The sequence below is a fragment of the Rutidosis leptorrhynchoides genome, chromosome 4 (genome assembly GCF_046630445.1).
Source record: "Rutidosis leptorrhynchoides isolate AG116_Rl617_1_P2 chromosome 4, CSIRO_AGI_Rlap_v1, whole genome shotgun sequence".
NCBI lineage: Eukaryota > Viridiplantae > Streptophyta > Magnoliopsida > Asterales > Asteraceae > Rutidosis > Rutidosis leptorrhynchoides.
The window spans coordinates 445498550-445570638 of record NC_092336.1 but is presented as its reverse complement, the minus strand read 5'-3'; the positions used below and the strand labels follow the sequence as shown (position 1 = coordinate 445570638).

The 72089-nt window shown below is 34.2% G+C and overlaps 1 pseudogene; it reads right to left on the bottom strand.

The window, feature by feature from the left end:
• Positions 1–53694: 53694 nt before the first annotated feature.
• LOC139844368 (dnaJ homolog subfamily C member 7 homolog) lies at positions 53695–58532 on the bottom strand (annotated as a pseudogene).
• Positions 58533–72089: the final 13557 nt, after the last annotated feature.

Genomic DNA, 72089 nt, shown 5'->3' with positions numbered 1-72089 from the left:
GGAACCGGGACCAGAGTCAACTCTCAACGCTCGACGCAACGGACTAAAAATTACAAGTCAACTATGCACATAAATATAATATAATATTTAAATAATTCTTATAATTATTTAATATATTATATTTATTTATAAAACCGTCGGCAGAAGAAAACAACCAAATATGAGCCTCCCCAGCTGGCCATGCGATCGCATGGCCTGGAAGGCATAAATCCATGCGATCGCACGAGCCCCAGTTCCAGCCCACATGCCTATAAAAATCGAGCTTTGGTGCACCACAAAATCTATCTTTCTCTTCTCTCCATTCATACGTAATATTTATATTTATAATTTATATTTTAATTTTAATTTTAATTTTAATTATAATTCTAATAATAAGGGTATGTTAGCGAATATTGTAAGGGTGTAAGTCAAAATTCTGTCCGTGTAACGCTACGCTATTTTTAATCATTGTAAGTTATGTTCAACCTTTTTACATTAATGTCTCGTAGCTAAGTTATTATTATGCTTATTTAAAACGAAGTAATCATGATGTTGGGCTAATCACTAAAATTGGGTAATTGGACTTTGTACCATAATTGGGGTTTGGACAAAAGAACGACACTTGTGGAAATTAGACTATGGGCTATTAATGGGCTTTATATTTGTTTAACTAAATGATAGTTTGTTAATGTTAATATAAAGATTTACAATTGGGCGTTCCTATAAATTACCATATACACTCGATCGGACACGATGAGCGGGGTATTTATATGTACGAATAATCGTTCATTTAACCGGACACGGGAATGGATTAATAGCCACTAGAATAATTAAAACAGGGGTGAAATTATGTACAAGGACACTTGGTATAATTGATAACAAAATATTAAAACCTTGGGTTACACTCAGTCGACATCCTGGTGTAATTATTAAACAAAGTATTAAAATCTTATTACAGTTTAAGTCCCCAATTAGTTAGAATATTTAACTTCGGGTATAAGAATAATTTGACGAGGACACTCGCACTTTATATTTATGACTGATGGACTGTTATGGACAAAAACCAGACGGACATATTAAATAATCCAGGACAAAGGACAATTAACCCATGGGCATAAAACTAAAATCAACACGTCAAACATCATGATTACGGAAGTTTAAATAAGCATAATTCTTTTATTTCATATTTAATTTCCTTTATTTTATATTTAATTGCATTTATAATTATAGCACTTTTATTTATTGTTATTATATTTAATTGCACTTTTAATTATCGTACTTTTTAATTATCGCAAGTTTATTTTATCGCACTTTTATTATTCGCAATTTCATTATCGTTATTTACTTTACGCTTTAATTTAAGTCTTGTATTTATTTTTATTATTTTACATTTGGTTTTAACTGCGACTAAAGTTTTAAAATCGACAAACCGGTCATTAAACGGTAAAAACCCCCCCTTTATAATAATAATATTACTTATATATATATTTGTATTTTTATAAAAGTAAACTAATATAGCGTTAAGCTTTGTTTAAAGATTTCCCTGTGGAACGAACCGGACTTACTAAAAACTACACTACTTTACGATTAGGTACACTGCCTATAAGTGTTGTAGCAAGGTTTAAGTATATCCATTCTATAAATAAATAAATATCTTGTGTAAAATTGTATCATATTTAATAGTATTTCATTCTAAAATTTAATAGTATTTTATACCTCTCAGCTCAACCATCAGGTATCCCCCTCAAACTAATCATTTTTCTTATTACTTGTGCAGGTCGCCTACAGTCCAAACAAAAACACTTGGATTGTTAATAGTGGGGCATCCAGGCACATGACAGGAAACATGTCTCTGTTGAATGATGTTAAATCTATTAAGGGTGGACCTGTTTCTTTTACTGGTGATCAAGGAAGGTTTATAACAGCTCAAGGAATGATTTCAAATTCTTCGGTCAGTTTTGACAAAGTGAGCTATGTAAAGGAAATGTCAAACAATCTGCTGTCTGTTTCTCAAGTGTGTGATAAGAGGCACGAAGTTTTATTTGATGAACAGCAGTGTTATATCATGAGAAATGATTATAAAGTTCCAGATGATATGATTCTTATGACGGCACCGAGATGTCAAGACTTGTACATTCTGGATATGTCGGCTTTTGTGTCCAAAGCTTCTGAACATGAGTCTATGTTATGGCATAAAAGGATGGGTCATTTGAGTTTATAGAAAATGAACCATTTAGTTCACAATCGTTTGGTAGAAGGGGTAAATGTAAAAGGGTTTCAGGCTCCCGATGGTTGTGTACCGTGTAAGAAGGGGAAGTAAGCTAAGAAACCACATAAGGCAAAGAAACATCACTCCATTGATACTTCTCTTGAGATGCTTCATATGGACCTATATGGTCCTGTTAACAAGAAGAGTATTACTGGACACTCCTATTGCTTAGTGGTTACTGATGAATACTCACGATTTATGTGGGTTGTGATGCTGAAAAGTAAAGCTGATACTTTTAAACAAATCAAGTTGCTGATCACGAGGCTTGAAACGTTGTATAAATTGCGGGTACGTAGGATCTGAACAGATAATGGAACAGAGTTTAAAAATGAGAAGATGGAAGAGTATTGTAATGAAAGAGGAATTCAACAACAATTCATTTCACCTTACACTCCGCAGATGAATGTTGTCACTGAAAGAAAGAATCGTACTCTAATTGAGACTGCTAGGACCATGCTGGCTGACTCAGAATTACTAGTTACCTTTTGGAGTGAGGCAGTTTTGAATGTGTGTTATACGATGAATAGAGTGCTTGTTGTGAAACGTCATGGCAAGACATGTTATGAGCTGCTATTGAAAAGAAAACCTCACATTAAACATCTCGAACCGTTTGGTTCTCTTTGTACTATAATGATTAGAGATACAGGTGGGAAATTCAATCCAAAGGCTGTTACAGGTAGGTTCTTGTGTTATGGAAATGCGTGCAAACGAGTTTATAATTTGGAATCACGGTGTGTTAAAGAATGTACTGAAATTGATATTTAAAGATATGCAGCAATCCCATCCGGTAAAGGGTACACGTGGCAGTTTGATTATGATAAGTTATTTGATTCATTCAATCTTCCTGAGGATGACTCTGATGATGAAGAGATAGCCGCACAAATGATGTATAACATGCGTCTCTCTGTAGATCGTATGTCTGATGTGAGTGTGCAATCTCAAGTGCCTAAAGCAACTGATATTATAGCACCAGTAACAGGGACTAATGATGATGACTCGGACTCTGGCGATTCAGTTCCGGCATTAGAGGAATTGACCTTACAGTCTGAGGGGGAGGAAGTGTATTTGGATGCAGTATACGAGGACTTGGTAGAAGAGGAACCAGATAGAACTGTGTTGGAGGAACCAATTCATCATGAGGAACCTATACAAACAGTTATTGTGGATCCTTTACAAACTAATACAGATAACACCACTAAAACGGGAGGACTACGTCGGTTTGGCCGATCGGTATCTCTTCCTAAACATTTTGATGATTATGTGATTAACCATGCAGGTGTTTCAGGTGCTAATTGAAATATCCCGTTCTTATTGATTAAAAACGTTCCATATTAATTGATTTCGTTGTGAGGTTTTGACCTCTATATGAGACGTTTTTCAAAGACTGCATTCATTTTAAAACAAACCATAAACTTTATTTCATCAATAAAGGTTTAAAAAGCTTTACGTAGATTATCAAATAATGATAATCTAAAATATCCTGTTTACACACGACCATTACATAATGGTTTACAATACAAATATGTTACAACAAAATAAGTTTCTTGAATGCAGTTTTTACACAATATCATACAAGCATGGACTCCAAATCTCGTCCTTATTTAAGTATGCGACAGCGGAAGCTCTTAATAATCACCTGAGAATAAACATGCTTAAAACGTCAACAAAAATGTTGGTGAGTTATAGGTTTAGCCTATATATATCAAATCATAATAATAGACCACAAGATTTCATATTTCAATACACATCCCATACATAGAGATAAAAATCACTCATATGGTGAACACCTGGTAACCGACATTAACAAGACGCATATTTAAGAATATCCCCATCATTCCGGGACACCCTTCGGATATGATATAAATTTCGAAGTACTAAAGCATCCGGTACTTTGGATGGGGTTTGTTTGGCCCAATAGATCTATCTTTAGGATTCGCGTCAATTAGGGTGTCTGTTCCCTAATTCTTAGATTACCAGACTTAATAAAAAGGGGCATATTCGATTTCGATAATTCAACCATAGAATGTAGTTTCACGTACTTGTGTCTATTTTGTAAATCATTTATAAAACCTGCATGTATTCTCATCCCAAAAATATTAGATTTTAAAAGTGGGACTATAACTCACTTTCACAGATTTTTACTTCGTCGGGAAGTAAGACTTGGCCACTGGTTGATTCACGAACCTATAACAATATATACATATATATCAAAGTATGTTCAAAATATATTTACAACACTTTTAACATATTTTGATGTTTTAAGTTTATTAAGTCAGCTGTCCTCGTTAGTAACCTACAACTAGTTGTCCACAGTTAGATGTACAGAAATAAATCGATAAATATTATCTTGAATCAATCCACGACCCAGTATATACGTATCTCAGTATTGATCACAACTCAAACTATATATATTTTGGAATCAACCTCAACCCTGTATAGCTAACTCCAACATTCACATATAGAGTGTCTATGGTTGTTCCGAAATATATATAGATGTGTCGACATGATAGGTCGAAACATTGTACACGTGTCTATGGTATCTCAAGATTACATAATATACAATACAAGTTGATTAAGTTATGGTTGGAATAGATTTGTTACCAATTTTCACGTAGCTAAAATGAGAAAAATTATCCAATCTTGTTTTACCCATAACTTCTTCATTTTAAATCCGTTTTGAGTGAATCAAATTGCTATGGTTTCATATTGAACTCTATTTTATGAATCTAAACAGAAAAAGTATAGGTTTATAGTCAGAAAAATAAGTTACAAGTCGTTTTTGTAAAGGTAGTCATTTCAGTCGAAAGAACGACGTCTAGATGACCATTTTAGAAAACATACTTCCACTTTGAGTTTAACCATAATTTTTGGATATAGTTTCATGTTCATAATAAAAATCATTTTCTCAGAATAACAACTTTTAAATCAAAGTTTATCATAGTTTTTAATTAACTTACCCAAAACAGCCCGCGGTGTTACTACGACGGCGTAAATCCGGTTTTACGGTGTTTTTCGTGTTTCCAGGTTTTAAATCATTAAGTTAGCATATCATATAGATATAGAACATGTGTTTAGTTGATTTTAAAAGTCAAGTTAGAAGGATTAACTTTTGTTTGCGAACAAGTTTAGAATTAACTAAACTATGTTCTAGTGATTACAAGTTTAAACCTTCGAATAAGATAGCTTTATATGTATGAATCGAATGATGTTATGAACATCATTACTACCTTAAGTTCCTTGGATAAACCTACTGGAAAGAGAAAAATGGATCTAGCTTCAATGGATCCTTGGATGGCTCGAAGTTCTTGAAGCAGAATCATGACACGAAAACAAGTTCAAGTAAGATCATCACTTGAAATAAGATTGTTATAGTTATAGAAATTGAACCAAAGTTTGAATATGATTATTACCTTGTATTAGAATGATAACCTACTGTAAGAAACAAAGATTTCTTTAGGTTGGATGATCACCTTACAAGATTGGAAGTGAGCTAGCAAACTTGAAAGTATTCTTGATTTTATGAAACTAGAACTTTTGGAATTTATGAAGAACACTTAGAACTTGAAGATAGAACTTGAGAGAGATCAATTAGATGAAGAAAATTGAAGAATGAAAGTGTTTGTAGGTGTTTTTGGTCTTTGGTGTATGGATTAGATATAAAGGATATGTAATTTTGTTTTCATGTAAATAAGTCATGAATGATTACTCATATTTTTGTAATTTTATGAGATATTTCATGCTAGTTGCCAAATGATGGTTCCCACATGTGTTAGGTGACTCACATGGGCTGCTAAGAGCTGATCATTGGAGTGTATATACCAATAGTACATACATCTAAAAGCTGTGTATTGTACGAGTACGAATACGGGTGCATACGAGTAGAATTGTTGATGAAACTGAACGAGGATGTAATTGTAAGCATTTTTGTTAAGTAGAAGTATTTTGATAAGTGTATTGAAGTCTTTCAAAAGTGTATAAATACATATTAAAACACTACATGTATATACATTTTAACTGAGTCGTTAAGTCATCGTTAGTCGTTACATGTAAGTGTTGTTTTGAAACCTTTAGGTTAACGATCTTGTTAAATGTTGTTAACCCAATGTTTATAATATCAAATGAGATTTTAAATTATTATATTATCATGATATTATCATGTATGAATATCTCTTAATATGATATATATACATTAAATGTCTTTACAACGATAATCGTTACATATATGTCTCGTTTAAAAATCATTAAGTTAGTAGTCTTGTTTTTACATATGTAGTTCATTGTTAATATACTTAATGATATGTTTACTTATCATAGTATCATGTTAACTATATATATATCCATATATATGTCATCATATAGTTTTTACAAGTTTTAACGTTCGTGAATCACCGGTCAACTTGGGTGGTCAATTGCCTATATGAAACATATTTCAATTAATCAAGTCTTAACAAGTTTGATTGCTTAACATGTTGGAAACATTTAATCATGTAAATATCAATCTCAATTAATATATATAAACATGGAAAAGTTCGGGTCACTACAGTACCTACCCGTTAAATAAATTTCGTCCCGAAATTTTAAGCTGTTGAAGGTGTTGACGAATCTTCTGGAAATAGATGCGGGTATTTCTTACTCATCTGATCTTCACGCTCCCAGGTGAACTCGGGTCCTCTACGAGCATTCCATCGAACCTTAACAATTGGTATCTTGTTTTGCTTAAGTCTTTTAACCTCACGATCCATTATTTCGACGGGTTCTTCGATGAATTGAAGTTTTTCGTTGATTTGGATTTCATCTAACGGAATAGTGAGATCTTCTTTAGCAAAACATTTCTTCAAATTCAAGACTTGGAAAGTGTTATGTACAGCCGCGAGTTGTTGAGGTAACTCTAGTCGGTAAGCTACTGGTCCGACACGATCAATAATCTTGAATGGTCCAATATACCTTGGATTTAATTTCCCTCGTTTACCAAATCGAACAACGCCTTTCCAAGGTGCAACTTTAAGCATGACCATCTCTCCAATTTCAAATTCTATATCTTTTCTTTTAATGTCAGCGTAGCTCTTTTGTCGACTTTGGACGGTTTTCAACCGTTGTTGAATTTGGATGATCTTCTCGGTAGTTTCTTGTATAATCTCCGGACCCGTAATCTGTCTATCCCCCACTTCACTCCAATAAATCGGAGACCTGCACTTTCTACCATAAAGTGCTTCAAACGGCGCCATCTCAATGCTTGAATGGTAGCTGTTGTTGTAGGAAAATTCTGCTAACGGTAGATGTCGATCCCAACTGTTTCCGAAATCAATAACACATGCTCGTAGCATGTCTTCAAGTGTTTGTATCGTCCTTTCGCTCTGCCCATCAGTTTGTGGATGATAGGCAGTACTCATATCTAGACGAGTTCCTAATGCTTGCTGTAATGTCTGCCAGAATCTTGGAATAAATCTGCCATCCCTATCAGAGATAATAGAGATTGGTATTCCATGTCTGGAGATGACTTCCTTCAAATACAGTCGTGCTAACTTCTCCATCTTGTCATCTTCTCTTATTGGCAGGAAGTGTGCTGATTTGGTGAGACGATCAACTATTACCCAAATAGTATCAAAACCACTTGCAGTCCTTGGCAATTTAGTGATGAAATCCATGGTAATGTTTTCCCATTTCCATTCCGGGATTTCGGGTTGTTGAAGTAGACCTGATGGTTTCTGATGCTCAGCTTTGACCTTAGAACACGTCAAACATTCTCCTACGTATTTAGCAACATCGGCTTTCATACCCGGCCACCAAAAATGTTCCTTGAGATCCTTGTACATCTTCCCCGTTCCAGGATGTATTGAGTATCTGGTTTTATGAGCTTCTCTAAGTACCATTTCTCTCATATCTCCAAATTTTGGTACCCAAATCCTTTCAGCCCTATACCGGGTTCCGTCTTCCCGAATATTAAGATGCTTCTTCGATCCTTTGGGTATTTCATCCTTTAAATTTCCCTCTTTTAAAACTCCTTGTTGCGCCTCCTTTATTTGAGTAGTAATGTTATTATGAATCATTATATTCATAGATTTTACTCGAATGGGTTCTCTGTCCTTCCTGCTCAAGGCATCGGCTACCACATTTGCCTTCCCCGGGTGGTAACGAATCTCAAAGTCATAATCATTCAATAATTCAATCCACCTACGCTGCCTCATATTCAGTTGTTTCTGATTAAATATGTGTTGAAGACTTTTGTGGTCGGTATATATAATACTTTTGACCCCATATAAGTAGTGCCTCCAAGTCTTTAATGCAAAAACAACCGCGCCTAATTCCAAATCATGCGTCGTATAATTTTGTTCGTGAATCTTCAATTGTCTAGACGCATAAGCAATCACCTTCGTTCGTTGCATTAATACACAACCGAGACCTTGCTTTGATGCATCACAATAAATCACAAAATCATCATTCCCTTCAGGCAATGACAATATAGGTGCCGTAGTTAGCTTTTTCTTCAATAACTGAAACGCTTTCTCTTGTTCATCATTCCATTCAAATTTCTTCCCTTTATGCGTTAATGCAGTCAAGGGTTTTGCTATTCTGGAAAAGTCTTGGATGAACCTTCTGTAGTAACCAGCTAGTCCTAAAAACTGGCGTATGTGTTTCGGAGTTTTCGGGGTTTCCCACTTTTCAACAGTTTCTATCTTTGCCGGATCCACCTTAATACCTTCTTTGTTCACTATGTGACCGAGGAATTGAACTTCTTCCAACCAAAATGCACACTTTGAAAACTTAGCGTACAATTCTTCCTTCCTCAATACTTCTAACACCTTTCTCAAATGTTCATCGTGTTCTTGGTCATTCTTTGAGTAAATAAGTATGTCATCAATGAAAACAATGACAAACTTGTCAAGGTATGGTCCACACACTCAGTTCATAAGGTCCATGAACACAGCTGGTGCATTAGTTAAACCAAACGGCATGACCATAAACTCGTAATGACCGTAACGTGTTCTGAAAGCAGTCTTTGGAATATCATCTTCTTTCACCCGCATTTGATGATACCCGGAACGTAAGTCAATCTTTGAATAAACAGACGAGCCTTGTAGTTGATCAAATAAGTCATCGATTCTCGGTAGTGGGTAGCGGTTCTTGATGGTAAGTTTGTTCAACACTCGGTAGTCGATACACAACCTGAATGTACCATCTTTCTTCTTGACAAATAAAACAGGAGCTCCCCACGGTGATGTGCTTGGTCGAATGAAACCACGCTCTAAAAGTTCTTGTAATTGGCTTTGTAGTTCTTTCATCTCGCTGGGTGCGAGTCTGTAAGGAGCACGAGCTATTGGTGCAGCTCCTGGTACAAGATCTATTTGAAATTCAACGGATCGATGTGGGGGTAATCCCGGTAAATCTTTCGGAAATACATCGGGAAATTCTTTTGCAATGGGAACATCATTGATGCTCTTTTCTTCAGTTTGTACTTTCTCGACGTGTGCTAGAATAGCATAGCAACCTTTTCTTATTAGTTTTTGTGCCTTCAAATTACTAATAAGATGTAGCTTCGTGTTGCCCTTTTCTCCGTACACCATTAAGGGTTTTCCTTTTTCTCGTATAATGCGAATTGCATTTTTGTAACAAACGATCTCTGCTTTCACTTCTTTCAACCAGTCCATACCGATTATCACATCAAAACTCCCTAACTCTACTGGTATCAAGTCAATCTTAAATGTTTCGCTAACCAGTTTAATTTCTCGATTCCGACATATATTATCTGCTGAAATTAATTTACCATTTGCTAATTCGAGTAAAAATTTACTATCCAAAGGCGTCAATGGACAACTTAATTTAGCACAAAAATCTCTACTCATATAGCTTCTATCCGCACCCGAATCAAATAAAACGTAAGCAGATTTATTGTCAATAAGAAACGTACCCGTAACAAGCTTCGGGTCTTCCTGTGCCTCTGCCGCATTAATATTGAAAACTCTTCCGCGGCCTTGTCCATTCATGTTCTCCTGGTTCGGGCAATTTCTAATAATGTGGCCCGGTTTTCCACATTTATAACAAACTACATTGGCATAACTTGCTCCGACACTACTTGCTCCGCCATTACTTGTTCCGACACCATTTGTTCCTTTCGTTCTATTAACCCCTGGTCCGTAGACCTCACACTTCGCCGCGCTATGACCATTTCTTTTACACTTGTTGCAAAATTTGGTGCAGAACCCCGAGTGATACTTTTCACACCTTTGGCATAGCTGCTTCTGATTGTTGTTGTTGTTGTTGCGGTTATTATTGTTGTTGGGATGATTGTTGTAGTTGCTGCTATTGTTGTTGTTGTTGTTGTTGTTGTTGGGCCGTTTGTTGTAGTTGCGATTGATGTTGCGATTGTTGGGATAATTGTTGCGATTATTGTTGTAATTGCTGTTGTTGTTGTATTGGTGATTCTTATCACCGTTTTCCTCCCACTTTCTTTTGACTTGCTTCACATTGGCCTCTTCAGCCGTCTGTTCTTTAATTCTTTCCTCAATCTGGTTCACTAGTTTGTGAGCCATTCTACATGCCTGTTGTATGGAGGCGGGCTCGTGTGAACTTATATCTTCTTGGATTCTTTCCGGTAATCCTTTCACAAACGCGTCGATCTTCTCTTCCTCATCTTCGAATGCTCCTGGACACAATAGGCACAATTCTGTGAATCGTCTTTCGTACGTGGTAATATCAAATCCTTGGGTTCGTAACCCTCTAAGTTCTGTCTTGAGCTTATTGACCTCGGTTCTGGGACGGTACTTCTCGTTCATCAAGTGCTTGAATGCTGACCACGGTAGTGCGTACGCATCGTCTTGTCCCACTTGCTCTAGATAGGTATTCCACCATGTTAACGCAGAACCTGTGAAGGTATGCGTAGCGTACTTCACTTTGTCCTCTTCAGTACACTTACTTATGGCAAACACCGATTCGACCTTCTCGGTCCACCGTTTCAATCCAATCGGTCCTTCGGTTCCATCAAATTCCAAAGGTTTGCAGGCAGTGAATTCTTTGTAGGTGCATCCTACACGATTTCCTGTACTGCTAGATCCAAGGTTATTGTTGGTATGTAGCGCAGCCTGTACTGCGGCTATGTTTGAAGCTAGAAAAGTACGGAATTCCTCTTCATTCATATTCACGGTGTGTCGAGTAGTCGGTGCCATTTCCTTCAAAATAGCCAAATGGAACAAGTTAATCATACAGAATATTAAGAGTAGTTAATAGTATTTCATAGCATAATATGAACTCATTTATAAAAGCTTTTTCTTCATATTAGCGTTTTATAAGTTTAAATTCGGGTAGTACCTACCCGTTAAGTTCATACTTAGTAGCTAATATACAATTCAACTACTACAATTCTATATGAAAAACTGATTATAATAATATTTCGCGTTCAAACTTTTATACAATATTTTACAAACTTACAATACCGCTTATTTTACATAAAGCATGAAATATAGCACACAATAACTTTGATACAAGATAGTTGTGAAGATAATTCTAGCTAGTACACAAGTCGTTCAGCAAAGGCAATAAAGACACGTAATTCATACGTCCAGAAACAAGTCATGCATTCTGGTTTTACTAGGACTACTTCCCATCCTTGGTCTTGTGGAACATAACCGTTATGGCCGTTGATAAGACAGCGTGTTGTAACGTCGTCAAAGGGACGAGGGTTACGTAATGTCCAACAGTCCCGTAACAATCTAAAAACCTCATTTCTTACCCCAATTACCGACTCCGTCACTTGTGGAAACGTTTTGTTTAATAGTTGTAGCCCGATGTTCTTGTTCTCACTTTGGTGAGAAGAGAACATTACTAATCCGTAAGCATAACATGCTTCTTTATGTTGCATGTTAGCCGCTTTTTCTAAATCACGAAGTCCAATATTCGGATATATTGAGTCAAAATAATTTCTTAACCCGTTGCGTAAAATAGCATTTGGGTTCCCCGCAATATATGCGTCAAAGTAAACACATCGTAACTTATGGGTTTCCCAATGTGATATCCCCCATCTTTCAAACGAAAGTCTCTTATAAACCAAGACATTCTTGGAACGTTCTTCGAATGTCTTACAAACTGATCTCGCCTTAAATAGTTGTGCCGAGGAATTCTGACCGACTCTAGACAAGATTTCATCAATCATGTCTCCGGGTAGGTCTCTTAAAATATTGGGTTGTCTATCCATTTTGTGTTTTTAAACTGTAAAATAGACAAGAGTTAGATTCATAAAAAAAAACTTATTAATACAAGAAATTTTTACATATATCATAAAGCATAAGCACACTATATTACATATATTACACCACACGAATACAACTATCTTATTCCGACTCGCTCGTTTCTTCTTCTTCGGTTTTGGTTCGTTTTGCCAAGTTTCTAGGGATATATGATGTTCCCCTAATACGAGCCGTCGTTGTCCACATTGGTTTAGAAAAACCTGGTGGTTTAGAGGTTCCCGGGTCATTGTTACAACTTAAGGACTTCGGGGGTTGACGATACATATAAAGTTCATCGGGGTTGGAACTAGATTTCTCTATTTTTATGCCCTTTCCCTTATTATTTTCTTTTGCCTTTTTAAATTCAGTTGGGGTAATTTCTATAACATCATCGAAATTCTCGTCGGAATCCGATTCATCGGAGAATTGGTAATCCTCCCAATATTTTGCTTCCTTGGTGGAAACACCATTGACCATAATTAACTTTGGTCGGTTGGTTGAGGATTCTCTTTTACTTAACCGTTTTATTATTTCCCCCACCGGTTCTATTTCTTCATCCGGTTCCGATTCTTCTGCCGGTTCCGATTCTTCTTCCGGTTCCGACTCTTCTTCCGGTTCCTCTTCGGGAACTTGTGAATCAGTCCACGAATCATTCCAATTTACATTTGACTCTTCATTATTATTAGGTGAGTCAATGGGACTTGTTCTAGAGGTAGACATCTATCACATAATATCAAACGCGTTAAGAGATTAATATATCACATAATATTCACATGTTAAAAATATATAGTTTCCAACAAAATTTGTTAAGCAATCATTTTTAAAGAAAACACGGTCGAAGTCCAGACTCACTAATGCATCCTAACAAACTCGATAAGACACACTAATGCAAATTTTCTGGTTCTCTAAGACCAACGCTCGGATACCAACTGAAATGTCCCGTTCTTATTGATTAAAAACGTTCCATATTAATTGATTTCGTTGCGAGGTTTTGACCTCTATATGAGACGTTTTTCAAAGACTGCATTCATTTTAAAACAAACCATAACCTTTATTTCATCAATAAAGGTTTAAAAAGCTTTACGTAGATTATCAAATAATGATAATCTAAAATATCCTGTTTACACACGACCATTACATAATGGTTTACAATACAAATATGTTACAACAAAATAAGTTTCTTGAATGCAGTTTTTACACAATATCATACAAGCATGGACTCCAAATCTCGTCCTTATTTAAGTATGCGACAGTGGAAGCTCTTAATAATCACCTGAGAATAAACATGCTTAAAACGTCAACAAAAATGTTGGTGAGTTATAGGTTTAGCCTATATATATCAAATCATAATAATAGACCACAAGATTTCATATTTCAATACACATCCCATACATAAAGATAAAAATCACTCATATGGTGAACACCTGGTAACCAACATTAACAAGATGCATATTTAAGAATATCCCCATCATTCCGGGACACCCTTCGGATATGATATAAATTTCGAAGTACTAAAGCATCCGGTACTTTGGATGGGGTTTGTTAGGCCCAATAGATCTATCTTTAGGATTTGCGTCAATTAGGGTGTCTGTTCCCTAATTCTTAGATTACCAGACTTAATAAAAAGGGGCATATTCGATTTCGATAATTCAACCATAGAATGTAGTTTCACGTACTTGTGTCTATTTTGTAAATCATTTATAAAACCTGCATGTATTCTCATCCCAAAAATATTAGATTTTAAAAGTGGGACTATAACTCACTTTCACATATTTTTACTTCGTCGGGAAGTAAGACTTGGCCACTGGTTGATTCACGAACCTATAACAATATATACATATATATCAAAGTATGTTCAAAATATATTTACAATACTTTTAACATATTTTGATGTTTTAAGTTTATTAAGTCAGCTGTCCTCGTTAGTAACCTACAACTAGTTGTCCACAGTTAGATGTACAGAAATAAATCGATAAATATTATCTTGAATCAATCCACGACCCAGTGTATACGTATCTCAGTATTGATCACAACTCAAACTATATATATTTTGGAATCAACCTCAACCCTGTATAGCTAACTCCAACATTCACATATAGAGTGTCTATGGTTGTTCCGAAATATATATAGATGTGTCGACATGATAGGTCGAAACATTGTATACGTGTCTATGGTATCTCAAGATTACATAATATACAATACAAGTTGATTAAGTTATGGTTGGAATAGATTTGTTACCAATTTTCACGTAGCTAAAATGAGAAAAATTATCCAATCTTGTTTTACCCATAACTTCTTCATTTTAAATCCGTTTTGAGTGAATCAAATTGCTATGGTTTAATATTGAACTCTATTTTATGAATCTAAACAGAAAAAGTATAGGTTTATAGTCGGAAAAATAAGTTACAAGTCGTTTTTGTAAAGGTAGTCATTTCAGTCGAAAGAACGACGTCTAGATGACCATTTTAGAAAACATACTTCCACTTTGAGTTTAACCATAATTTTTGGATATAGTTTCATGTTCATAATAAAAATCATTTTCTCAGAATAACAACTTTTAAATCAAAGTTTATCATAGTTTTTAATTAACTAACCCAAAACAGCCCGCGGTGTTACTACGACGGCGTAAATCCGGTTTTACGGTGTTTTTCGTGTTTCCAGGTTTTAAATCATTAAGTTAGCATATCATATAGATATAGAACATGTGTTTAGTTGATTTTAAAAGTCAAGTTAGAAGGATTAACTTTTGTTTGTGAACAAGTTTAGAATTAACTAAACTATGTTCTAGTGATTACAAGTTTAAACCTTCAAATAAGATAGCTTTATATGTATGAATCGAATGATGTTATGAACATCATTACTACCTTAAGTTCCTTGGATAAACCTACTGTAAAAGAGAAAAATGGATCTAGCTTCAATGGATCCTTGGATGGCTCGAAGTTCTTGAAGCAGAATCATGACACGAAAACAAGTTCAAGTAAGATCATCACTTGAAATAAGATTGTTATAGTTATATAAATTGAACCAAAGTTTGAATATGATTATTACCTTGTATTAGAATGATAACCTACTGTAAGAAACAAAGATTTCTTGAGGTTGGATGATCACCTTACAAGATTGGAAGTGAGCTAGCAAACTTGAAAGTATTCTTGATTTTATGAAACTAGAACTTTTGGAATTTATGAAGAACACTTAGAACTTGAAGATAGAACTTGAGAGAGATCAATTAGATGAAGAAAATTGAAGAATGAAAGTGTTTGTAGGTGTTTTTGGTCGTTGGTGTATGGATTAGATATAAAGGATATGTAATTTTGTTTTCATGTAAATAAGTCATGAATGATTACTCATATTTTTGTAATTTTATGAGATATTTCATGCTAGTTGCCAAATGATGGTTCCCACATGTGTTAGGTGACTCACATGGGCTGCTAAGAGCTGATCATTGGAGTGTATATACCAATAGTACATACATCTAAAAGCTGTGTATTGTACGAGTACGAATACGGGTGCATACGAGTAGAATTGTTGATGAAACTGAACGAGGATGTAATTGTAAGCATTTTTGTTAAGTAGAAGTATTTTGATAAGTGTATTGAAGTCTTTCAAAAGTGTATAAATACATATTAAAACACTACATGTATATACATTTTAACTGAGTCGTTAAGTCATCGTTAGTCGTTACATGTAAGTGTTGTTTTGAAACCTTTAGGTTAACGATCTTGTTAAATGTTGTTAACCCAATGTTTATAATATCAAATCAGATTTTAAATTATTATATTATCATGATATTATCATGTATGAATATCTCTTAATATGATATATATACATTAAATGTCTTTACAACGATAATCGTTACATATATGTCTCGTTTAAAAATCATTAAGTTAGTAGTCTTGTTTTTACATATGTAGTTCATTGTTAATATACTTAATAATATGTTTACTTATCATAGTATCATGTTAACTATATATATATCCATATATATGTCATCATATAGTTTTTACAAGTTTTAACGTTCGTGAATCACCGGTCAACTTGGGTGGTCAATTGTCTATATGAAACATATTTCAATTAATCAAGTCTTAACAAGTTTGATTGCTTAACATGTTGGAAACATTTAATCATGTAAATATCAATCTCAATTAATATATATAAACATGGAAAAGTTCGGGTCACTACACTAATATAGGTGAATCTTCTGCTTCGGATGAGCATGTAACACCCTCTGCAAATGTTGTTACTACCTTTTATACTTAATTGAATCAGACCGGAAGAATCTTCAGAAATGCGTACTGTGCTTTTGTATGGCAAATCAAACCTGAAGACGTCAAAGATGCATTGCAGTATGATGAGTGGATTTTAGCTATGCAGGAAGAACTTCAACAGTTTCATCATTTGGGTGTTTAGAAGTTGGTTATACCACCTACAGGCTGTAAGCCATATGGCCTGAAGTGGGTATTGAAGAATAAGAAGGATGATCAAGGTATTGTGATCCGGAAAAAAGCTAGATTGGTTGTTCGAGGGTATCAACAAATTCCAGAAGTTGATTATGACGAAGTATATGCTCCTGTTGCAAGACTGGAGGCAATACGAATGTTTTTTGCGTTCGCTTCGTGGAAAGGTTTTAAAGTTTTTCAGATGGATGTTAAGAGTGCATTTTTATATGGTGCTCTTCAGGATACGGTGTTGGTGCATCAGCCACCGGGTTTTGTTGATCCACATCATCCAGAAAAAGTGTATCTCTTGGAAAAGGCACTTTATGGTCTTCACCAAGCCCCGAGAGCTTGGTATGCTACTCTATCAAACTATATGATAGAGAATGGTTTTAGACGAGGGGTCATCGATCAGACCCTATTCATTAAGGAAAGGGGGGACAACATTATGTTGGTGCAAGTATATGTGGACGATATCATCTTTGGGTCAACCGATAGAAAATGGTTGATGAGTTTCAGGACGTAATGCAACAACGATTCAAGATGAGTTCACTGGGGGCCATTAATTTCTTCTTAGGGCTGTAGGTTGATTGTTAACACCTATTTCCTTATGAGGTAAGGCTTAGTGTGTCAACACAATACTAGAAGTGATCTAGCTAAAGGTGGGGGAGTGTTGCCGATTGATTTTTACCCTCGAGAAATAATCCCTGCAGACCCGGTTCATAAGTATAGAAACTTATGGGGTGGCTTTATCAATCTTTTGTCCGTTGAGCGTATAGCTGTTAGTCGGATGACTTCTAGTGAGAGAAAGTACTATGAGAGAGATAAAGGTGAAGTCTCTGCTCACAAGTTGTCAGAATGTCTGAATGTGAAAAATGACGACCCAGGGGGTCTATTTATAGTGATAGATCTACCGGATTGTTCGGGGACACGTGTCAGATGATGATACGTTCTGTTATTCGTGATCCGAAATATGCGCTGGATGTGACGTTCTCCGGTCAGGGCTTAAACGTTAGGTGGTCTTCAGGGCTTATGCATGACGGAAGCAGCCTGCACAGCGGAGAACGCTTGATGGACAGTTTCACAAAACCATTGTTCTCAGTGTTCCTGATGCTATTTTCATGCGAATATTGTGCCTTTATGCATGTATACGATAGGATACACCATTAAGTCCCCCAAGTTTAATGACTTAAGCATTTGAAAAAGGATTAAGTTGTTAAACTTCTGACAACGCATGCCAAACAAGTCTTCACATTTGCCATTTGCATCGGGGAAAACATTATTGATAATGATGACAGACGAATTTTACTGTCATTATGATGATTACTTTTAAATGGTTGAGATTCTTCACGCGCCACCAGCTGTAAAAAGCGTTTCTGTATATCCCACTTTTAAACTTGCCCATACACGTGTCACGATCGTGTCCATAAAAAATATATTGATGAATCTCTATATAAACCGTCATAACCTTTGAACTTCACTTTTTTACTTTTGCTCAAGATCTAAAAAGCATATCTCTGCCCAAATCTTCATCGCCTTCCTCAAGCTTTTACTTTCAACTTTTTAAGGTTTTTCATCTTTCAAGGTCAGTTGCATTTTACCTCGCTGTTACTTCTTTTTCACTTTTACTGTTCATATTATTACCATGGCTTCTGTGTCGAGTACTGGCCGAGAGAATGTGGAGCTTTCTTCTACAGAAACAACCGACCTTCCTAAGGTTAGCACGATAGCATCGTCATTATCGGAGAGCCATTTTGACGGCTTGAAGATCGCTTTTCATCATCTTAATCAATATAACCCTATTCTTTCTACTGGCAATCAAAGGGCCAATAAACCGCCTGCCGGAAAAATTACTTTGTATGCTTTACAACTTACTCACGGCAACCTCTGTGTTCCTCTAACTAAATTTCTTCTCCGTATCCTTAGATACTATAGAGCCTGCCTGAGCCAAATCCATCCCCACGGCCTTCAAAAAATTATCCTTTTTGAAATGTATTGCAATGCCAGCAATATTAAGCCTCGCCTTAAAGTTTTCATCTCTCTTTTTAAAATATGAATGATTAGCCACTGCTGGCTTACGATTGACAATAAACGAAATACATATTTTGTTGGGAAAAATAAAGTTTCAAACTTGAAGGACTGGAAGAGTCCATTTTTCTTTGTTAACGAATGAGTTATTCCGGAGGAGTATTCCGTGGTCCGGAAATGGAAGTCTATAGATGCTGGTGTGGGAAAGGCTGTTAAGGTAACCGCCGCTGAGAAGCGAATAGTGAATAACCTTAAATCTCTCCGCCTTCCGCCTAGATCATATGAGAAATATGAGGGTATTCTTGTGCTGTGTAAAATGAGCCAAGAATGGCCAAGTACTTCTGTGCCAGTACTCCACCAGAAAAACCAGGGTAGGATGTGACATGATCATCCTAACATATATATTTGTCTATCTTTTTTATTTCATTATTGCTTATGTTTGCTATTTTTGCCTTTGTTTAATTTTTGCAGAAAATACCGAGATGCTTGTTCGTTCTGCTATCGTATCCCTCGATCTTGAGGATGACGTGGAGATCACTGCTCGTGACAAAACCCCTGCTGAGCTAGAGGCAAAAAGGGTTGCTGCTGAAGCTGAGGCTGCTGCTGCTGCTGCTAATGTTGAAAAGGAAAGGGAAGGCAGCGGTAGTAGCTCAGATAGCTGAAAGGACCCGTCCTAATCCATCCGGACAAAGTCCACATCGATTACAAACAATTCACAATAGTTAGTTACATCGCGAGGTACTTAACCTCTATATGATACATTTTATAAACATTGCATTCGTTTTAAAAGAAAAACTTTCATTTCATTGAAAATTGACGACATGCATACCATTTCATAATACATCCAATTATAATTAACTTAATAATGATCTTGATGAACTCGATGACTCGAATGCAAAGTCTTTTGAAATATGTCATGAATGACTCCAAGTAGTATATCTAAAATGAGCAAATGCACAGCGTAAGATTTCTTTCATACCTGAGAATAAACATGCTTTAAAGTGTCAACCAAAAGGTTGGTGAGTTCATTTATTTATCATAAATAATCATTTCATAATTTTAATAGACCACAAGATTTCATATCTCCATTTCTTATAAACATACGTCCCATGCATAGAGACAAAAATATCATTCATATGGATTGAACACCCGGTAACCGACATTCATAATATACATATAAGAATATCCCCATCATTCCGGGATCCTCCTTCGGACATGATATAAATTTCGAAGTACTAAAGCATCCGGTACTTTGGATGGGCTTGTTGAGCCCGATAGATCTATCTTTAGAGTTCGCGTCAATTAGGGTGTCTGTTCCCTAATTCCTAGATTACCAGACTTAATAAAAAGGGGCATATTCGATTTCGATAATTTAACCATAGAATGTAGTTTCACGTACTTGTGTCTATTTCGTAAAACAGTTATAAAAACAATGCATGTATTCTCAGTCCCAAAAACATATATTGCAAAAGCATTTAAAAAGGGATTAATGAAACTCACAATACTGTATTTTGTAGTAAAAATACATATGACGATATTGAACAATGCAGGGTTGGCCTCGGATTCACGAACCTATATCATTTATATATATGTCAACACATATAATGGAAATCAAACAACATTATATATATTTAATTATGAATTAAGATTAATATTTTTATATAATTTTATCAATATTAATAATACGTTATAATGCTTATTTCTTATATAATTTAATTAACATTATATTAATAACTTTATATTAGTTAAAACAATATATTATGTAATATCAGTATACATAAATATATTTTTATATAAATATTTTCTATTTGCAAAATTTAATAATTATAATAATACTAAATCAAGGATAATAATAATAATAACGTTAGTAGTATGGGCAATAAAAATAATAAAATGTTGCTTTTTAAAAAATGATAATTTTTATAATGAAAATGATAGTTTTTAATGATAACATAATAATAATTTTAGTAGGAATGATACTTTTAATAATAATAGTAGTTTTTAAATAATAAAAAAAATAAGTTTTTTTTTTAATAATAATGATAGTGATAGTAAATTTTTTTTGATAATAATACTTAAATATAATAGTAATAATAATTTAACTATAATCTTAATAAATATAATACATGATAATTAATAATAATAATAATAATAATAATAATAATAATAATAATAATACTTTATAAAAAGGAAAAAAAACGCGTTAGGTGGTGTAAATCCCCAAATCAGATCGAGAGCAAAATTTCAAGAGAAGAATAAAGAAAGAAAATTAACGGGTAATCGATCCCTAATCTTCTTCATCTTCAACAGGTAAATCCAGCAACAACCATCGATGAATAGCAGGTCATTGGTTTGTCGTCACCTTCGTTCACTTCATTATCGGTGTTCTTCATCTTTGTCAATTATCATCCTTCATCAATTAAACACGTAATCGATCTATTAATTGGCGATGTAGGTAAATTTGATTCTTTATTATTGTTTTAATTTCTTCATCGTACAATAAATTTTCTGTATTTTACTTAATTAAATCAATTACGAACAGTAACGGCATTAGGGTTTTAAATGATGATGATGAATCGTGGTAATATTAAAATAGGTGATGATGGTGATCGGTTGGAAGGTTTGATTGAATGTAAAACCCTAAATAGAAGTAGCAATTGTGCAGCAGCAACATTTGGTTGCCAGGTCTGGTACAGGTTGCTTACAGGATGATGATTGGTTCCTGAAATACCCACAAGGTATCCATCGTATGTAACAGGTATGGTCCATTCCTTTGGAAAGATAGCCAATTTCTGATTAATCGAACAGGTACATATATTTATATGCAAATCTTGGTTTTTCTAGCATAAAATAATTTGAGGTATATATAATAGTTAAAGTCTTCATTATATTAGAATTTACTAACTGTTCTTGCATACAATTTTATTAGTTTGCAGACTGTCATATAGATTTGATTGTGGTTTCATTATAATGAGAATATGAGTAAGGTTGTTTCAAAGAAAATAAATATTTAGTATGAATACTTATTATGTGCCAATTGTGTTGATGTTAGTGTAAGGTATAATAAATGAGATTGGTGTTATAGATAAATATGAAAGGTTTTTTGTGATTGGAACAAGGTTGTTTGGGCTCTGTCTCTGTATTTACATCAGGACCCTGGAACGATCTCTTTTGTAAACAATTTTTGGATCATAGAGGAAGGTAATAAATCATGTATTTGTATCCATTCATTTTAATTAGCTTATGTGAAATCTTGTATATCTATTAATCATACTTTTACTCTTTCATATTTATATATAGATGTGCTTTGTTATGTGCTAAAATCAAAGGTTTTGTTGTGATCTTACCAGAGTAGCAGCAGCAGTTGATGTAACAGTTCAAGTGAGACAGAAGACATAGCAGCAACAGCAGGAACAAGAGAGGAGAAATTAATTAAAAGGTGATGGCGTTTAATTACAACAGAAAACAGAATTCAATAAAGAAACAGCAGTAGTATTTTGAGTTATGTGTGTAGGTTGTAGCTGTCTATAGCAAAAACATACGGTACTAGCAGCAGGGTTCTCGAAGGGTTCTTGGAGTAGAGAGCATGCATACAGCAGAATAGGTTTAAGGGTGCTCAATGGTGGTTCGGTTTGAGCAAGGAACAGATAATTTGCAGGTGTTGGGAGGTGCTAAGTGGGTCTGGGTATAAATTGAAGAGAGACAGAAAGGGAAAACATGTTATGAGTTCATAACCAAGGTGGCAGGGAAGATATATGTATGTATATGTGTAAAGTTTGAATAATTGTATTGTGGTGGGTGTGTGTGGATAATTATCTCTTGATGATTGAATAATAGAAGTAGGATGCAAGTTGCGGTTTTTAAATCTCTGCATGTGTGTATATGTATATTTTAGGGAATGACTAAATGATAAAAAAAAATAATGGAAAGTTACACTTGCAATTGGTTCAACAAAGGAGGCAGAGAAAGGGACCGATAACAAAATTATTGGATGATTTTTACATGGTTGACAAATGCATTGTATGTATGTAAATCATACATATTAAAGTGATTGCTAGATAGAGATGTTAATAGGTAGGGATGTCGATGGATAAAAATTTGATTAGTACATCGATTCACGGATATATGTTTATGGAGACTGGAAAAAAAAACAAGTGAAAGAGATGTATAACATATGCTTAATCATTTATTTTTATAAATTATATTTAATATTAATGGTTACTAAAATGTATAATATTGTTTAATATTAGTAATAATAACATTTATAATGATAATAATAAATATTAATAATAATGATAATAATTAATAATAATGATTATTAATACTTGTTTTAATATTAATAATAATAATATTAATATAATAAATTTATACATAATTATTTACATAGAATGAAGTATTATAAATTCATATACATATATACACACATATCTATTTACAATTAATTATTCGTGAATCATCGAGAGCAGTCAAGGGTCAATTGAATATATGAAACAGTACAAAATTTTTGAGACTCACATTACAGACTTTGCTTATCGTGTCGAAATCATGTAAAGATTAAGTTTAAATTTGGTCGGAAATTCCCGGGTCATCACATTACCTACCCGTTAAAGAAATTTCGTCCCGAAATTTGAGTGAGGTCGTCATGGCTAATAATAAATATGTTTTTCTTGACAAATATGAGCTGATAAATAGAGTTTTCATCATTACAGAATAATACAGATAAAATAACTCGATTATTCGAAAAGCACGAATGAAACTATCATGAGAGAGGTCCTAACGGGCATCGTCCACCTTCGCTCAAAAACTTGCCCAAATTTTTAGCCGTTAGTAAAAAAAATTCCAACGGCTATCCCAACGGTCACTTTTACAATATAAAAAAAAACACCAACCATATACTTCATTTTATACACTCAAACATATATTTCTTTTATATTCCCACCTTTCTCAAAATCAAAATCAAACACTCCCAACTGCAAAATGTTAACACTTCCTCCAATGATTGTTTCATTCGATGTTCATTACGGAGGTGATTTCCGTAATCAAATGAAGGAATATAAGTGGGGTGACAGTATTTCGTTTGAGGATATCGACATTCGTGATGTTGGTTTACAAGACTTGCTATCCTTTCTGAAGGAAAAAGTTCCGTGTGAATTCACGTCTGTGTTCTTTTATAAAGATGATTATGATGTGGATTGTAGGGCAAGTTTTCTGTGTAACGATGATCAATGGTACTTTATAAAAGATACCATTGAAGATCGCGGTAAATGCATTTCTTTGTATGCGGTTCTTGAAGATGAAGAAACGTTGGGATATCATTACCTCGATGAATCAGCTGAAGCAGCAGTTGAGCATCAAGAGAAATACTGATGTCTCCAGAGTACCTCACGGATGGTGAAATGACTGGTGAATGCTACTTTGCAGATGACAATTGACGACGACGAGTAGTTTGATTGTAATCTTTTAAATTTTTAATTGTCGTGATGTTTTAATTTTTAATTATTGTAATTTCAGTGTTGTTGTCGAGTTTTATATCTTCATTTATGTTTCGGAGCTCTTCATCTTTTTAATCTCCTCTCGATCTCTAGTAAAACGAGTAATGGTCTAGAATTTGTAAGTATGGAGTTTCGAATGAATTTAATGTTATAATCAAGAAAGAACGTAATAGCACGATTTGATTCGTCAAATTACCAGAATCATTGAGAATAGAGCTATCAAGAATATACTTTCTTGATATGTTCAGAAGTTAATTAGAATGAAAGAGTTATGTAACATAACACATGATGGTGGTATGATCTACTGTGAACCATCATGTCCCATTAGAACTCAGCATGACTTACTGTAATATAATCACGTTGATCAAGTGTCATTATATTATACTAAATCGTGCATCAGTTCCCAACATTACTTCCATAACATTCATATTTTAAGCTCGAAAGTTTACAGAATATAGAAATTAACAGTTTCTATATGATGTACACTGATAGCACGAAGAGATAAATGATTTCAGATAGTATTAGTTATAAAAATATATTCAGAAATATCGAGGATATTAATAATGAAAGATACGATAATATCTTTGAATATCTAAGATCAGAGGATGATGGAGACTATTGTCCGCAAGGGTTTAGAGTAATGAGCAAAATATTCGCTAAAGACTTCAGCAGACATTGAATCATTTAGATTCTTTGAAGTCAAACTTATTCTTTGTGATTTGTCCACGGCTTCTTTCATAGTTTCGCGTAATCCGCTTTTCGGTACTAAATTTTTTATTGAATGTTTCCAATATAATGATACACCGGAAGCACGAGGAGGTATATAATTTCGAACGTGAATATTTATGAAAATATCCTCAGAAATATCGAAGATATTGATGATGATATTTTGGAATTTCTAAGTTCGATGGTTGATGGAGGAAGATTTTACGCAAGTTTTTAACATGAGTACATAGCAAGATATTCGTTGAAGGTTTCATCGGATCCAGAATTACCTGGATTCTTTGAATATACGGTATGGTCCTTGTATTTGTCTTTGGTCTCCTTCGTGGTTAGCTCAATCCGTTTTCCAGTTCCAACTTTTCTGAGCTTTTCCAACATACTATTCTTTATCATCAAACTTTCGATGATTATGGTCGTTTACGGTTGTCTATGGTTTCTGCTGCTTCATTCAGCTTTTTCAACATTCAGAGTATTGATTTGTGACTGAGTGCTTTTCAGAATTTCAGAAGGAGAGATCATAATTCTAAGAGATAAATGTCATACATATAACTGTTGATGTAGATATGCTGTGAGTTTTCAAAGTACTGATTGCTGATTCCGGTAATTGGTATGACAGTTCTCGTTACAAGATGCGGATGGTATATGATAGGGTTTCAATGAATAAATATAATGATTTGTCAGAGAGATTTAAGCCAAGAAGTAACGAAGTTGCTGGTATGTCTGCTGGTAATATGGTGGAATATAAAAGAATTCTCCGGTATCAAAAGGGTAATTGTATATATATCAGGATTATAGTAAGACTACTTCGAATGAAAAGTCGAAGTTAACTTGCTGGAGCTGTGACAAAATTGACTACTTTGAAAAGGAATTGCAAAGTTATTTTTTTTTTGTTAATAGATGTCAAAGGATCTGACGCGGTTACGTGTTAAACTTTTACTCAGTTGCCGAGAGTTTCTCAGGTGCATAACTATATGCATAACTCTTTCCTTCCGTAGATGAAGTGCGGTTGGTTTATCCTCTCGATTAAGGTGTTTTCAAGAATCATGAAAGGTTTGAACGCAGAATGTAATCATGAAGATACAAATAAGATTTAAGACGAAATCAAGTAGCAAACTTGAAGAATTGTTTAATTTCATATGTTATAATCAATATTTTAATTCATTTTAATTGTCCAATGTTGATAGTCCACAGTTACTAGTCCATAGTTAGCATTTCAATAATTCATATATAATATTCGAATTAATTAATACGTGTCGTGACCCGATATTTAAAGTGCATAAAATAAATAACAGAAATTAAATGATGATAAATTAAATTGCGAGAATATAAATTGCGATAAATAAATTACGATAAATAAATTGCAATAATTAAATTGCGATAAATAAAATGTAATCAGTTAGCTAGGAACACTTAGCTAGGAACAGTTAGCGTGGATTCTTAACAAAATTATTCTCATAGTTTAGTTGTTTGTTTCTAACAAATTTTATTTTGTTTAATGTTTTCTTCTTTATGCCACTTGTTGGATTCTGATAGTTCAAAATCCAAATATGAAATTGAATGAAAATGGTTGCTCTGTGGTGAACGGATACGTATATCGGTGGATGTAAATAGGATAGTAAATAACCGTTGAATCAGATTCGAAGAATGTACAGTGTAACTTATTAATGTGAAGTCTAAATATTCCTCGGGTATTACCTACCCGTTAAAATATTTTCATCATTAATAGTTTGTACAAAAGAATTTTTAATTACAATCTTTATGAAAACATATATACATATATATTTTCTTCAGATGTAGTCATAGATTTAATGAGTTTATATGATATTAAACTCATATGATTTTTGATTTAAGCTGGAATAATTAATCTCTAAGACTATTAGGAACTACATATTCTTCGCAGAATATTAATGAAATTATGGGTCAATACTTCATCGTTAACTATTAAGAATCACATATTCTTCACAGAATATTAATGAAGTTATGGATTAATACTTCATCGGTTATTATTGTTGGTATTCCTTGGTATCTATGGTGCGTATGATGTTGATGTTCGAGGATCAGATTGTGATGTTAAGGCTCATAATGCGGATGTTGTTATTGGTGGTGGTGATGGTACCAGTGATGTTGCTGAAGCTGGTACGTTTTGCACTATATTTTTCAAGGCTACAACTCGGGTGCGAAGTTCGTTGACTTATTACTCCGGGATAATTTTCGGTAGGAACGAGCGAATGAATAAGGTTTAGAATTTTAGATAGAATGAAATCGTGACGAGATAGCCTGGGAATAAGGGTGAAAATGGTGTTTCGGACTGATTCGCCGGTAAGTGTTTCAGGTTCTTCGCCAAAAGGTGAATTCGGTTGATGGAAGGGATCGCCTTCTTTGCGTCTCCATCGGTTAAGTCATCTACGAACCTATCAGATGAATTGGGGATGGCTGTTTGATTGATTTATTCTGGTGACGCTGCTTTCGGAGCTTAGGTGAACATCCATGCCGGAATAGCTGTCGGAATAACTATTGGAATAGCTCTCGAAATCTGAGGGACTCGAACTGGTTGCAGGATTCATCTCGTACGATCAGATGAAGGATTTTCGATAAGAAATAGATTATGGGATGTAGATTAGTACCCTGCAATGCATAATTTACATATGTATATATAATACTAAAATCCCATAAGTTACAGAGGAATATACGGAGTATGTCAGACAGAGTTTACAGTAATAGATATGCTAAGATATGAATTAGCGGATGCGCTAAGATATGAATTTTGTCTATACACTATTCATACAGTCAATGCAGTAAAACGTGTCTAGACTAAGAATGATAAGTAAGTGATTCTCCAAGAATGATAAGCAGGAAAGTTTCGACATGAAATGATAAGCAAAACTTTTGACATGCAGACACGGTCGAAGTCCAGACTCACTAATGCATCCTAACGACTTATCAGTTAGACACACTATTGCAGACCTGGTTCGCTAAGACCATCACTCTGATACCAACTGAAAGGACCCGTCCTAATCCATCCGGACAAAGTCCACATCAATTACAAACGATTCACAATAGTTAGTTACATCGCGAGGTACTTGACCTCTATATGATACATTTTATAAACATTGCATTCGTTTTAAAAGAAAAACTTTCATTTCATTGAAAATTGACGACATGCATACCATTTCATAATACATCCAATTATAATTAACTTAATAATGATCTTGATGAACTCGATGACTCGAATGCAAAGTCTTTTGAAATATGTCATGAATGACTCCAAGTAGTATCTCTAAAATGAGCAAATGCACAGCGGAAGATTTCTTTCATACCTGAGAATAAACATGCTTTAAAGTGTCAACCAAAAGGTTGGTGAGTTTATTTATTTATCATAAATAATTATTTCATAATTTTAATAGACCACAAGATTTCATATCTCCATTTCTTATAAACATACGTCCCATGCATAGAGACAAAAATATCATTCATATGAATTGAACACCTGGTAACCGACATTCACAATATACATATAAGAATATCCCCATCATTCCGGGATCCTCCTTCGGACATGATATAAATTTCGAAGTACTAAAGCATCCGGTACTTTGGATGGGCTTGTTGGGCCCGATAGATCTATCTTTAGAGTTCGCGTCAATTAGGGTGTCTGTTCCCTAATTCCTAGATTACCAGACTTAATAAAAAGGGGCATATTCGATTTCGATAATTCAACCATAGAATGTAGTTTCACGTACTTGTGTCTATTTCGTAAAACAGTTATAAAAACAACGCATGTATTCTCAGTCCCAAAAACATATATTGCAAAAGCATTTAAAAGGGGATTAATGAAACTCACAATACTGTATTTTGTAGTAAAAATACATATGACGATATTGAACAATGCAGGGTTGGCCTCGGATTCACGAACCTATATCATTTATATATATGTCAACACATATAATGGAAATCAAACAACATTATATATATTTAATTATGAATTAAGATTAATATTTTTATATAATTTTATCAATATTAATAATACGTTATAATGCTTATTTGTTATATAATTTAATTAACATTATATTAATAACATTATATTAGTTAAAATAATATATTATGTAATATCAGTATACATAAATATATTTTTAAATAAATGTTTTCTGTTTGCAGAATTTAATAATTATAATAATACTAAATCAAGGATAATAATAATAATAACGTTAGTAGTATGGGCAATAAAAATAATAAAATGTTGCTTTTTAAAAAATGATAATTTTTATAATGAAAATGATAGTTTTTAATGATAACAAAATAATAATTTTAGTAGGAATGATACTTTTAATAATAATAGTAGTTTTTAAATAATAAAAAAAAATAAGTTTTTTTTTTAATAATAATGATAGTGATAGTAAATTTTTTTTGATAATAATACTTGAATATAATAGTAATAATAATTTAACTATAATCTTAATAAATATAATACATGATAATTAATAATAATAATAATAATAATAATAATAATAATAATAATAATAATAATAATAATAATAATAATAATAATAATAATAATAATAATAATAATAATAATAATAATAATAATAATAATAATAATTAATAATACTTTATAAAAAGAAAAAAAAACGCGTTAGGTGGTGTAAATCCCCAAATCAGATCGAGAGCAAAATTTCAAGAGAAGAAGAAAGAAAGAAAATTAACGGGTAATCGATCCCTAATCTTCTTCATCTTCAACAGGTAAATCCAGCAACAACCATCGATGAATAGCAGGTCATTGGTTTGTCGTCACCTTCGTTCACTTCATTATCGGTGTTCTTCATCTTTGTCAATTATCATCCTTCATCAATTAAACACGTAATCGATCTATTAATTGGCGATGTAGGTAAATTTGATTCTTTATTATTGTTTTAATTTCTTCATCGTACAATAAATTTTCTGTATTTTACTTAATTAAATCAATTACGAACAGTAACGGCATTAGGGTTTTAAATGATGATGATGAATCGTGGTAATATTAAAATAGGTGATGATGGTGATCGGTTGGAAGGTTTGATTGAATGTAAAACCCTAAATAGAAGTAGCAATTGTGCAGCAGCAACATTTGGTTGCCAGGTCTGGTACAGGTTGCTTACAGGATGATGATTGGTTCCTGAAATACCCACAAGGTATCCATCGTATGTAACAGGTATGGTCCATTCCTTTGGAAAGATAGCCAATTTCTGATTAATCGAACAGGTACATATATTTATATGCAAATCTTGGTTTTTCTAGCATAAAATAATTTGAGGTATATATAATAGTTAAAGTCTTCATTATATTAGAATTTACTAACTGTTCTTGCATACAATTTTATTAGTTTGCAGACTGTCATATAGATTTGATTGTGGTTTCATTATAATGAGAATATGAGTAAGGTTGTTTCAAAGAAAATAAATATTTAGTATGAATACTTATTATGTGCCAATTGTGTTGATGTTAGTGTAAGGTATAATAAATGAGATTGGTGTTATAGATAAATATGAAAGGTTGTTTATGATTGGAACAAGGTTGTTTGGGCTCTGTCTCTGTATTTACATCAGGACCCTGGAACGATCTCTTTTGTAAACAATTTTTGGATCATAGAGGAAGGTAATAAATCATGTATTTGAATCCATTCATTTTAATTAGCTTATGTGAAATCTTGTATATCTATTAATCTTACTTTTACTCTTTCATATTTATATATACATGTGCTTTGTTATGTGCTAAAATCAAAGGTTTTGTTGTGATCTTACCAGAGTAGCAGCAGCAGTTGATGTAACAGTTCAAGTGAGACAGAAGACATAGCAGCAACAGCAGGAACAAGAGAGGAGAAATTAATTAAAAGGTGATGGCGTTTAATTACAACAGAAAACAGAATTCAATAAAGAAACAGCAGTAGTATTTTGAGTTATGTGTGTAGGTTGTAGCTGTCTATAGCAGAAACATACGGTACTAGTAGCAGGGTTCTCGAAGGGTTCTTGGAGTAGAGAGCATGCATACAGCAGAATAGGTTTAAGGGTGCTCAATGGTGGTTCGGTTTGAGCAAGGAACAGATAATTTGCAGGTGTTGGGAGGTGCTAAGTGGGTCTGGGTATAAATTGAAGAGAGACAGAAAGGGAAAACATGTTATGAGTTCATAACCAAGGTGGCAGGGAAGATATATGTATGTATATGTGTAAAGTTTGAATAATTGTATTGTGGTGGGTGTGTGTGGATAATTATCTCTTGATGATTGAATAATAGAAGTAGGATGCAAGTTGCGGTTTTTAAATCTCTGCATGTGTGTATATGTATATTTTAGGGAATGACTAAATGATAAAAAAAATAATGGAAAGTTACACTTGCAATTGGTTCAACAAAGGAGGCAGAGAAAGGGACCGATAACAAAATTATTGGATGATTTTTACATGGTTGACAAATGCATTGTATGTATGTAAATCATACATATTAAAGTGATTGATAGATAGAGATGTTAATAGGTAGGGATGTCGATGGATAAAAATTTGATTGGTACATCGATTCACGGATATATGTTTATGGAGACCGGGAAAAAAAACAAGTGAAAGAGATGTATAACATATGCTTAATCATTTATTTTTATAAATTATATTTAATATTAATGGTTACTAAAATGTATAATATTGTTTAATATTAGTAATAATAACGTTTATAATGATAATAATAAATATTAATAATAATGATAATAATTAATAATAATGATTATTAATACTTGTTTTAATATTAATAATAATATTATTAATATAATAAATTTATACATAATTATTTACATAGAATGAAGTATTATAAATTCATATACATATATACACACATATCTATTTACAATTAATTATTCGTGAATCATCGAGAGCAGTCAAGGGTCAATTGAATATATGAAACAGTTCAAAATTTTTGAGACTCACATTACAGACTTTGCTTATCGTGTCGAAATCATGTAAAGATTAAGTTTAAATTTGGTTGGAAATTCCCGGGTCATCACAATAGCGAGTCCGAGTCTGACACTGAACGGATGGTGGAGGACACCACTACCGAGCAGGAAACAACAGGCTCGGTTGACATTACTGGTGAAACGCTTCCTAGCCCTCCTGCAACCAAAAAGAATAGTAAGAAGAGTATAGGCGCTAAGAGAGCAAAAAATGCTGAGGGAAGCCCTAAGCTAAAACGCAGAAGAAGTATGCCAACATTGCCCTTTCTTGATATTGCATATATCTTTGCTCATAACTGTTATGTTTGCTAATTTATTTATGTTAGTGATTTTAGCAGATTCTGATGATAGCCAAGGAAAAGCTGCTGAAGGTGGTGAGCAGAGGCGAGAGGAGAATCTTGAAAGTCAAGGAGATAAAGTTTTGAAAACTCCTGAGCAGAACTTTACTCTATTTGATGAAGCTAAATTCCATGAGCAGAGGCCGGAAGACGACGCCTCCTATCATTCTTCACCTGCCAGTACCACTATCCCTCCTGTCACATCATCAAATGTTCAAGAGCCATCCATTCCTGCTTATGTGAGCGCGCTGCAAGCGTTCATTGATAACCCTGCCACTAAGGGCACAGTTTTTTCGACTCTTCTTCAGGTATGAATGATAAAATATCTTGCAATTATGTGCTTGCATTCTATTTACATGAATTGTCAATATTGATCATAACATTTTTTCTTTTGCAGGGTTATGCTATCCCTGAGCTAAAACCTCATTTCAACGCTCTCCGCTCTGATCAACTTAGGGAATCAACCGCTGCAACTACTGTATTGTTAATTATTCACCTAGAGTCTTCTTTGCAACTGCAGAAGCATCGGGAGTCTGTTCTTGCCATAGCCCGTACTGAGATGGCTGAAGGTGCAAATGCTCGCAAAAGAGCTATTGATGCTGAACGTGCTTTGACTGATGCTCAAAAAACGCTAAAGGCTAAAGAAACTGAGCTAAAAAGTGCTCAAGATGCTGCTACTGCCTTGCAAGAGGAGAAGGATAGAGTGGTGGAGGCTGAAAAGAAGAAGGTTGAGGAAGAGCAGGTGAAGGTTAGTGAGCTGGAGAAGCAGCTAAATGCTGAGAGGGAAAATTCTGCTGAGCTTCTGCGGAGGGCGGAGGCCGGTGAGGGTAACTTTGCTAAGCTAAAGAAGGGAATACTGGGTATGATAGCGAAGGTTCTTGGATCCAAGCTTGTTGGGGAGCCTTACAATGACTATGTTGATGCCATTCGCACCCATTCCATTTCTGATGTTGCGGACAAGTTAACTAAATGCCATGCCCCAAACCAGACTCTCCCTCCTGCCATTGCTAATCTCGTGCGTCCTGGAACCCTGGAGAAAGTTGAAGAAGCTAGGGACAAGCTGATAAATCTTAAAATTGATGTTTATGACGAGGTGTGCAGCAGGGAAGAGTCTGCCCAGGATGTTCTTGGTGTAGAGTTTTCATGATTTGTATAAAAATTTCTGAACAATGTTTGTAATAAACTTTTGCTGTTTTTGATGCCATAAATATATACTACTTCTGTGACTATGTTTGGCTTTATGTTTGTTCCAAATAGTTTAATATTTATTGCTAAAATAAATCTGCTATGCACCAAGTACGTAAGAAATTCTCTGTGTACAATTGTATATTGTATAGCTGAACAAGGCATTTTAAAAAGTGTTTAAGGTAATGCAGATGCCTTGCATTGTTAACTTCTGCTGAATGAATAACATATCAAATATTAAAAATTTACTTTTCAAACATTATGCCTTCAAATAATTAGTAGAACATTTGAAGTCCACTATATGCTTTCTGTCACAAAGTTAATGAGGAATATGAAGTATTTTTTTGAAGAATGGTTAGGAATTAGTAACCTGTCCGTCATACGCCTTCCGTCATAAAGTTTATGAGGAAGAATTGTGAAATATTTTTGCCTTCATATAATATAGAAACTTCTTTCGTTATGTGAGGTAAGTTTTTTATAATGTTTGTCATGACAAGTATCTGATTTTTGTATTTTGCCTCGGTGCGTTCTAGTAAAACTTTAACGTTTTCTAGCCGATCCCTTGTGCCTGTTGCTGGCCGGCACAAAAGCTTCCGCCATCAGAGGTATAAAAATACACTCCTTCTGTGGGCAGGATATAAATGCAATGTTTTACATTTGTCACAGGCAGCACTTTGCATAAGAAAAATATAAAATTTTATTGATCGATACTGTGCAGTACATAAACAATTAATGACGAATTTAGGTGGATCAAGCCTAATTAGTACATCATGAATGTTTAATGTATGCTATTGTAAACATAGACACTGTAAAATAACCACAATGGTTTACAGTAAATTGATAAACTTTGCCCTTCAGAAAAATGCTAACAAACTGGTCTTCACACGCCAAGCGCCCAGCGCTGTCCGGTTTGAAAGTTTGATCATGGTATGAAAAATTCCTGAACTTCATCCTCTCTGAACAACCGATTACGCCTTCTCTGATTTCTGCTGCCGTCTGGCAAATTTGCAAATGTGGATCGTTCCCTAGTTGGTGCCACATACTGTGAATGTATGGCAGCTACTCTGTTAGGAGTTGGGAATCTGATCTCTGCATGAGCGGTTGATGTAATTGCTCCAAATTTAGCCAACGATGTCCTTCCAAAAAGGACACTAAATCGAGAATTGCCATCCAGAATAATGAAATCGATTGTTTCAGTTCTTAGTAATGGGAATGTTCCCATAACAACCTCCAAACGAATTCGCCCCATGGCGTTCACCGGTGCTCCCGTCAATCCTGAAACCTTCAAACTCGTCCGCCTAGCTCTATCCTGCACATGCCTTGGAAAAGTCTTCAAACAATGCCAATAAATGATATCAGCTTCACTACCGGTATCCGTATAGATACGACTGATGAACTTGTTTGCAATTTCTGCTGAAATGACCACTGGCTGAACGGACAAGGCCCAATTTTGAATTGGTTAAAAAATGATTGGAGCATATCTCCAGCTATCAACATTGTTATCCAACTGCTCACCGTCCTCATAGTGACTACCATTCAACCACACCATTTTGATTACAACATCTGGAGTTGGCTCACGCTCCGTGATCCGGTCTCCGTACTGGTTTCTGTTATCTCTTCCGCCATGCTCTTTCCTTCTTCTGTTCTCACCTCGACGACCTCTTCCACCACTATTCTTCTGCCATGCAAATTTCCTGCGAGGATCATTTCTCCAGTATTGTTTGCCTGGCAACAAGTGGTTTAACTCTCCTGCTTTGATCTTTGCGATGATTTCTCTCATCAGAGATTTGCAATTATCTGTATCATGACCCCATGCCTCATGAAAGTCACACCATAGCTCACTTTTTGGACCCTCTCTTTCCTCCATAGGTGCTGGAGGATTGAAAGTAGTCCGGATTGGCTCAGTGAAAAGAATCTCTTTTGGAGTTTTAGTCAGCGCCATTATCAACGGATGCCTCTCTATTGGCCTTCTGTTGTGATGAAAATCATTGGGATGATTGTTGCCTCTCCATCCACCATTGGAATTGTCATTCCTCCTCTGATTTCTGTCAAAGTACCGCCCTCCGTTGTGCGGTTTGCTATTGCTGCTACCATCAAACTTGTTTAGTCCTCGCTCACCAGCTCGAACATGTTTTTGTGAAACTTCCAATGCCTGGTGCAGAGTTTTTGGCAGGTCATACCTTAACATATGAACGAGTGTACTAAACCTTCGCTGATCCAAATAGAAAATAAAGCCAGACACTAGCTGTGACTCTGGGCAATCAGGTATCTTTTGTGCTTCAAGCGTATATCTTTTCATAAAATTACTCGAGGACTCATTATGATGCATCGTTATCTCATGTGCATCAAGATGTATCAAGGTGCCGCTACGAAGATTTTGATACTGCATAACAAACTTCGCACGAAGATCCAAATAACTTGTAATACTCATTGACGGTAAGCTACCAAACCATTCCCTTGCCATTTTCTGCAACACCATTGGAAACATATGACAAGCCACCTCGTCATCCCAATGCTGCAACCTTATTGCACCTTCAAACATAGTAAGAAAATCCTCAGGATCTGTAGTACCATCATAAACTACAATTGCCGTATGCCAAGATTCCTGGGCAATGGATAGTTAGCAATTTGATCAATGAAGCATTGAGTGGACTCTGCCATAGCTGGTGGTTTTGTAGCTTGTTCTCCAGTGATTAGAGCGAAAAAATTATCCACAGCCACAGCACGGACAGTGGGCTGCGCTAAGCGTTGCTTATACTTTGCCGGAGCTGTCTGCTTAAGGATGTCATTTAAAAGCAATACTGCCTGCTTCTCAGACATGAACTCATCTTTGTCATCAATCTCATCGTTAGAATCATTATTAATATAGCTCAAGTCATTATCATCCTCAGAGTCATCAATAAGACTGCCCAGCTTGTCAAGTAGTCTGGATAACTTGTACTTTGATATAGATTGCTTTTTTATGATTTGCTTGTCTTTGCCATCCGCCATCCGTCGAAAAGGTATAAATGATGGACATCGCCGTGGTTGCATCAATGGTCACCTCTCTGGATTAGTAACATGATTTTGAAGCCTTTCTGCACTTTTGGTTGTTGTTTCTTCAATTACTGGCCTTTTCTCTGAATTAGTTGCAAACGCTTAAGCCTTTCTGCAGTTTCAGCAACTGTTTCTTCAATTGTATCCTCCGTTGGCTGAATAAGTACATCCCCTTCAGGCATTAACGGATAGATTTCCACGTTGTCACTTAATGGATTGTTGGATTTTTCGAGCACACCCGTGGACGGGGCCTCAGTTGTTTTTGTTCCTTTTCGTTTCGCGTGTTCTTAACATTAGTGGATGGCGCCATTGTTAACACCTATTTCCTTATGAGGTAAGGCTTAGTGTGTCAACACAATACTAGAAGTGGTCTAGCTAAAGGTGGGGGAGTGTTGCCGATTGATTTTTACCCTCGGGAAATAATCCCTGCAGACCCAGTTCACAAGTATAGAAACTTGTGGGGTGGCTTTATCAATCTTTTGTCCGTTGAGCGTATAGCTGTTAGCCGGATGACTTCTAGTGAGAGAAAGTACTGTGAGAGAGAGAAAGGTGAAGTCTCTGCTCACAAGTTGTCAGAATGTCTGAATGTGGAAAATGACGACCCAGGGGGTCTATTTATAGTGATAGATCCACCGGATTGTTCGGGGACACGTGTCAGATGATGATACATTCTGTTATTCATGATCCGAAATATGCGCTGGATGTGACGTTCTCCGGTCAGGGCTTAAGCGCTAGGAGGCCTTCAGGGCTTATGCATGACGGAAGCAGCCTGCACAGCGGAGAACGCTTGACGGACAGTTTCACAAAACCATTGTTCTCAGTGTTCCTAATGCTATATTCATGCGAATATTGTGCCTTTATGCATGTATACAATAGGATACACCATTATTTATCAAACTGAAAAAGGCATTTTTCTACATCAGTCGAAGTATGTAGCTGACATCTTGAGCCGATTCAAGATGGAAGATGAACGAGTTGCCAAGAATCCTCTGTCGGTGAATCACGGGATTACACCAGAAAATACTGGGACGAAGGTCAATCCGACTCTATACTGGGCTATTATTGGTTCTTTAATGTATCTTACAGCGTCTCGCCCAGATATCATGTTCGCCACTTGTTTGTATGCTCGTTATCAGGCACAACCGAATGTGAATCATATGTTTGCTGCGAAGAAGATCATGCGGTATCTGAAGGGAACTCCAAGTTTGGGCTTATGGTATCCAAGAAAGAATGGGTTTGTTCTAACGGCTTTTAGTGATTCTGATTATGGGGGTTGTAAGAGAGACTTCAAATCAACCTCGGGAGGTTGTTGTAGTTCCCCGACCAAATCCATATGGACGAGAACATTACATATGATTACATCGCGAGGTACTTGACCTCTATATGATACACTTTTACAAACATTGCATTCGTTTTTAAAAGAGAAACTTCCATTTCATCGAAAGTTGACAGGTATGCATACCATTTCATAATATCCAAACTATAAATGACCTAATCTGTCATTTACTTAATAATAATCTCTAATGAACTTCAACGACTCGAATGCAACGTCTTTTGAAATATGTCATGAATGACTCCAAGTAATATCTTTAAAATGAGCTAATGTACAGCGGAAGATTTCTTTCAAACCTGAGAATAAACATGCTTTAAAGTGTCAACCAAAAGGTTGGTGAGTTCATTAGTTTATCATAATCATTCATTTCCATCATTTTAATAGACCACAAGATTTAATATATTTCCATATTTCCATTTCTCATAATCTGCATGCATGCATTTAAGTTGATTATAGGGTGAACACCTGGTAACCGACATTAACAAAAACGCGTCTAGAATATCCCCTATCATTCCGGAAAAACCATCGGACATGATATACAACAACATCGAAGTACTAAAGCATCCGCAGCAATTAGTAACTGGTTTACTAACTCTTCGGATGGGGTTCATCGGGCCCATAGATCTATCTTTAGGATTCGCGTCAATTAGCAGATCGGTTTACTAATTCTTAGATTACCAGACTATAAAGGGGCATATCCGGTTTCGATCCATTCATCCATATAATGTAGATTTTAATTACTTGTGTCTATTTCGTAATATATTCGTTGCGCATGTATTCTCAGCCCCAAAAATGTAAAGAGTAAAAGGGGAAAAGGCAAATGAAACTCACCGTATTGTATTTTGTAGTAAAAATACATATAACGACATTGAACAACTAAATAATGCAAGGTTGGCCTCGGATTCACGAACCTATATCATTCGTATATATTTATTAAAATGTGTAATCGTAATTGAACAAGTTTATATTTTATACCTTAAATTATATATTATATATATATTTAATTTGTGTATATATTTCAAATGTTTAATATTAATATAGTTATATATATTTGATTAGTATTTTAATAAAAATCCTAACTTGTTATATATGGATATTTATATAAATTTTGTTAATATGATTAAATCATACTTATAACCTTAATAATATCTTTAAAACTTTTATTTTTATAAACGTAATTATTTTTAATAATAATGATGTAGATAATATTGGTAATAATAATAATGATAATTTTAATGAAAAACAAAATAATAAATTTAGTAATAATAATCATAATGATACTAAAAATAACAATATTACTAATGATAATCATATTAATAATAATAATCATAATATTTATAATAATACATATGTTACTAATAATCATAATAAATGTTATTATTTTCATAATAATAATAATCGTAATCGTAATAGTGATAATATTACTTATTCTTACAATAATAAAAATGGTAAAATCATATTTTTTAATGATGTTAATAACATTGATATTAATTATAATTTTAATTATAATCATAATAATAATAATAATGAATGATACTTACTACTTTAGCATTAATAATAATAATAACTATAATACTTGTAATAATAATAATAACTAATAATAACAATATTAATAATAATAGTAATAATAATAATAATAATAATAAATTTTAAAAATGAAATCTACCTTCCAAAAGGGTTTCTAAAAAGAAGTGCATCCGACCATACTCGAACCCGCGACCTCTCATTCACCAACCTCACTATCTAACCATTACACAATACCCGTATTTATTTAACCCATTAACCCGCTACTTATACTTCTTCTCCTTCATTAATTCCATTCATCATCTTTAGCCTTTATCATATTATCTTATTATTATGACATAATCATAATCATAATCATATATATCATCAACCCATCGTGAATTCATGTATATATATATATATATCATCATCGTTTACGAATATCATTAACAATTGATAGATCGTATTTACTATTGTGAACATCATCACCATCCTAAAATCATGTCATACTCACTAGCATCATTTAATCACCTTCGTGATTCATCATCTTATCATTGTGTATTATGTCATCATCGGGCATCACCAATATCCTAATCATGTTATCACTATTGATACTATCGTACATATTAACATCACTACCATATCGTCACTGTTTATCATCTTTGTAACATCATCGTACGTTCATCGTCTTTATCACATAAACATAAACAGAAAAACGAGTAGTAGTTCGAATATTTGTTGCAGTCGCACCTCTTTTTGTGATTGAGAGTAACATGGATAGTTAGAGTAACCCAAGCATCGTCATTGTATCCAGGGCCCAACGAAGAAGAAAAAAAATACCGGCCCACTATATACCCTAGTACTATTACAGCCCAACAGAAAAACTTTGGTCCAACAAAATAAATAAGGCTCGGCTTAGAAAAAAAGAAGAAGGAAGTAGCGGTGGCCCAAGATGCCAAGTCCCCGGCCCCATGAAGTTTTTAGAACATGGCTGTCTAACCAAAATTCTGTAACAGATCGATACCCTCTTTTCTTTAATAATCAACAAGTGGAGTTATTTATTAAGGAGTGTCGGTGGTGGATTAAATAAAGGAATCAGATTTAGCAAGTGGACAACATGAGTAATACTTTTAGACATAAAACTATAATATCTTCTAGTTCCCTACCAATATTCACGTTCATAACAGCTCATCATCATCACTTTATTCGCTGAATAAGAGAAAAGAAAAAACGCAGCCATGGCAGTTACTTTCGAAAGGGAATATGGATAATTGTTATGGTTCAAACAGCAAACAAACAGATTGGAAGTGTAGCAGTGCGAGTTGCAGGTTTAAATCGTGTTTTTTCTTGGGTGAGCTTGATGATTTGAGTAATATAATAGGTGTAGCAGTTGTATATATATAGTAGCGTGATAGTTGAATATGATGGTGGTGGTTTGTTGGTCGATTAGTTGTGCACTGTAGCAGGTATAGTAGCAACTCACGAGTGGTCTATAGCTGCTACGTGTGTCCGAAATTAGTTCGTTAGTTGTTGTGCAAATATAGTGGTAAAGTAGCAGTTGTAGGGTCTAAACGATGGTTGTTTTTAGTCGTGGTTTTCAAGAGATAAAAGGGGTTATTTGTTTGATGCATATGATTAAAGTTATGGTGCAAGGAGATTGAACCAGAAAGGAAATAGTGATCGTTGGTGTAGGTTCTTGGTGGCTCACGGTTTGAAGTGGGTTGTGTAAATGCTTCGATGGAGATGATGACTCATGTTGATGGTGGTGAGCAAGGAGAGGAAAAAAGAAATGAACAAGATGATGTGTGTTTTTCATCTCCATCTATATGCTATGTGTATATTTTATATATTATACACATATAAAATGCGCAAATTAATTGATTTCATAAAGTAAATAGTGATAAATTGTAATTCATTCTAATAATTTAAGTCACGAGATATTTAACTTATATCAGTAAAGAATCAATCAAGTACCAATCAAGTACAGTGCATTCAATTATTCTCAATTACTTTTTCGGATGAAATGAAACAAAGTCAGATTCAGTTGTATATTGCATTCAAACACAGTAAGGCAATTTGGTAGCAGCTGTATTATAATATGGTGAAGAATTGGTGGATAAAATAAAATACTGTGTGTGGGTGATTTACTTTAAGAGAGTGAGGGATATAGTGAGGTGAAAGTGATATTGTGTGATTGTCTGTATGCACCGGTGTCCATTTAAATGTTATTAAATCACATCCTCTAATTTAAATGTGGAATAATTAATCTATTTATCTGCCGACAATTTTCACAGAGGGCTAAAACTTAACTCAGGGTATTTAATTATATTTTTAACAAACTTAAAATTGATAAAACTTAATTATGGATCAACGTTTACTTTCAACTCCTCATAATTTCGAGTTTAAACTCATTTCATATTGATCATAAAAATTGATCTGTCATTTGAGCTCAATCCCAACTAAAATATACAAATTAATTAAAATTCAAAATAAGATAGTAATTGTATTTTCAACTAGTCTGAAGTTTACGTAGTCTATTAAGGAGCTTTCATTTATTTTAAAATTACATAAGTTTGAATCACTTATTTAAATACCAACGAATCGACAAACGAGTTATACTATTGTTTAATAATTATATTTAATATATTTTTGTTTATATATTGATATGTTTTTAAATACTAATTATTATAACATCATATTTCATTTTATTAAATATAATATTTCAGATTATATTTCTAATTAATATATATGTTTATATTTTTAATATATATGTATCTATTTACAAATAGCTGTTCGTGAATCGTCGGGATTTGATCAAGGTTAATGAATGTATGAACACATTTTAAGATTTTTGAGATTCAACTTAACAAATTTTTGCTTATTGTGTTGGAAACATATCAAGATTAGGTTTAAATTTGATCGGAAATTTCCGGGTCATCACAGTACCTACCCGTTAAAGAAATTTCGTCCGAAATTTGATCGAGGTCGTCATGGCTAACTATAAATATGTTTTCATGACGAATATGAGTCGATGAATAGAGTTTTATCATCATTGAGTAATATAGATAAAACAATTTGATTACGCGAAGAGTGTAAGTGAAGCTATCGCAAGAGAGTGAAATGAGTAAATGTATATTCGTTTTAACCGATGACGTGGTTACGATTGGTTTCCGAAATTTAAAGGATTTAAAGAAAATCTTCGTAATAAGATTTGGTTCTTTGGCGATTTAGGAAATCAGGATCTTCTTTGATTAAATGCAATAATCTGTTTCGATTGATCTGTCGGATATTTTACTATAAACCCACCCCCTTCCTTTCCTTATTTTCCATATCTCACATCTTCTATTCTTTCTCCTCAATTCATACTTTAAGACATTCGTCAATATGCTCCATCCCGTTCTGATCCTTGATATACTCTTAACTTTCATATCTGTCATTCTTCTCTTTCATCTATCACCGAAGGATTTTATTTACTTCTACTATTATCTTGGGGTTATAGTGTTGTTAATTTTCCCGTGTCTTTACGTTGCAATACGTATTGATATACACGGTTTGTAATTTCTGGGTTGTTGTTGGGTTTTATATCTTCCCTTATATTTCGAATCTCTTTGTCTTTTTATTCTCCTCTCGATCTCCAGTAAATCGAATAATGGTCCAGAATTCGTAAGTATGAATTTTGAAATGAACCTAGTTAATATTCTAAGGAGGGAATCATAATGGCAAAATCTTGATTTGTCAATTTACCAGAATATTCGGAAAGATAGAACTATCAAGAAGATATGTTCTTAATATGTTTGGAGATTGGGTAGAATGTAAGAGTCGTGTAAATGGCACATGATGACGGTATGTTCTGAGAATCATCACGTTCCATTAGAAACTCAGCATGAATTACTGTAATATAATCACGTTGATCAAGCGTCATTATATTATACTAACTCATGCATCAGTTCCCAACACTACTTCAAAAACATTCATTTTTAAATTCGAAGGTTCACAGAATATAGAAACTAAAACAGTTTCCTTTTATGATATAATACAGATAACGCGGAGAGATAATTAATATCGGACGAGAATATTTATGAAGATATCTTCAGAAATATTGAGGATATTATTAAAGATAGGTACGATGATATCTTAGAATTTCTATATCAATGGATGATGAAGAAAATTTTGTCCGCAAGAGTTTAGAGTCAGAAGCAAGGTATTCGTTAATGACTTCAGCAGGTACCGAATCATTTGGATTCTTTGAGGGCAGGTTTAGTCTTTGGGATTTGTCCACGGCTTCCTTCATCTTTTTCAAAGTTCGGAGTATTGATTCATAGACTGGGTGATTTTCAGAATTTCAGAATGGAATATTATAATTCTAAGAGATAAATGTTATACATATAACTGTTGATGTAGAAACGTTGCGAGATTCAAAATACTGATTGCTAATTCCTAGTATTTGGTATGGCAATTCTCATTACAAGGTGCGGATGAGTATATGATAAGGTTTCAATGAATATAATGATTCTTCGGAAGTCAGAGATCAATGAAGTTGCTGATAAGTTTACTGCTAATGTGGTGGAATATAAACGGTTCCCCGGTAACGATGGTGAAGGGGTAATCTTTATAATAGGATTTATTCGAATGAAAAACTTGAAGTTGATTTGCTGAAGCTGTCACAAAATTGGCTAATTTGAAAAGAAATTGCGTTGTTATTTTCGGAAATAACAATGCCAAAGAAGCTAGCACAGATACGTGTTAAACATTTATACAGGTTCCGAGAATTTTTCAGGTGTATAACTATATGCATAAATCTTTTCTTCCGTAGATGAAGTGCGGTTGATTCATCCTCCCGATTGAGGTGTTTTCAAGAATCACGAAAGGTTTGAACGCAGATTGTAATCGTCAAGATACAAATGAGGTTTAAGATGAAAATCAAGTGGCAAACTTGAAGAATTGTTTAGTTTCATATGTTATAATCAATATTTTAATTCATTTTAACTGTCCACTGTTGGTAGTCCTCAGTTGATTAGTCCACAGTTAGCTGGGAACAGTTAGCTAGGATTTTGTTAGCGTGGATTCTTAACAAAATTTCTCATAGTTAATTTGTTTGTTTCTAACAAATTTTATTCCGTCAAATGTTTTCTTCATTATGCCACTTGTTGGATTCTGATAGGTCAAAATTCAAATATGAAATTTGAATGGAAATGGTTATTCTGTGGTGAATGGATTCATATATCTGTGGTTGTAAGTAGGATAGTAAATGACTGTTGAATCGGAACTGAAGGATGTACAGTGCAACATGTTAATGTGAGATCTAAATATTCCTCGGGTTTTACCTACCCGTTAAAATATTTTCACCATTAACAGTTTGTACAAAAGAATTTTTAATCACAATCTTTATGAAAATATATATACATATATATTTTCTTCAAATGTAATTATGGATTTAGCGAGTCAATATAATATTAGACTCATTTGATTTTCGATTTGAGCTAGAATAAGTAATCTCTAAAACTATTAGGATCCACATATTCTTCGCAGAATATTAATGAAGTTATGGATCAATACTTCATCGTTAATTATTAGAATCCACATATTCTTCGCAGAATATTAATGAAGTTATGGTTCAATACTTCATTGTTAATTGCTATTAGTACTCCTTGGTATCTATGGTGCGTATGATGTTGATGTTCGTGGGACAGATTGTGAAATTGAGGCTTGGGATGCCGATGTTGTTGTTGGTGGTACTGTTGATGCCGGCAATGTTGCTGAAGCTGGTATATTTTGCACCATACTTTTTAAGGCTACAACTCGGGTGCGAAGCTCGTTGACTTCTTCAATTACTCCGGGATGATTGGCGGTCGTAACAAACGAATGAATAAGGTTTAAAATTTTAGATAGAATCTAATCGTGGCGAGGTATTCGGGAAATGAGTATGAAAATGGTGTTTCTAATAGGTTCACCGGTAAGTGCTTCAAGTTCTTTGCCAAGGGGGAAATTTGGTTGATGGAAAAGATCGTCTTCTTCTCGTCTCCATTGATTTAGTCGACTCCGAATTCATCAGATGAATTGGGGATGGCTGATTGATTGATTTATTCTAGTTACGCTGCTTTCGGAGCTGGAGTGGGACTCCATATCGGAATCCGAGGAACTTGAACTAGTTGTGAGTTCCATTGCGTACGACCATACTCGAACCCGCGACCTCTCATTCACCAACCTCACTCTCTAACCATTACACCATCTATGTTTTTCTGTTATACATCAATACCCGTATTTATTTAACCCATTAACCCGCTACTTATACTTCTTCTCCTTCATTAATTCCATTCATCATCTTTAGCCTTTATCATATTATCTTATTATTATGACATAATCATAATCATAATCATATATATCATCAACCCATCGTGAATTCATGTATATATATATATATCATCATCGTTTACGAATATCATTAACAATTGATCCATCGTATTTACTATTGTGAACATCATCACCATCCTAAAATCATGTCATACTCACTAGCATCATTTAATCACCTTCGTGATTCATCATCTTATCATTGTGTATTATGTCATTATCGGGCATCACCAATATCCTAATCATGTTATCACTATTGATACTATCGTACATATTAACATCACTACCATATCGTCACTGTTTATCATCTTTGTAACATCATCGTACGTTCATCGTATTTATCACATAAACATAAACAGAAAAACGAGTAGTAGTTCGAATATTTGTTGCAGTCGCACCTCTTTTTGTGACTGAGAGTAACATGGATAGTTAGAGTAACCCAAGCATCGTCATTGTATCCAGGGCCCAACGAAGAAGAAAAAAAATACCGGCCCACTATATACCCTAGTACTATTACGGCCCAACAGAAAAACTTTGGTCTAACAAAATAAATAAGGCTCGGCTTAGAAAAAAAAAAGAAGGAAGTAGCGGTAGCCCAAGATGCCAAGTCCCCAGCCCCATGAAGTTTTTAGAACATGGCTGTCTAACCAAAATTCTGTAACAGATCGATACCCTCTTTTCTTTAATAATCAACAGGTGGAGTTATTTATTAAGGAGTGTCGGTGGTGGATTAAATAAAGGAATCAGATTTAGCAAGTGGACAACATGAGTAATACTTTAAGACATAAAACTATAATATCTTCTAGTTCCCTACCAATATTCACGTTCATAACAGCTCATCATCATCTCTTTATTCGCTGAATAAGAGAAAAGAAAAAACGCAGCCATGGCAGTTACTTTCGAAAGGGAATATGGATAGTTCTTATGGTTCAAACAGCAAACAAACAGATTGGAAGTGTAGCAGTGCGAGTTGCAGGTTTAAATCGTGTTTTTTCTTGGGTGAGCTTGATGATTTGAGTAATATAATAGGTGTAGCAGTTGTATATATATAGTAGCGTGATAGTTGAATATGATGGTGGTGGTTTGTTGGTCGATTAGTTGTGCACTGTAGCAGGTATAGTAGCAACTCACGAGTGGTCTATAGCTGCTACGTGTGTCCGAAATTAGTTCGTTAGTTGTTGTGCAAATATAGTGGTAAAGTAGCAGTTGTAGGGTCTAAACGATGGTTGTTTTTAGTCGTGGTTTTCAAGAGATAAAAGGGGTTATTTGTTTGATGCATATGATTAAAGTTATGGTGCAAGGAGATTGAACCAGAAAGGAAATAGTGATCGTTGGTGTAGGTTCTTGGTGGCTCACGGTTTGAAGTGGGTTGTGTAAATGCTTCGATGGAGATGATGACTCATGTTGATGGTGGTGAGCAAGGAGAGGAAAAAAGAAATGAACAAGATGATGTGTGTTTTTCATCTCCATCTATATGCTATGTGTATATTTTATATATTATACACATATAAAATGCGCAGATTAATTGATTTCATAAAGTAAATAGTGATAAATTGTAATTCATTCTAATAATTTAAGTCACGAGATATTTAACTTATATCAGTAAAGAATCAATCAAGTACCAATCAAGTACAGTGCATTCAATTATTCTCAATTACTTTTCGGATGAAATGAAATAAAGTCAGATTCAGTTGTATATTGCATTCAAACACAGTAAGGCAATTTGGTAGCAGCCGTATTATAATATGGTGAAGAATTGGTGGATAAATAAAATACTGTGTGTGGGTGATTTACTTTAAGAGAGTGAGGGATATAGTGAGGTGAAAGTGATATTGTGTGATTGTCTGTATGCATTGTCATATATATGCATATAGTAGTAGAAAACACAGTGTCCATTTAAATGTTATTAAATCACATCCTCTAATTTAAATGTGGAATAATTAATCTATTTATCTGCCGACAGTTTTCACAGAGGGCTAAAACTTAACTCAGGGTATTTAATTATATTTTTAACAAACTTAAAATTGATAAAACTTAATTATGGATCAACGTTTACTTTCAACTCCTCATAATTTCGAATCATAAAAATTGATCTGTCATTTGAGCTCAATCCCAACTAAAATATACAAATTAATTAAAATTCAAAATAAGATAGTAATTGTATTTTCAACTAGTCTGAAGTTTACGTAGTCTATTAAGGAGCTTTCATTTATTTTAAAATTACATAAGTTTGAAACACTTATTTAAATACTAACGAATCGACAAACGAGTTATACTATTGTTTAATAATTATATTTAATATATTTTTGTTTATATATTGATATGTTTTTAAATACTAATTATTATAACATCATATTTCATTTTATTAAATATAATATTTCAGATTATATTTCTAATTAATATATATGTTTATATTTTTAACATATATGTATCTATTTACAAATAGTTGTTCGTGAATCGTCGGGATTTGGTCAATGTTAATGAATGTATGAACACATTTTAAGATTTCTGAGATTCAACTTAACAAATTTTTGCTTATCGTGTTGGAAACATATCAAGATTAGGTTTAAATTTGATCGAAAATTTCCGGGTCATCACAGTTGTCAGTTTCTAGGTAGCAGGTTGATAAATTGGCAGTGTAAGAAACAAACGGCAGTCGCACAATCAACGTGTGAGGCTGAATATATTACATCAGCAAGTTGTACTTCTCAGGTTTTCTGGATTCAACAACAACTTCAGGACTACGGTTTGCAAATTTCTAACACTCCTATATATGTTGATAATACTGCTGCTATTGCTGTTACTAAGAATCCTGTTAATCATTCTAAGACCAAACACATAGGAATCAAGTACCATTTCATTAGGGACTGTTATGAAAAGAAACTAATAGATGTCCTACAAATAGGTACAACAACCCAAATGGCTGACTTGTTTACGAAAGCTTTTGACCGACCTCGTTACCTATTCCTGTTAAATGTGTTAGGAGTGAAAGATAGGGCGGAGGTTGTGTCTGACAGGGAGTTATTGAAGTAACCATCCAATCTGTATCTTTTGTATATTTTGCATTTTGCATCATTTTTGCATGATACTCAGGTTATTCTCTGTTATGCATTCTTAAATTGAAAAACCAAAAAGATCATTTTTTTTTTTATTTTTTTTTTTGTTAAGTAGAATAGTTGAGAAAATTGCTTCACCAGAAAATACAAAAATATTGAAAAATTGAAAAAAATTCATAAAAATCAGAAAAATCAGAAAATGAGAAGTTGTTATGTGAAAGTGGGAAATGATTGTATTACTGGACTTGCATGTTAAATGTTCTTCGTAACAGTAAGTAATACATGATTAGTTAATGAATGTTGATAAATTTGAGGATTGAATTTTGGAATGAGAGGATCACTTGTGCATATAGTAAATAATCTTGGCAAGGAAATCGCGGAAAGATTTACAGCGGTTGATAGTAGTCACCTAACTATCACTGAGAATGTATTGAGAAATGATTGTTCAGGAACTCAACAGACGGTTGAGGTCTCCCCTACTACGATTTATACTCTAGTGAAGGATTGCTAAGTAAGTCCACAAGGTGAGTTTACTCTGTTTGAACCTATACCAGTTTCTATTTACCTTTATTGCTTGGGCCGAAACGCCTTAGATTAGTCAGGTATCCGAAGGGGGGTGTTCTCACTATGAACGGATTGAAAAGTGCAAATCTGTATCACAGAAATTTCATCGGTTTGAGAAAGTTGTTAAAGGAGACTGCTTCAACGCCAAAGATTAATGTTGCAGTGTGGTTCATCTCTAAGTGTGGTGCTTCATCATCAAAGTTGTATTTGTTATTTTTTTTATTCAAGTTTATCTCCATTTATGGTTAAGTTTGCAAAGGCAAAAGAGCAACATCAGAAAATCAAAAAAAAAAAAATGTATATCTTCATTTATGTTTAAGAGATGTTGCACCATATTAAATACGAAGAATTTGTGTTATGAAAGATTAGACTTCGTGTCTATAAGAAATTTAAATTCTACAAGTGAAAGATGATCAAACGCTATGCTGATCAGAACAATTTAAGTTATCTATATCCGAGGGGGAGAAGTACCAGAGTTTCGGATCTAGAAACTCAAATCATTCTACTTGTCCTGGAAATCATAACTTTAGCAAGTTTTTGCTTATCAGTTAAAGGGACGTTACATCTGTTGGCTGTGATATGGGTTGTGCCGATTGATCTAGATAGCTGGGGACATCTTCTAGAGGGCATTCTGATTTAGAATTCCATCACCCCCAAAATCATCATTTCATTCAAACATTATTAGCTTTCCGCTCAAGCATGGGGTTTATAGCGACTGGTAACTGTGTTCTTACGGAGTATGCAATAAAATTGAGATAAACAAAGCCTTCTGAATCGAAAGGTATAAGTTTAAGGTAGAAGCTCATGGCTGACAGAGTTGCTAGAAACATCGTGAGATGTTCCTGTTCAATCAAATTGAAAGTAAATCGAGGTGATAGCGGACAGCGTCAATATATTGTGCTCAATTGACTACCTAATAAATTTGTGCGATCTCAAGTGAGGACTAAGGTTTAGATTATTTACCCATGTGCGCAAGTGATTTTTGAAAAGTCTGGAAGGAAAGTCTAATAAGTTTATTGATTTTCAAAGACTGAAAGTGTAAGTACTTGAAAATCTAAATGGAACATAAAGTTCTGGACGAATGAATTTAACGATGTTAATAATTGCAAATAATAGTTCAGTTCTGATCCCAAGAAAAATGTTGATTAATTCATCTTCTCACAAAAATATGTGTTTATGTTATTTTAGCTGTATAGTTTCATTCTTGATTGTTAATCTATTTTCATGTTTGTGATATTCACCATGCTAGTTTATTGATTTAATTCATCATAAGGTATATGCATGCATTATTTTAGTTTTCCATAGTTTGCATTATAAAATGAAAAGACAAAAAGATTTAGTGTGTTTATATATTTTTGCATGTTTCATACTGTATTTTGTGCATATCATTTGGTGGTTACTTCATAAACTCTGTATGTGTGGACGAGGGGGAGTAAGCAAGTATGTAAGTGGTAGTGGGAGAGATCCGTAAAACGAAAAGTTTGTTAAGTCGGGTATTAATTTGTTTGACTTAAGTTAAAATGCTTTTGGATCTGGAAAAGATGAGTAAAGTTGAGATTATATGGACTGGTTTACGAAAGTGAGTTGAATTGGTTGAGAATTAGCGTTAGATGAAACGAGACTTGGAAAATTAAAATGTTAGTGATTTTATTGCAACCGGACGGTTACACAATGCAACCGCACGGTTACACTATGTAACCGCCCGGATAAGTGTAATTTAAGGGTTTTTGGACTTAAAATCTAACCGCACGGATACACATTGCATCCGCACGGGTACATACTTTTGGACCGGATACAACCCTGCAACCGCACGGTTGCAGGATGGGTATAAATACCCAAACTCAGAACCGTGGGTTGCATGTGCTCTCATTTGGCTAAGTGTTAAATTTATCAAAAATTGCAAAGTGTTAAGGGGAGCTTTTGATCTCGTTTTTCTGATTCTACTTGAGTTTCTCGTCAATTTCATCTACAAAAGGTTCTATTTCATCCATTAAATCTCTAGTTTTAATTAGTTTTTATTTTTTTGTGAACTTAAGATCAATACAGGGAGTGTTGATGGGTTTTAGCTAAAATTGTTGTTTTATACATGCTAATTGGAGGTATTAGTTACTATTACAATGATTTGTTTGATGATCAATACTCGTTTTGGTGAATTTGGGTTTTGAAAACCCTAACTGTTCGAATGAATGCAACCGCACGGTTGCACCCGGCAACCGCACGGTTGTGCTTGCAACCGAGTACTATTCTGTGCATCCGCACGGTTGCACAGCAGATTTAAAGTTCATGTTAATCAATTTTTTTGTGTTTTAAACTGTGAGATTTATGTGTTGCTCTAACCATTGTTGAGTTTTGTGTGTTATAGTTTCATTCGATGGCGAACAGAGCATCACGTAGGATTTCTCAGAGTGAAACTGAGGCTGCTATCACTCAGAGAAGGAATTTGCTTGCTGGACGTGCTATCCTCACAGGGTTTCGTGTGAGAGCTCAACCAGGTTTTACTGCTTACTGGATAGGGATAAGTGCTGGAGCTTTTCTGAATAGAGATAGGACTTATTATCCTAAGCTTATCAGAGAGTTCTATGCCAATTATGAGTTTAATGAGCGAAAGGTAAAATGTATTCATTTGAATATGTTTGGGTATCCCTATGATTGGACTCTAGAAGAGTTTGCTGAGATACTAGATATACCTGATCGTGATTTTAAGTTCTTTAGCATGAGCAAGGATATAAACACTGCCCCAAGAAGTTCTGCAACAGGAAACCTGTTTTCTTCATTTGGTTTTGTCTCTGGCTTGTGTAAATCTGGGTTCAAGTGGCTAAGAAGGGGACCATTAATCATCAGGGAGGAAAACATTATGGACGAATACAGACAGATGATGAGAATCATCAAGAGAAATGTTATGTTTAGAGATGAGGATGATTTAGAGCTGACTGTGACTGAGGTTCTGATGTTAATGTGTTTGATTAGTCAAATTCCCTTCAACTTTGCTTATGTTGTAGCAAAAAGAATGGTAGGGCTGCCTGAGTCTGCTGATCGAGGTTTGCCATATGGTTTTCTGTTAAACAGTTTCTTTGATGATGATGATGAGTTGGTGCATCCAACAGATGTGGAAGAGGTGGAAGCTGAGGTTTTGTATGCAGCTTAATTGTTTGTATGGTGTTGATTGTCTTTTGGTGATCTTTTAGTGAAACTTTGATAATATATAATATTGGTGACTATCTTTTGGATTATCGTTCGATGGTATGTATGATATGAACTCTATGGACTGGGATGTTTAAATTTACGTAATATATGACTAGTTTATCTTATTATGCTTATGATATCCATGCTTAATGTCTATCTTATGCTTTTGTTTTCATGGACTGTGAACTTGAATGTTTTCTTGTGGATTTAGTTCGATTTGGTTGTAATAACTTGATTTTAACGTTTTAATTCTCTAGTTATTGAATGTGTTTGAATGTGTGATTGGTTGTTTTGCAGGGAAAGTATATTTTGTGATTTTAGATAATGAACTGGGTCCTAGGGGGAGTTTGTTGGTGCATATTTAGTCCCCGAGTTCATTATGATCATGTTGATAAGCTTAATCGTTTAACTTTCTCTGTTGGTATGCAACCGCACGGTTGCAAGATGCAACCGTACGGTTAGACAGGCAACCGCACGGTTGCAAGGTTCAACCGCAAGGTTGCATCGTGCTGTGTGTATTTAATGGGTATTTCGGGTTCAATGTTAGGGTTACGTATCCTAACCTATTCTACACGTACAATCCGATTCTCTGGTGTTCTAGCATTCAATATAGTCGATCTTTAGCATATCTAAGTCAATTTTATAATTAAGATCAAAGGTTTTCATTGAGTTTTGAGTATAAAACCCAATAAAGAGATTTTCCGCACTCGTTATTGAATCTAAGATCGTTTAATCATGTTTACACGATCCTACACCAATTATTTTAAAAAACGTATCAGAGTCTTTGTAAACATTTTCAGCTATTTCCTTCCACATTCCATTATCACTTCTCACTGACTGGGCCGCCTATATTACCAAAAATAGGCTACGTCAGAATCATTCGAGAAGTTAGCAATTTGAACCAGTTACTCATGAATGTGTAGAATTAGTTATGTTTCTCTCTTTAACTGAATAATAAGGCGGATTAACCAAAATGAGTCAATGGGTCGAAAGGTTCCCTAAGAGTAACTTTAATACATAAAAGCTCTCAATTTAATTTTATATATTAAAAACCTAGATCTGGAAATATTAAATCAACTTGAAATCATATTACAAAGGTTTGTCAGAAAATTTGAAAAAACGTTTCCCCATCAACTCAATCTGACCCAGTATCAAGAAATCAACTGTTTTGACCAAACCCGAATTAGGAAGTTGAATATAATAACCTTATCATGATGATGTTTCAGTGCAGCTTTTCGATACGCCTTCTTGATTTCTGATACAGCAGCAGTTGATTTAACACCCTTGTAATGTGTATGAACCAAATCATCATTCAATACAGAAAAAAGATTCCCTCTTAAAATCATGAATTTAACAAAAAATACGAACCTACAAAATGAGATACATATTTAAAGGAATTTTTTTTTCTAGATTCCATTTCAAAGTTATTAAGCCAGAGTTGAGTTTTCCTTATTAGCTCATTTACACCACTTGATCCAGAAAGAAGGCCCTTTTCTTCCATATGTGATGTTGTCAAAAGAGATACCAATCTTCGAAGATCGATAGCCGCTAGTTCATAGTCTCTAATCATTTCATATAAGCTTGCACGTCTGGATATTGCCTGCATTAAATTAAATCAAATTTTAAATTGTCAAATATGACCATGAGAAAGAAAAAAAGTAAAACATTTGCTAAACCATTAAGACTAGAGAAGGCAAGATGGGTGGGTGAGGCAATACGGCAACATGTTCATGTTATCATCCTTCGACCCCATAACTATTAGTTGCAATAAAGGTAACTGATCCACATATTTTTACAATATGTGACATCTTAAGTTGCATTTATATGGAAGGTGAGAGCATATGCTAAAATATACAATGCTTGTGGTAAATAGAACAAAGGCCTATTGTATGAAAACTTTAAAACCAGGAAGAGTTGTGCATGTGTTATCAAACCTTGTAATAGGTTGGATCAAGAGCTAAAGCTAAGCTGTAATCTGCAATGGCATCTACAACTTGACCCAAAGCTTTGTATGCTGCAGCACGGTTACAATAACATATTGCTGCAAAAGGGCGTGACTCAATCTGCATGATAAGGCAGAAGTGTAATGTTCAACTGCATCTTCATACTTTCCGGCTTTATATGCTTCATTTCCTGCTGCCTATCAAATGTATATTTTAGATGATTACAAACACTATCTGTGTTAAGTAACATGATTACATATTCGATGTAAGAAATTGATATCACAACTCACAAGAACTTAATAAGGTCTATGGAAAATATTAGGAGGAAAAAAAATGTAACATGTAACAATGTACTTGTTACCGTACCTTTCTAGTTAAAAGCCCAAGTATCATGTCAGCTAAAGGTATGACCAACTCCAAACTAGGTCTTTCTAGCCTGAAACTCAATACAAAAAGAAGTCAACTTCCACATGGTCAGATTTTGGTCAACATGATTTTAAAAAGAGGGAGAAAATGTTAGAGAAGTTGCACGAAATAAGAAACAAATATAACATACCTTTCTGTAATATATGTAATATACCCAGAAATCTCTCGTCTTTTTGTAAATTCATTAGCTTCTTCTAACTTCCCTAAATTAAAGGCTGGAGTCAGGGGCGGACTTACATGTATAGTTGACACACTACAACAAAATAGTTGATTGTACACATTTTTTAAGTCATATATACACGTTTTCATGTGTGTAGAATATCAAAGTTCACGTTTCCATGAGATGTGTGGAAAATGCCCGTAACAAATTTTAATCAAAGATCTACATACTTGTCAGTGTGAAGGCATTTGATGAATTTCTACAACTTGAAGTGTGAACCTTCCTTCGCCTTGCCGTCACTGTGGGTACTGGGAGGAGGTACTTTGCCGGCACAGGTCTCTTTCGCCTTGTTAGCGTGTCCCTGCCAACTTACACATTTTGACCCAAAAACGTGAACAAATGGAAACAAGTCACTACACACCCAAAGGCGTGAACAAATGACAACAAGTAACTCAAATATACACACTAATACGCGTGGACAAACAACTATATTTGGAAAATAGATGATAATAATAAAATAATATATTACTCCATATCTAGGTGTAAAATCTACGGAGTAATTAATTTTAATTATAATAATTATAATAACTATAACTAATAATATAATATAAAATAATCCTTGGAGAAACAAACATCTCAAAAAAGTGACTAATGTAAAATAATGTTTCACATCTTATTGACCAATTAAAGTACATAACAACATGAGTAACAAAAAAGAAGAATACTTCATGAGCATCTGAAGATCAGCATCAACAAAATGTGTTAGAGAAGTATTTTCGAACAAATACTACAATATACAAATCTGCAAAGGGCCTTCATAATTGTTACATCATTTCTCTTTGATGTTATGCATATGAGCTCACCATATGTAAACGGGTCGGCAATGCCTAATGATGGTTTGATGGGAAAGCCTCAAAAATAACCACATTCCTTTTGCGTGCGGATGTAGCTAAGTGTGTCAATGTAGAAACAGTCGTCTCTTGAAATGTACGGGTGCATAGAGATCTTAGCCGAGGTTGTGATTGTTGCAGCAAGTTGGACTGTTATGCTTTTATGTGCTATTGAGAGCAAAATAAACATGATCACATATAATAACCTCCTTCTATTATGAAGAGGTAGATTTATAAAGATTTTTAATGTAAAACGATAAGTAGATTACCATAAGAGTTCGTCCATTTGAGTCACTTATCAAACCTTGCTTTAGTAATTCATCAGGAAAGGCAGAATTACCGTGCCAGCAACCGTAAGCAAGTTCATACACATATTTGGATCTCCATCAACATCTTCATCTCTGGTATCCAACAATAATGTGCGCATAAGGAAAATGTGTAATATTATGATTATTATCAAAAGGGAAATGTTACATAAATCATTCATTATGTGCACATTATAAAAGAACCCACAGATGTTCGATTGCATACTTTTTACATCATAATCTCTGCAATTATACTACAACGGTGACGCTAAGAAACTACAATTTCAATCATTTTTGGTTAATACTACGTAGTACATTTTTCCTCCCTTATGTCATTATAAAACACGGTTGGATCCATTTATAGCCCACTGTAACTAGTCTGATACTTGATACATGATACCAGCCTACCAGGTGTGGGAACCTTATAACACACTTTGCAGAGGGCAGTTTCATTTAAGTTCGTGTCTTTGACTATAACATTGAAATAAAAATAAGTAAAGCAAAAATGAAAAATAACTACTGATCTGTCAGGTACTTGCAAACGAGCACCAATCTTTACATCTACAACATCAAATTCTTTCTTAAAAAAGCATCAACCTAAGCAAGGTTGCAAAATTCGCTATTCGGGGATTAATCGGTCGGGACTTTAGAAGGATTAATCGGTAATTCGGGGATTAATCGAGGATTAATCGGATTGTACTGTATACATTTAAATATTAAATTTTAAAAATTATATGTGTAAATATATAAAAAAATCATAAATATAAAAATAAACTTCAACATAATTGTCTAAAATTATTCATTTTGCTCAAAAACTATAAAGTTATAGTTTAAATTCATGTTAAAATGTTAACTATTTTTGACTTTGACCGACTTTGATTACCAAATTCGATTTTGACCCAACAATTGACGTTGACCATTTAATTAAACGGATTTTCAGAAATCGAAACAGATTGCTCTTAAAAATGATTAATCGGAGATTAATCGGCGAGTAATCAGGTTTTTTACAACACTGAACCTAAGCATGGATCATCATATCCACGAAAGTTGGATGGAGATAAACAAAGCATGGATTATCATTTACACACGAGTTAGCAAATCTTACCCTGTTCATGAAACTGGAGAGACTTCATCAGATTATTTGTTCATTAGTGTAACTATCGATTTCCTCATGGGCAACTTTATATGCCTTAATGGGCTGTTTTTCACCATTAATACCTTCTTTGTCCATCATGTCATGGTACAAATTAATCTGCAAAATAAAAACCAATAATGAATTACTATGTTGTTCTGCCAGTTAGCTACCAGCATACTGCACCTGCCAAGCTAGGTGCCCTAACAACTATATGATCCAACAAGATAGATCCACTTTTGAAAGCATTGAATAGAAACAAAACATTATCAATCAACAGAAATGACATATTCAAGAATGTGAATATACAGCAAGTTCCCTACAAAATTAAAGCATTCAATTACAAATTAAAGCTATAGTTTAGGGTCCATAATTAAGTGCATAATCCCTCACGTAAAGATTTTTACAAAATTGTGATTGATTACATCATCACCACCATATAATCTACACTGATTTCAATAAATCGCAAATTTCAAACGGTTACTGAAACATGATTTAATACATAAAAGTGATCCATTCAATCACAAACTTAAAGTATTCACAGCCTAATATGTTCTCAATGTTTATGACATTGATAGCTTGTAACACATTCTCAATTTATGTATTGAATGAAAAACAAAAGTTAGGGTTTAACCTACCCTTAATTCGCCAGAGAAAACTATCATGTTGGGGAGCGCCGATAGTAGTTCACTCAGTGAAAGTATCAAAACTTGATCGGATGCTTGAAGTCGACAATATATTGTCAATTAATGATAATTTTCATGATTAACAATATACGTTTTTTTATTTGAACTATAAAAACAACGAACAATTTGATTGACTTAGCTGCCACGCGATGTGAGCTCTGTAGCAGTTCTTCAATCGGATGTTGGATAACGAAAAATTAGGAAACTTAGGGTTTGATACGAGAGAACATATGGAGTTTCATATTTGTGAAAGTGAAACCCTAGAAATTTAGGGGAGAAGAATGATTGAACTGTTATAAAGTTTTGGATTTGTTATTCACGTGAAAACTGATTGGTTTTTACTTTTTAGATCTTTCCGGTTTGTATTTGTATTGTAAGGACTACACAATTTACACGTGTACAAGCGTGAGGATTGTGAAAGTATTACTCACACTTTCGAGTAGGGATGGCAATGGATGTTACATGCCACCCGATCCGATTCATTTATAATGGATATGGATGATGTAAATGGACGATTAATGGATATGGATATGGATATGAATATGGATATGGATGATCTAAATATTTCGTGGATCGGATATGGATGACAATATGTCATCTATGGATATATCCATTACCACCCGAAATACATTTATATATTGATATAAACGTGCTAAAATATATTTATAAACATCTACATATCGATATACATATACATATAACATACAAACTCTTAATTTATTAACAAAAATAAGGGTTATGATCGACACAATTATTAATTTGTTAATAACAACACTTAAAGTAACACATTTATATTAGTTTAAACGTATATTTACTTATATTATAACGCATTTTGTTCAATTAAGTCAAAATCGAAGACAAATTACATCCAAACCTTAGTAAGAAACCAATAATATTAAGATTAAATATTTACATGTGTTATGCTCTATATAAAATTGTCAAAATTTTCGTTAGATTAACGTTTCATTTAATATCCAACGGATATCCATTAACCCGCTTAATCCAACGGATATGAATATGGATGGATGAACAAAAATTAAATGGATATGGATATGGATATGGATATGGATGAACAAAAATTAAATGGATATGGATGTGGATATGGCATCACCCGATCCATATCCGATCCATCGCCATTCCTACTTTCGAGTGTGATATTATGCACTTTCGAGTGTGATATTATGCAATATTTACATACATTTAAGATTGTGAAAATTTACAAATACATACTCACACCTATAAAAGTGAAAATTTATAAATCTTACTCACATTTGAAAATGTGAGTTAGATATGGGAAAGCCTTACGTTTCATTACTCACAATTCTAAAAGTGACAATTTTATTCACGTTCATAAATATGAACTCTTTTTACCAAAACATGTATTTTCATATTTGTAAATGTGTAAACAATTGAACGCACCTGTAATTGTGAGCATTCATAATTATACTTTCACGCTTTCATGAAGTGTGAACAAAAATGCGTGAGGAATTGATTACTTTGTTGTAGTGACAGTTGTGGTGGCCTGGGCCCCCACTCAACTCATGAGTCCAACAAGGAATTGTTTGTAAAAGTTTTGGCCAATATACAAGGGACCCCATCCCAAACACATAAGGACCCCAACCTTTATTTATTAGCCCAACCCAACAAGCTTTAAGCTTAATTTTTTTGCTAAGCTTTTTAAACTTAATTTTTAAACAAAAAGAATATGATATACGGTAGGTGAGTTACTAGTACCTTATCTCCTTTTTCTTTTAGGTTTAATTTTTTTATTTGAAAACTAAAAAAAGTTTGGTAGCCCTCATCAAGAGAGAGTCGTCCCTCGAGAAGAATCAAAAGTTTAGAGCTCAAACTCAAAACTCATTGTGCTAATGTGATATTGGCCAATTGTGTAAGGTTTGATACTTTTATAAATATTTAATTATGCAATTTTAATTTTATATTTTCTCTCTTAATTTTATATGTTGACAGATTGTTTTGCAAATTGCAAGCCACTATCAATTTTGCTATTATGTTAATATCTATATCTATTGACTACACTATCAATTTGCTATTATGTTAATATGTATTGATTTATAGTTTATAATGTGTTGTTTATTTTTTATATTTGTACATTCTACTTAATTGCTATTAATAATTTAATGATAATATAGATATGAAAGGGACACTAGAAGGATTTTTTTAAAAGAAAATATCACCTAATGAGGAAGGACCTTCAAATGCGAATGATTTGAACAAATTTTCAAAACCTAGCTCTACTTCATCGATGCCAAAGACAATTATAGATGATCTTCCTTGGGATCCCGCAAATAGAACCAAAATATTAGACTATGACCCTAATCAAAGGATGAAATCAGAAGACTTATCCAAAAAGAGACAAGCTAGAAACGCCAAACGCAGAGCCTGTGTTACCAAATGTTGGTGTCGATGTAGATCCAAAAGTTGGTTGACTTGAAGCTCCAAATAGTGACGAGCCAAATACACTGCTTCCAAAAGCAGGTTGCGATTGTTGCAACGAGATTCCAAAAGGACTAGACGGAGTAGTGGATCCAAAGCCACCAAATGCAGGCTTTTGCCCAAATACAGACGAAACCTGTAATGTGAATTGAAAGAAACGATATAATCACGTAAACAAGAAAACAATGTTAAGAGATAACTCATAAATGACAATAAGAAGACTAACAAATCAAAAAGCATTATCAGCGGATGGAACTATTACATGCAGAACATATAGCAAACTACTATGACTGTAGTCAAGATGCGTAGTGGATACCGTGCGAATAAAAACATGTTTAGAAGCCGAGGAAGAAAAAAGTTAGCAACACATACGAGTGAATGAAGTATAAAAAGAAGGTTGGAATTTAGAATTGGGAGAAACCAAGGTTATGTTTTTTAGATGTGAAGTAGTTATAAGAAAGATTCTACCATATGCTTATAAAAAGGAGACAAAATGTAGAATGTGCCACACTCGAGCAATATAAGACTGAATATGACTAAAGCTAACATCTTGAACCTTTTTTTGGTTACTGATATTCATGTGCCCAACACAGAGCATTCTCAAATTTTAACAGAAATATTGACGGTAATAGTAGTAATTAATCAAGGAATCAATAATTAATACGAGCAACATGTAGGATTAATGTGCAAGGTACAACGTATAACTATATGGTTAAGTTCATTTTAGCCTTCGGGGTCACACAAATATACACCGAGACGTCAAATAAAATATATATGATGTATATATATTACTCAAGTAACAAATTAAATATTTTAATTATTTGGAATAGATATTAATTCATTTACTATTCATATGAATAGTAAATGAAACGAAATTAATTAATTTACTATTTTCATGAAAGTGACATGATAAAAATTATTAATTATAAGTTACATAACATACTCCTAAAGTATTTGAAAAATACGACTTTTTAAAACTAAATCAAATTACAGACAATCAACATATTGAACTTGTGAATTGATTTGATGGTTTATTTTAATGATATACAAGAACCGTGAATCTTGTTTGTTTTAAAACGCGTATCACAAATAATATTTTAAGTTGGTTCACATGTTTTACTCTCCATTATAAATATGCTCATATTTTTGTTTGGAGAAAGTTACGAAAGAAAAGAAGTATCTTATATTTTCTTTGATCCCTTTTGTATAACAAAAACACATAAGGAGTTTATCGATTAGCTATTTGTTTAATTAATCAAAGGTTGATTAATAAGTTACTTGGGTTTGGACTAGCATCCATTGACGGTCGTTTGAAGTGTAGTGTGGACTATCCTAAGAGACGGTCATATTTTTGATCGTAGGTTTCTCACCTTCAATCAGTTTCTTCAAGAAAGGTATATCGTTTACTCACTTTGTGAATTACATATTTTGACAATTATTAGTGGTGTAACTGGATTCTTGGAAAGATTAATCGTGTGCATGTTTCATTAAATAAGTGAATATTTAATCTTGTAAAATTTTGTTCATAAAATAATAAAAGATTATTATTTTAACTATCCGCTGCGTTAATCTGATTTAAAAGTACACACAATTTTTCATCAGTGGTATCCGAGCCGCTTTTACACCGTTTTAATTGTCGGATGATTATTCTTTAGATATAACTTTGTGGTGTATTGGTGAAAGTCGAAACCTTTTTGGTTTTTAAAGTCAACGCGGTTGATTTAGACTTAACCTCATGATGCACAAATATGATTGAAAGAATATCACTATTTTAGATTGTAAATTTAATTGTTATGGCTTGAATATTTATTATAATTGTTGATTGTTGTATTTCATGGTTATACACATGCATTGTAACAATGGACAAGCCATATATAGGTTTTAATAATGTAGTTATTAAAATTGTGATTGCATACATAGCCCGTAATGCCCCGACCTATGTGAAGGTTGTGATTGTTGATTACGGCAATATTATGTCATGTTGATTATTTATTTTATTAGAAAGACCATTTTGAAGTCAAAGTTGTATTATATTTATTTTTACATTTTCATAGTATTGTATTTAAGTTTATTCTAAATTGTAAAAGTATTAGATTAGTTGTACTTTTCAATTTTAAATAAATGTAATAAGATGAAGATTAAAGATAAAGATGCAACGTGGATTTTGACTTAGAAGATGGCGAACAGGTCAAGTTGACAACGATGGCGTTTGTCAGGTTTTACTTGATTCTTGAATTAAGTGGGAGCTACGATATTACCATTAGTTTGACCTCTTGATCCCATGTCAGCTCATGGGATCAAGCATAGGATTTTTTGGCTAGGCTATGTGTGTGTGATGCATAGTTGTGTTTTAATTTTGCATTTATATATAATTGTTGATTAGAATATATATGCTAAATATTTTTGATGAAAACATTAAATTAAACCGGTAACAAGTTTCAAATATTAAAATTGATAATTTTAAAAGGTTAAACTCTAACGAGTTTAAAGTTAAATAATTTTGAGGCTTAAGTTATATATGTTTTTGATGAAAACATTAAATAAAACTCTAAACGAGTTTCAAAGATTAAAATTGATGATTTTAAAATAAGTTAAACTCTAACGAGTTTAATGTTAAATGATTTTGAAAGTCAAATAATATATATGGACGACATCTTTTAAAACTATTTTAAAACGATACACGTTTGTGTATTTGTTTATTTTATATCCTATAAATTAAATAACAAATTAGATCACAAACATAATCGACATATACAATTGGTTAAAATATTTTTTAACTAATAGTGTACGAATCTTGTGTGCATGCATTATTCGTTGACACAAACTTTTTCCAAAATACCCGTCAAATTTAAGTCATGTCATCCAATGAACTTGCAAACACTCCTCGTTATTTTTCTGATCAAGTGAGACTAGGCTGAATTATAGCCACGAGGTGGATTTTTCGATCTAGTGAGACTAGCGTGAATTTTCACTGTTTCCAAATTGGACGACTTAATCGTATTCACGGTGAGACCTGAGTTCGAGGCAATGATGGGACAAACATGCCATTAGATAATAGTGGTTTGTTGGACTACATATATCTCTAGGTCCCATAAAGATCTAAGAGTTGTACTTGTAATGCAATTGGTACCCGCTACCTACCAATAGACTCCATAACTGCTAGCTGATCAACAGATGTGGCTATGGAACCTCTATGTGGATCTTAGGCTTTCGTAAATTAATTGTTTTTTAAAAATATTATAAAAACTTGGGTAGTTAATTTATTAAAGTTCAATATCGAAAATACTAAATTGAATCTTATATCTGTTGTAGATGTCAAATAATCAAAACGTAAACCAAAACACACTTCCTTCTTTGTTGGAGAAGGATAAACTCAATGTTCAAACTTTCTAGACTGGCACTGCAACCTGAGAATTGTTCTCAAGCATAATTGGAAGTTGAATAAAGTTTAGAACCCATATCCTTTCTTCCTGTTGTGGCAGTTGCTGCTGCTCAGCAAAATGATTATCGAATGTTGTTTGATGATCAGGAAGAAATAAGATTGAAGGGTGAAAAAGAATAAGCCGAATATTTTGTGGAAGAAAAATGACAAATCATTTGCTAGGAAAAATATTCCACCTTCCAAGAAGGAAAGCCCAACAAAAGACGCCGAATGTTTCCATTGTGGAAAGGTTGGCAATTGGAGAAGGAAGTTGTCCTATCTTCCAATCTGAGCTGCGAAAAGGCAACGCTGGTGAGACTAGCAAATCAGGTATATTACATATATAGTTATATACTTCTTCTAGTGATTCCTAGAGCTTTGTTAACTGGTTGTGGCCTTCACACCTGTAACAATATGTAGGGAATGAGAAGAAGTAATAGACTGAAGAAAGACACACTGGATTTTCAAGTAGGCAAGGGGGATCAAGCTTTTCTTAACACTATTGCTACCTCTGGACTTACTTCTCTAAGTGGTCTTATTGTTTTGTTGGAACAATAGCATTATGCTCTCAATACTGCGAGCGACATAGTTTGAAAAATGCTAGTTTTGAACTTGCATTTACACACTTAGGTATTTCAGTTTCTAAGGATAATATATTTATCTTAATACCTATCCACGTGATGGTATTTTTGAAATTGATATGCATAGTGTAATTTCAAATGAGAATTCTGTGTATACCTACATCGCCAAAGTCTTCAAGCAAGATTCGAATAAGACCTATCTATGACATTGTCATTTTGGTCATATAAACAAATAATGCATTTCAAAACTCCAATATAATGGACTTTTGAAATCAATTGACTCTGAGTCATTTGATGTATACGAGTCATGTTTATGTGAAAAGATGACAAATGCTTCTTTCTCCGATTTAGGTAAAAGAGCTAAAGATCTTTTAGGACTAATACATACTGTTATATGTAGCCCTTTAAGAACAATGTAGAGATTTAGTTAATTTTACTTCATTACTTTTACTGATGAGTACAGTAGCTATGATTATGTTCACTTGCTGAAACATAAGCATAAAACTATTTTAACATTCAAAAGTATTCCAAAATAAAGTAGATAATCAGCTTGGAAAGACCATTAAAGCACTTCGCTCCAATGGAGTAAGTAAGTTTATGAGTCAAGAGTTTTTTGGACCACCTAAAGAATTGTGGGATTGTCTCATAGTTCACTCTACCTTACACACCACAACACGATGGTGTGTCTGAGTAAGAGGAATCGAACTTTACTTAATATAGTTTGATTTATGATGATTCTGATTTCTCTACTACCGTCTTTTAAGGATATGCATGAGAGTCTGCTGCAGGTATACTCAATGTGATTCCAACTATGAAGGTAGAAAAGACACCATATGAGTTATGGCATGGGAAGAATCTCAAGTTGTCTTATCTAAAAGTCTGGGGTTGTAAAGCGTACATGAAGCATGGCACTTCAAACAAGAAAGAACCCAGAACTATCTAATGTTACTTTGTACGATACATAAAGGAAACAATGGGTTACTACTTTTACTACCAAGCTGAAGACAACGTGTTTTCTGCTCGGTCTGCTGAATTCCTGGAAAGAGATCTTCTCTTACAAGAAGTCAGTGGGAGTAAAGTAGATCTTGAAGAAATTCAAGTCTTTAAAGTAACATACCTTCAGTAAGCACTAGCAATCCACACGTTGAAACTGAGCACACTGTTGATGAGCCAGAACGTGTTACACCTGCACTTTATAGATCTAGTAGAACTCATCGACTTATGAGGTTTAATTATCTGATTAATTCAGATAAACCTCAATTAAGGGATTATGATGAACCCTCTAGCTGTGTGAGGCCATATCAGATCCTGAATCTAAAAATGACTAGATTCTATGAATACAGATATGCAGTCCATGAAGGATAATCAAGTGTGATACTTGATTGATCTTCTACCCATTTGTAAGACAATGAGTTAAAAATGGGTCTTCAAATGAAGACTGATATGGACAGTAATGCAAACACTTTTAAAGCTCGATAGGTGAGAAAAAGGTTATGATGAAAGTTTTTCACCAGTCACGAGCCTTAAAACAATTAGGATACTTATTGCCATGTTTACTTTTCATGATAATAAAATATGGCTAATGGATGTCAAAACCGCTTTCCTAAATGGCGACCTATGCGAGGACGTATATATGGTTCAGCCGGAAGGGTTTGTGAATCCTAAGCATCCTACTAAAGTATGCAAGCTTCTAAAATCCATTTATGGATTAAAGCAAGCATCCAGGAGCTGGAATCTTAAGTTTGATCAGAAAATCAAAGAGTTTGTTTTTTTTTTCTCAAAACCAAGATGAGCCCTGTGTTTACATTAGAGCTAGTGGGAGCAAAGTTGTCTTCTTGATCTTGTATGTTGATGACATACTACTTATTGAAAATGACATTCCAACTTTGCAAGATGTCAAATCTTGGCTTGGAAAATGTTTTGCCATGAAAGATCTTGGAGAAGCTAAGTATATTCTAGGAATCAGGATCTGTAGAAATAGATCCAAAAGGCTTATTGGTTTGAGTCAAAGTACATACATTGACAAAATCTTGCGAAGATTTAACATGCAAAACTCCAAGCGCAGAGCATTGCCCATGCAAAAGGGCACAACCTTGAGCAAGTCTCAAAGTCCTATCACACCTGATGAGATAAGACGAATGAAATGTGTTCCGTATGCTTCGACTATAGGATCCATTATGTATGCCATGTTATGTACTAGACCTGATGTCTCGTTAGTTTTGAGTTTGACGAGTCGTTATCAACAGAATCCAGGTGAAGAACACTGGATTGCTGTTAAGAGCATTCTTAAATATTTACGGAGAACTAAAGATATGTTCTTGGCTTACGGTGGTTTGGAAGAAGAGTTAAGTATTAAGTTTTATACTGATTCTAGTTTCCAAACTGATCAAGTTGACTCTCGATCCACTCACGTTGTTTCTTTATCATGATGGGCAAGACAGTTGATTGAAAGAGCTCTAGGCAGAGCACTATTGAACAATTTACAACAATAGCAGAATACATTGTTGACTGAGAAGCTGCTCAGAAAGCTGTCTGGATAAGGAAGTTTGTTGTTATACTCAGAGTAGTATACAACATTTAATCTTCTATAATATGTATTGTGATAGTTCAAGTGTTAATATACTTTTGAAAGAATCACATGTACATAAAAGTATCTGGCACATTCTTCAAAAGTTTGACTACATTCATTAAGTCATTAAGAGGAATGATATGAGTATTCTTAAAGGTTCATACAAATGATAATGTGGCTGACCTGTTCATGAAGCCCATGATGCACAACAAGCATGATGATCATTCTAGTAATACTTTACTTCGTTATGCTGCTGATCTTTTTCATTTGTAATTTAGTATTTGGATATTTTTTGAACATTAAGCAGTTTTATATTAATGAATTGATATATAGTTAGTATGATCGTTTTCATTTATATCATTGTGTTCTATATTAGCATGTTTAATCCATGAATAATTGTTGATTATTCAAATTGTAACATCCCGCGTTTTTCCGTTAAATTTATTTTAACACCGTCTTTTTTTTTATATAATATCTTTCGTTATTCAAATTTGTATCTTTCGTTAACTAACGTTCATAATATTCTCATTATCTAATTATAAAGTCATCCGTTACTCGAACGTTTTTAAAATATTCGTTGGGTTAATTCCCGCACCCGCTTTGAAACTCGAGGGACCGAGATTGCCAAATGGGCAAACTAGTTGACTAGGTCAACTAGTCAACCCACTTACCACATCCATTCATTTCATCTCCACCTCCCACCTTCATCCTCCTCTTTCTCTCTACTTCCCATTTTTGAACTCAAAACCCTCAAACATAAAATCATCATCTAAATCCGATTGGAGAAGCAAACATCAAAACAAAATACATATTTGGAATCCTCTCTTCATCCTCTTCAATTTGATACCAACTTCATCTCATTTGGGTAACTTTCTAAAATCACTAATTTTATGTGTTCTTGAGATTTTTGAGTTATAAAGTTGTTAATTAGTGTCTATGGCTCATTGTGATGTCGTGTATGTAATTTGTATGCTCGATTCGTTGTTTTTGGTGTAACTAGTTCAATATGAAAATTGCTTGCTAAATCCTTGATTTTGGATAATTAAATGTTGTTAGATTGTTAAAGTGCATGTTTTAGAAGTGTTACTAGTATCATTAGCTTCGTTTTGATGTGTAGGTTGATTAAGAAAACTTAAAAAACATGATTATTGATTTTGAGATGTTTGACTATGGTTTGATAGTTCTTGACATGAATTTTTGGATGCTTGAATGCCATGAAATGTAAATTGTTAGTGTTTAGTAGTAATGTATGCTTCATTACCTTCAAAACGGCATATCACATGTGTGAATTGGATTCCCGAAACTTAAAATGCATTTGATGAACTTGAAACTTTGAAAATGGATTCTTAATGATCACTTGACGGAAAATTGGTTATTGAAATTGATGTTTTTGTTTGATGAAACGTGTTTAGTTGTTTTCCTTGTCAAATTACCTTTCCAACGATATATAGTATGCATTTTGGATGTTTTCGGTTCATAAAATATGTAAATTTGAGTTTTGGTTCGTGACTTGGACCATTTTTCTGCAAACTGCATGTTTTCCCAGGTATTGCGCGCCGCGCATATACCCGCGCGCCGCGCAGAATTAGAAATCCCAGATGTTTGCCTTCGTGGTTAAGTTCTGACCAGGATTTACACTTGGGTGCGCGCCGCGCATACTACCCAGCTCAGTTTGTCTTTGTTTTTCATGTCACAAAAATGTTTCCCGCTTTACTATAACCCCGTTTACCATGAAACTTGACTATTATGCTAGTATATGACTTCTCATCATGAGAAAATTGTCGGACACCCGACCCGACCCCGTTGACCTTGACTTTGACCAAGTTTGACTTTTAGTCAAACTTAACCAAACAATTATACGATCGTTCTAACATGCTTAGTTACTTGTATCGTACATGAAACTTGACTAATTGATTCACATGCTACATAATCGAGTCGTAACGAGCCATAGGACTAATTGAACATCTTTGACCGTTTGTGTTTACCGTTATTGATATAACCTATATGTTTAGGTCAAGACTAGCCTTGTCTTTGCACGCGTTTACTTGTTGAAGTACTTTTATAACTCTCGCACTCAAGGTGAGATCATAGTCCCACTTTTACTCTTTTTGAACTTATATTTGGGATGAGAAAACATAAACGATTCTTTTGAACTAAGTGAACACAAGAACGGGAAAACAAACATTCTACATACGAGTTTAGAACAAAAATCCTCAATTCGATTATCATTAGTTACACTTGCCGGGTGTAAGCGAGAACTTATGTTATATGGCCATATGGGTTGACAACCCTCATCTTTGACGGTTCGCTACCGTCTACGGATGAAATATATTTTCGAGAATCAGTGTTTGTTCTAGCACTATGGATGGGGTATACAATGGATGGAATGTTAAGCTTTGATAATTGGGTGCTCGTGAAACAAACTTTTGGAATGTATTACTATTATTTCTTTGATGCAAATCTTGTGGTTCACTTGTACTTACTTACTTAAACCTATGATTTCACCAACGTTTTCGTTGACAGATTTCTATGTTTTTCTCAGGTCTTGCACGATATGTGAAACATGCTTCCGCTTACTATTTGATACTTGCATCCGATGTCGAGTATACATGCATTTCATGGGGCGTCTTTTGACTTTACTTTAAACCGTGTCGCCTAGATTTCAATCGTACTTATAACGTTGTAACTTAACTTTTGGTTGAACAATTCTTGTAAACTTTGAAACAATCTTTATTTTGAAATGAAGGCGACATATTTTGGTCAAACGTTATCTTAAAGACTTATAATCAGGTAATGGGGCCCACGAAGCCGACACCGTCACTTGACGATTTGTCTGGGTCGCTACAAGTGGTATCAGAGCCTTGGTTGTAGGGATTTAGAGTTCATTTGTGTCCACCCCGAGTCATAGGGTACATAGGTGAATCTAGACTACAACCGGCATATAGACTGAAGTAGGAATTATTTGACTAATTGTGCATTTATACTCGAACTCTTCTATCATATCTAACTCGTATTCGATCTTGATCTTACGTTGATAAATTTTGTTGATGCGCCACCTTGACTTTATGAAGTAATGTTAAATGCACATGAGAATCAGGGTAATATAATTTCCGGGATTATATTACGGTGATTCACATGGACGTTCCGACATTATGACATAGAGAATTTAAGGCGAGTCAAGGAAAATTTTCTCTCTATTCTTATTCCATGCCACGGTTAGTATTGTTGAAAATACTAACCAACGATATTCTTGTCTCATGAAGGAACAATGGCTCACCAAGGTCAACACAATACTCCTCTCGAAACTCTAGAACAAGCTCTTCAACGAATGATAACCACCGCCGTGGGTACGGCCGTGGCCAATCATTTTTCTAACAACAACAATCGTGGAGCCGGTAATTCAAGCGAAGGTTGCTCCTACAAGAACTTCATGAAGTACAACCCTCCCACTTTCGATGGAACCGGAGGACCGGTTACTCTCACCCGATGGTTTGAACAAACAGAATCCGTTTTTAGCATAAGCGGTTGTCAGGACCAAGATAAGGTCAAGTTTTCCACCCTCACTCTTACCGGTATCGCTCTCTCATGGTGGAACACGTATGTACAATCAGTGGGTATCGATGAAGCCCTTACACTCTCTTGGACCGAATTAAGAGAAAGAATGATCACCGAATACTTCCCGCGCGATGAGACTCGAAGGCTCGAGCAAGGTCTAAGGAATTTAAAAACGGTCGGGAACGACCTCGAAGCTTATAATCAACGGTTTACCGAACTAGTCACAATGTGTCCAAATATCATGACTCCCGAATCCCTAAGAGTCGAACTTTACATGGATGGCCTCCCTAAGAGCATTCAACATAGGGTAATGACACCTCGACCCACTAACCTACAAGAGGCTTTAACAATGGCCCGCCATACTTTAGACACGGCAAATGAAACGGAAACGCCAGCACCAATGGTCGAGAACCAATCGAGCGGCAATAAAAGAACATGGGAAGCCTCTCAATCAAGCAACCACAACCACAACAACCTCTCCAAGAAGCCTTTCGCCTCCAACGACAAGAAAGGCTATACCGGAAAACTACCTCTTTGTAACGAATGCCACAAGCATCACTTTGAAGGATGTGGCAGGTTTCGCCACCGGCGCCAAGGACCCGTCGCTCGAAAGATGCCCAACGCACACAGAACGGGTGCTTGCTTCGAATGTGGCCAACTGGGTCATTTTAGGAATGTGTGCCCAAATAAGAAAATCAACCCCAACGCACGCCATTGAACTTTCAACATCGACACCTAGGATGCCCGAGACGACGATGGACTAGTCACGGGTACGTTTCTTCACAACAAACCGTATACTTCATACTTGTTCGATTCGATTACCGCTAGACGTTTTACAACCAATACTTTGACTTGTACTCATTACCTTCCATCTTTTCCCCTAGATACTATTTAGGCGATTTAAGCGACCAACGGAAAAATATTGTGTGCCTATAAATATTATCGGAGGATATACGTTAAGAAATTGAACTCGACACCAATAGAACTAAGGAACTCAAAACCTATTCATTAAGGAGAAATTGTTGCCCTACATTTATGTATAGATTATTGTGAACTAAGAAATTTTCGGTTGGAAACCGATACCCTCTCCCTCGCATCCATGACCTCATGATTATTTGCACGAATCCCGTATGTTCCAAATCGACCTCCGTTCCGGTTATCATCAATTGGGGGTTAAGTGAGACGATGTCTCCTAAGCCACTTTCCGAACTCGCAACGTTAGTTGTAAATCTCTCTTAGTACCGTTTGATTTATTTAGGGCTCGCCCGTATCCATAAACCTCTTGAACCGCGTATGCAAATTCATATAGACTAATCTGT